The 71,164-nt window shown below is 46.7% G+C and overlaps 2 protein-coding genes across 2 annotated transcripts; both read left to right on the top strand.

Annotated features, from left to right (window-relative positions):
* The first annotated feature begins 37,289 nt into the window (after positions 1-37,289).
* Positions 37,290-45,832, top strand: GDF3 (growth differentiation factor 3). Its single transcript, XM_062195430.1, has 2 exons — positions 37,290-37,557; positions 45,003-45,832. The coding sequence occupies exons 1-2, from the start codon at positions 37,290-37,292 to the stop codon at positions 45,830-45,832; spliced, it is 1,098 nt and encodes a 365-aa protein (XP_062051414.1).
* Positions 45,833-57,852: 12,020 nt separating this feature from the next.
* Positions 57,853-70,734, top strand: APOBEC1 (apolipoprotein B mRNA editing enzyme catalytic subunit 1). The gene is made up of 6 exons (XM_062195429.1): positions 57,853-57,927; positions 59,115-59,297; positions 63,505-63,532; positions 65,022-65,419; positions 67,730-67,848; positions 69,476-70,734. The coding sequence occupies exons 2-6, from the start codon at positions 59,189-59,191 to the stop codon at positions 69,623-69,625; spliced, it is 804 nt and encodes a 267-aa protein (XP_062051413.1). The 5' UTR covers positions 57,853-57,927; positions 59,115-59,188; the 3' UTR covers positions 69,626-70,734.
* The last annotated feature ends 430 nt before the right edge of the window (positions 70,735-71,164 follow it).

The raw sequence follows: 71,164 nt of genomic DNA, 5'->3' as shown, positions 1-71,164 counted from the left end.
AAAAAGAAAAAGAAAAAGAAAAATGACTTTGGAACTAGAAATGACTTTAACAAAAAAAGTGTAATGTGAACAGAACTTAATGTCCACACACCCTGGGACTATAGCGACTCCATTGTTGAACAACTTTGCAAGCAGTGTCCTAGATGTGTATTTTGGGTAATGGTCACCAAATAGTCCACATCCCATCTATCCCCACACCAAACAGGTAATTGTTCACCTCCTATCTTATCAGCATTGTTTCATTACCTCAGGTCTCCAGCTGCTGCTAAGCCAGCTTATTTTATCACTCTGAACTTGTGGTAGCTGGAGGGCAGAGGACAAGTTGTATCTTTCTATCTCACAAAGAATGTCAGGTCTGGGGCTTTGTCCAGCCACTGCTTGGATACTTGCATCCTAAGTTGGAGAGCTACTCTGCACTTTCGTTTAAAAGATTTACTTGGGGGGAGGCAGCTATAGCATAATAGGTTAAGCTTTCTCCTGTGTTGCCAGCATCTCATGAGCCCTGGCTGCTCCACTTCTGGCCCAGCTCTCTGCTGATGGCCTGGGAAAGCAGGGGAAGACGGGCCCCTGCACCCACGTGGGAGGCTCCTGGCCAGCTCCGCTGTTGCAGCCATTTGGGGAGTGACCAGATGGGTAGGAGACCTGCCTCTCAAATATTTTCCTAAAAAAATTTGAAAGGCAGAGTCAGAGACCTTCCAGTATCCTGGAACTCTATCCAGGTCTCCTATGTGAGTACAGGGGCTCAAGCACTTAGGCTATCTTCCTCTGCTTTCCCAGTCCCATCGGGGACTCCAACAGCATTCATATGGGATACTGGCATACTGGGCAGGGGCCACTGCGCCACAATGCTGGCCCTTTGCACTTCTCACCCAGCTTACTAATGACATCCCTGGGAGGCAGTGGCTGATACCAAGTCTCTGGGTTCCTGCCACCCACCTGGCCTCGCTCTCCTGCTGTTGCTGGCATTTAGAGAGTGAAACCAGCAGTTACTCTGCCTTCCAAGCAAATAAGTCAATCTTGAAGGCAAAATATATATATATATATATATATATATATCATATATATATATATATATATATATCTCAGGCTTAGGCACTTGATGAATCACTGCATCTTCCAAAGTTCATGGAAAATGCATCACAAAAAAAACCTGCATGGGTTTTGCACCAAAATATTTTAATTACTTTTTCCATGAACATTTTGAAATATCTTCATGCATAGTTTTCTTCCTGTATATACATACCTATGATAAAGTTTAATGTATAAATTAGGCAATGCATGAAGTTAACAATGTAACAATATTCAATGGCAAGGTGAATTACTTCAGAAATTTTTCAAGTAATTTCTGACCACGATGATCAGATCAGGGCTCTGCAGGGTTAGAGAAGCCACAGGTAAAGGGGTGCCACTGTACAGCTCCGGCAAATTCTTGGCATGTCTGGCAGATGTTCTTTCAGGGCTGATAACTCCAGATAGCTTGGAAGGGGGCTCTCTGCCAGGGGAACCAACCCTGTGGTGAGAGGGTTGGAATCTCCAGTCCCACCCTCAACTTCTGGGAAGGGAGGGGCTGATAAGCCAATGTCAGAGATGTAAAAAACAGACCAGCTCTCCTGTAAAAACCCAAAAGATTGTGAGATAGTGGGAAGACTTCTGAAGGGAAGTGAGCCTACGCCTTCTCCCACACCAAGCCCTGTGCATCTCTTCCACCTGGTTGTTCATTTGCATCCTTTCCTTTTTTTAAAAAAAAAAAAACTTGAAAGGCATACAGAGAAAGAGCTCTTCCATCCACTGGTTCACAACCCAAACGTCCACAAGAGCTGGGCCTGGGCCAGGCTGAAGCCAAGAACTCCATCAGTGTCTTTTCACATGCATAGTAGGGCCTAAGTACTGGAGTCATCTGCTTTCTCAAAAGCATTGACAGCTGAATCAGATGTGGAGCAGCTGGGACTCCAAATGGCACTCATATGGGATCCCAGCACCCTAAGTGATGATCTAAGTGGCTGTGCCATATCACGGTCCCCCATTTGTATCCTTTGTGATATTCTTTACAATGAAATGCCCACCCCCAAGGTTAGTGCAAAGAGGTCATGGGACTCCTGACAGAAAGCTGGCAGGTCAGAAGCATGGGCCACAACATGGGGCTTGCAGCAGGTACCTCAAATTGAGTTCATCCTGTGGGACTAAGTCCTCAATCCACAGGCTTGACACTATGTCTAGGTAAATAGTGTCAGAAATTGACTTAGGGGGCTGTGCAGTGCTGGCATCCCATATGGGCACTGGTTCAAGTCCTGGCTGCTCCACTTCTGATCCAGCTCTCTGCTAATGGCCTGGGAAAGTAGTGGAGGATGGCCAAGTGCTTGGGCCCCATGGGAGACCTTCTTCCACATGGGAGACCTGGAAGAAGCTCCTGGCTCCTGGCTTTAGGTGGGTCCAGCTCCGGCCACTGCAGCCATTTCAGGAGTAAACCAGTGGATTGAAGATCTCATTCTCTCTGTAACTCAACTCTTCAAATAATGAATAAATCTTGGAAAAAAATGTATTTACATTCTAGGAATGTGATGAAGAATTATTGCCTGGGGTCTGGCACACTGGCTTAGTGGGCTAAGCCTCCGCCTGCAGCACCCCCGTAAGGGCATCTGTTCAATTCCCGACTGCTCCTCTTCCTATCCAGCTCTATGCTGTGGCCTGGGAAAGCAGCAGAAGACGCAAGTCCTTGGGCCCCTGCACCCATGTGAGAGACCTGAAAGAAGCTTCTGGCTCCTGGCTTTAGATCAGCCCAGCTCATTGCTACATCATTTGGGGAGTGAACCAGCTGATGGAAGACCTCTCTGCCTCTCCTTTCTGTAACTCTCTCAAATAAATAAATGTCTTTTAAAAAAAGTCATTGCTTGTACACAGCAAGAATCATGAGCAAAATTTTTTTAAAAACCCAAATGGGTCAATTTTAATTAGTTCTATGTACACGTTTATCTACTACTGAAAATTGAAACAGCACATCAAAATTTCCTTTTATTGCAATTCAAACATTTGAAAACCAGAACATCTCTAATTATTTGTCCCAATCATGCTCTAGACAAAACATCCAATGTTTTCTTTACATTCCTTTCCCACAAGTCACTTTGCACAGCTCTTGGTGCTGAGTTTCATCTCACTGCCTTTAGTCTTCTGAAAGACATGGGAATACATGTAACTTATTGGTTTCTGAGTCAAATCAGAAAGACAAAAAAACTAAATGATACTGAAAGTCATTCAAATACATTCAAACTACAGATTCCATATAAATCACTGGTACCAACGTAGGAAGAATTACAACTGATACCATAGGTCATCAAGATTATTGGTATATAAGTCTATCTTAGTATAGTGTTCTACTAGTAAGAGCAGTAAAATAGAGATTATGCTTAAATTGACTGTTTGTCGTAATCCATTCCTATCCTAGCATTCTCCGATGGATCCCATCCATGAGCTAGGCAGTAACTGCAGCAACATCTGAATGGCTCACTTCTTGATTCACCCTAAAGAATAAAAATAAAAAACAAATTAATTGGGATACTGTACCTCAAAGAAATCTAACGGGGGCCAACATTGTAGTGCAGCAAGTGAAGCTACCACCTGTGACAACCGCAGCCCCACATGGGTGGGGGCTCCAATCCAGGCTGCTCCACTTCTGATGCAGTGCCACGCCAATGAGCCTGGGAAAGGAATGGATGACCGCCCGGGTACTCGGGTCCCTGTCACCCACATGGGAGACCAAGATGGAGTTCCAGGCTCCTGGCTTTAGCCTGGCCCAGCATGAGCAGTTACAGCCATTTGGGGACCGAACCAGCAGACGGAAGAGCTATTTCCCCTGTGCTCTCTGTAACTCCGCCTTTCAAATAAATAAATCTTAAACAAAAAAGTACAAACATGACTGTTTTCCAGGGTTCCTGCCAGCAAGGAAGTTCAACTCCCCCTTTTTCCTTCCCTCAAAAGGAAACAAACCAGGTATTCACCCACACTTTTAGCAAAAAAACTATTTACCTTAACTTCATTAGGATCATCTCCTCTGCGTTGTTTAACCTTCATGGGGGAAAAAAAAATGAGGACGATTAAAAACTAGCAAGAAAAAAGACTGATGTTCCACATGTACCCGGAGCGGCTGAGGACCGTAAACAGCCCCGGGTCCATCCAGGACCACCACTCCCTGCACGTGTGTCCCTGGGAGGGCACAGATGCTGGCTACCCAGCAGCCCTATGCACACCACAGGAACCCACCTGGGAATACTGGTACGTTAGTAGGAATCTCAGTTTGGCCAGTCGCTCTCTCCGCTCAGATAACATTGTCCTTACGCCTCTCCTCCTCTGGGGCTTCTGGATCACCATCTTGACAACTCTGTCAGACTGTCGAGGTGGCTCTTCCGGCGCAGGGGAAGTTTTTGTGGCAGAAGGGTTGAGCGTCAATTTGCTGAGGTTCTTTGTTAACATTTCTGGGACACAGAATGAGATTGTGGAAACAGAAAGTTAATTATGTTAATGTCCGGCATCATCCAGAAGTGCTCCACCCTCAAACTAGGTCTCCTTGTCTGCATATGAATGAGCTGCATGGGAGGGGTCTCTGGCGGAGGAGCACAGGAAAATATCTTGTCACTGGTCTTAAAAGCCAATTAAGAAACTAAATCAATCCGAGCCGGCACAGGGAACATGGCGATAATCCTCTGATCACTAGCAAACAGAGACTCATATTCAGCAGTTTCTCCTAGAATCCTTATCCTTAAGCAAAACAGCAAAGTTAACATAGCTGTTCTCTCTCCAGTTAGACCTAACAGTTACCCAACTGCTACATGCTATCAGATCTCTCTACTCCCACCCAGCATTTTGGAAAATCAACCAGTCATTCCTGCCTATTCTCATCTGAACCATTTATACCCTATCCATACTCAATCTCATACAACAAGGCTGCTATCAATATCTCCATGTGAAAATATTAATTGTGAAGGTTGAGATGGATTCAACTCCTTGGGTCTTGTGCACATGGAATCTCTGCTTCCAGAAATTTCAAGTACCGAAGCCCACTCAAAAGAATGAGGATATTGTTTAAGTAGTCTCTTCAAATTTTTTCCCCACTCAAATATACCAACCAGGGTTTTTATCTCAAGAGACAGGGGATTTGTACTTAAAAAGCCCTTGCCTCTACTCCTGCCGTTCTATGGTCTTTTTTTCTTTTTTATTTGTTGAACTCTTCACTGGAACATTAAACCCTTGAGTACAAAGTAAATTAAAAATGTTATCTTAAAAATAACAAAATATTAAGGAAATGCAAGGGCTGCAGCCAGCACGGGGCTCACGTATCGAAGGTCCTACTTCCCAACTGCTCTGTGGGTGGGTGGGGGTATTGGCTCTAGGGCAACTACCACCAACCAGCCTACCACCCAGGTAGCCATTAGCGTAAGATTTCAGGAGAGGTGGATGCACCTCCCTGGCCAAGTCTGAGAATGGTTGCTACCAAGAAATGAAAAATGTGGTCTGCTACAGGAAGATCCCAAGATGAGACCCAACTGGCAGTGTTCCCACTCAGAAGAAAAAGAAAACAGCTCCCCAGGCTGCCTTCTACTACTCAGATTGTAGAGAACAACCACTGGTTCTGATAAATCCACTCCTTCCCTCCATTTCCCCTTAAAAAACCATTTTCTGGTTTATTAAAAATCCTGTAGATTTGGCTGTAAATCCCGAGTATATTGGTGAGAATGCGAAAAACTTCTAAGTTCAAGTCTAAGTTTCTCCTATGCGCCTCTCTCTTGTCCCTGACACAGGACAGTACTTCAGAGCGCATGGATAAATGGAATTAAAAGGTCAGTTAATCTTCATGCAAAAACATTTTGAAATTCACACACTGTTTCACCATACATATTTTCCGTGAGCTTTTTAAAGTACCCGAATATGTTCTTGTTAGGAGAAACAGTGACCCAATGAGGCTCCTGATTGCCTCTACCAAAAACTGAACTTCAAGTCAGACTAATATTACTAAGCGTAGTGAAAAAACAATGCAGCTCTCACTGCCGACTGCCCCACCCCGCTTTCTCTTCCACAGTTCTCCCACTGGAATTACCATGTGTCCTGACCCCCCTCTCGTTTGAGACTTAACTCTTGAAAAGACAGATTAAATGAGAAATGAAGGCAGGCTTCAACTTCCCAAACCCCCTGCACCCAAGAAAGGCACACGTAGCCTACCTGAATCCTGAGAATTTTTTCCCATGGAAATCCAAAAAGATCCTGCGGAAAAGGTTGGGTCAGGCTTTTCTGGTGAGTCCATAGTAGTCTGGCGACAGCTCCTCGGTGTTTGGCTCTCAAGTAAAGGAGTGCTGGGCTCTCTTGTTACTCCAAGGTAGCCCGAAGAGAACTAAAGAGGTGAAATGAGCCTCCAACAGAGAGGTGAAATGAGCCACCTAAAAAAAAGTAAGGTCTGGTTTCCTTTTAAAGTCTCGATAAGCCAATCTTCCAGGCTATTTTAATGTTAATGATGCAATGATTAAAGGATCAAATGATTAAAGGTGAGTGGGTGTAGCCTGGACCAACAGGATAACTCCCCATCTGCTCTGCATTAAAATAATCATATCCTCTGAAATCTGCTGGAAAATTTATAAGACCTCTCTCTCTTGTGCTTGTGTCTCCCAAAAGTTGCCTTAAATATCAGGGTTTTTTTTTTTTTCCTCCTCAAACTCTACTACTAGAGATCACTACAGGTTTGGGAACTGGGTTTAAATACGATAGAGCAGTGAGGATAGTGGCAGTTTTCCCCCAATTGCTGATTAAATCCCAATTAAGTGAACTGAGGAAGTTTTCAAGTTTTCCTTGCCTGACTCATCTTAAACCTCTGGAGCGGTATCCCTTATCTGCAGCAAAGCGAAGGCAGAGGGAAGCAAACAAGTATCTGTTAGACACACTTCAATGGCTTGATTCTTCTAGACGTTAATTTTTGACCTGTAATTTGTTTCCTGGGCTATACATTTAATCTACTAACATTTCTGAGCAAGTGAAATTAGCTTTATAAATTGCTAGCACCTTCACACCAAAAAAGTTCTTGTTTTGAGTTCTAGCAAAGCGCGCCAGCATTAAGCACTGATGGCCTGCAGCAGGCAGGGCAAGTCTCCAGCAGCCCCTCTCATCGTCCCTCGTAGTGTGCACCGTTTCCCCATCACTCCTTTAGCTGAAGACTGAAAAAATACTGAGACGATCCCGCTTGGTTTTTGGTAAAAGACAAAACTTGATGCTATCATCAACAACTGTTTTTGTTGGAGATGAGAGATCGTAGGCACACATCACGTCACAACAATTTATTGAGATGGTTCTCAAACGGCCTCCAGACAAGCAGGCAGCGTCGACACCACCTGGTTTACCGGCTTGCTAAGCAAATTCTCGAGCCCCACCCCAGGCCCATTACATCAAAGCCTGCACTCAGCTTTCGGACAAGCCCTGCAGGTGAAGCTCCTGAGGCGTGAGAAAGCGGAAGCAGCTCTGCTTTACGGCAGATCAACTTTTTACGACTGCGGTTCTGCACAGCTGTTCTTCCCCTTGCTAGGAACACTTCCCTCAGGTACAGGAGGGCGTAGGTAACCCAGGACCCCCGAGCTTCCTCCCGGTCTCCCACGTGGGTGCAGGGGCCCAAGGACTGGAGTCATCTTTCGCTGCCTTTCCAAAGTGCGTTAGCCAGGAGCTGGGTCAGAAGTAGAGCAGCCGGGACTCAAACCGGCACCCATATGGGATGCTGGCATAGCAGGTTGTGGCTTTACCCGCTATGCCATGACCCTCACCCCAGCGTGTTTTTTCTTTATGAGATGGGACAAAAAGCCAAACAAAATGCAACAACTTGAAAGATTATAATAGAACATCTCAAGGAAATTATCACTAATTTCTTCAGAGATGAGAAATCCTTCAATAATTTTGAAATAAATATTATGTTATTTTTGAGAAATAGCGGCCAGCTTTGCTTCATAAAGGGTTAAGTCGCCTGTCTACAATGCTGGTATCCCATTTGGGCTGCTTTACTTCCTATCCAGTCCCAGTTAATGCTCTTGGGAAAGCAGCAAGGGATAGTCCACATGGGAGACCCAGAAGAGAGGCTCCAAGCTTCTGACTTTGGCCTGGGCGAAACCCAGCCATTGTGGTCATTTGGGGAGTGAACTAGCTGATGGAAGATCTTCCTCTCCTTTTCTCTCTGTAACTCTGCCTTTCAAATAAATGAATCTTTTTTTTTTTTTTTTTAAGGCACTGGGAGATAGCAGTTCCTAGGAAGAGGAGTAAAGTTAGGAGAGAGCAGCTAGGAACTGTCCCAACTCATTCCAGAGCCTGAGTTGTTTCCAGTGAGGGGCTTCTTTACAGATACCAAGAGCTGTTGATGTTTCAAAGAAATAGTGTTATTTATTATATGCAAGAAAAGGAGAAACCAATTTATCAATCTTAACCCAGTTTGTTATAAGTCAATTGCATCACAACTATAAACCTCTGCTAGAGTGTCCATTCCACAGAACACTGGAGCAACACAGAGAATTTCAGAAAATTCATAGAAATTAAAAGATAACTACATGTTGGTACAAAAAAGTTTATGAAATCCATTCCTATAAGGGGTCTTCTAAAAGTTCATTCAAGTTGTGTGTTAGGAAATAACATGGATTTCAAAAAAAAATTTTTTGCAGCAAAATCTTTTTCTTTTCCATGAAATTCCAGTGTGTCTAGCTAATATCAATTTCTTGAATGCTACGTGATTTACTGTTTACTGCCTGGATGGTTTCTACTTGTTCCTTCATGTTTTCACTCCCCTCAGTGGAAGACAAAGTGGGACAGGTAGAAGAAGCTGGAATGTTGAGCAAAATTTAAAAAAAAGAAAGTGAGAGAAAAAACTTTAAGAAAACATTGCAAATTTAAGTTAAACTTTTTCTAAAAAAGGGAAAGATTCCCACCACTCTTTTTTGCCCTAGAACAGAACACATTTGGCCCAGCTCACAAATCCAGAGTGTTTTTAGGAAGCCTGAAAGAGGTGTAACTAGAAGACAGATTCTTAGATTTTCCAACATAACTGTGGAGGGTGTGGTTTTTGAAGGGATAGAATTAGAATCATTTCACTCTCAATCTCCATACTGACCCACCTTTCAGTATTTCTTTCAGTCAATGAATGGTTCATTCACTTTAAAATGGGCTGGAAGATGGGTTTATTTGGTAGGCTAAAAGAGGGTAGGAATGAATGTCTAGGCCAGCTCCACCTTCCATTTATTGAAAATCTGCTCAAATTGGGCTGAAGTTTTTTTCAGACAAACCTGAAGCAATTTTGGAGCCCTTAAGGGCAACTTTCTACCAGACAAGGGTGGGGCAATCAAGCCCTCAGGCAATGTAAGCCCTCAAATCATTTGGTCTGACCCTCCCTGCCAAGGCAACAAACAGGCAGGACTTGAAATCAGCAAATCTATAGCGGCTAATTTTTAAGTTGATCATTTTGAATGATGTCATAAATACCCAAAGGACCCTGAGCAGAAAAAAATGTTTCCCTAGATCTGAGAAAAGCTTCAAGCTTGACCTCCATGGACCTGCCACCACAGTTTAGCTCAACCTTGACTCTCAAAATTCCAAGTTGCCCAAGGAAGAAAAGTCCTAGGCAGACACAGATAAACCAGATAACACAGATAACTGTGTTAATAACAGGGGCTTTGGGACTCATAGTCCTTGTAGAGGAATATAATAAGTGAACTTCCTCAAACCGGAAGAGGGAACAGCATGGGTTCCTCCAGTGGCAAAGCAAGTGGGCAAAGAGAAAAAGGATTGAGGGTGAAAATGCTCACAGGACACTTGGAGTCCCCGAGTCATTTTTGGAATCACAGTTCAAATCCACAGGGGTGAACTGGGAACAGGCATCAGGCACAGTGGGTTAAGCCTCTACATAGGAATCCTTCATCTCACATCAAAGAGCTTGTCTGGAACCTTAGTTTCTCTGTATTTGACCCACGTTCCTGTAAAGCACCTGGGAAGCAGCAGATGATGATGACCCAAGAACTTGGGTCCCCGCCACCCATGTGGGAGACTTGGATGGAGCTCCTGGCACTTGGTTTCAGCCTGGCCAAACCCTGGCTGTTGGCAGGCATTTGGGAAGTGAGCCAGCATAAGATCTCTCCGTGTCTCTGTCTCTCTTTGCCATTCAACCTTTCAAAAAAAATCTTTAAAAAAATATATACATATATCTATCTGTGTGGGCCGGGACAAAGCCTGCACAGGAATTGCATCAGGTTTTTTCCATCAATAAATGCCAGCAGTAGAAGAAACAAAATACACTTATACTGCAATACATTAAAGACTTCAGTTGAATTCAGAGGTCATCTTAAAAATTCTCAGCAATCTGTGAAGTTGGCTTTCTAGCTAAATAGACCTTCCAGGCTTGTTAAACCATGAAAGTACTTTTAATATTCTAATCTGTCTCAGGAAGGTAAATTGATACTGATTCTACTTTTTCTCTTATCAGCTGACTCCACCTTTTGTCTCCGGGAACCTTGAGAGCTCAGATACTGAGAAGAGTCACAGGCAAGATGAGATTTACCCTCATGGAGCATGCAACCTGGTTGAGACTGCAAGAAATTGTGGATCCCAAATATATGCTTGGGTAGTGGTAAGCATTCCAGAGACAGGTAAAGCCTGACAGGAGGAGAGGAGGCTGCTGTGGTTTTTGTTTTTATTATGTGAAAGGCAGAGCAACAGAGAGAGAAAAACACAGATACACTCAGATATTCCATCTGGTGGTTCACTCCCCAGATGTCTGCAACAGACAGTGGGAAGTCAAGAACTTGGAACTCCAATTGATCTCCTACATAGGTTTGTGAAATTGAGGCAGGATAGGGTTAAAATGAAGTTGCTTGAGCTAACTGCATATTTTGCTTCTGTGCAAAATGCTTTGGCTTGCAAAATGCATTTTGTTTAAGATAACTAGACTTTAGCTGACCTTGTAATATGTGATGATTGTGCTAATGCTTTTATGAGATAATGGAGCATGTGACAATTATTTTAGGAGCTATGTTAAGTTTTTGGTCATGATGACCCCGTGTTTATGCTTACTCAAGGTCTTCTGTCCCCTCACCCTGGAAGTTTGTCATGCATCTTATGAGAATTTGTCATGCTGTGGTTTATCTTGTGATTCTTGGCAATGATGTGGAGATATGCTAATGTTGTGGTTTTCAATCTTAAATACGCTGTGCGGTTGATGATCGCCGCCTCTCTTCTCACACTGCACCAGAGAGTGTTGTTGTGCTTAGAGTTGGCCCATCTGCGCAGATGTAATAAACTTCCTCTTGCTTTTTTTGCATCGGTTGGACTGGAATTCGTGCTTCTGGGGGTCTCTCTCTATAGGACACCAATTTTTGGGGTCCTACATTGGGGGCTCGTCCGGGATTGGAGACCCCAGACCCACGCTCCATTTTCCAATCGGAGGTAAGTTTTTGCTGTTTTAAGTGTTTTTTTGTGTTCTGTTGATTTTGTTGATTTTTTGTTTTTTTTTTTTCCCGGGGCGCTTGACGTACCGGAGGTTCATGTTTTACTGAGATTGTGCCTGCAGGACCTGTATCTGAAAAGAGCCAGTAGTAGGAAGGACAGACGTGTCAAGACCCCTGGCTCAGGCCCTTGGAGGACGCTCCATTGGCGGTATTCTGGGGGGGCCTGGCGGGTGGCAGCCGCTTCGCTCCCATCACTAAGCTTACCTGGGGAGCGTGGCGGGTGGCAGCCGCTTCGCTCTCATCGGAAGCTCTGGTTAGGATTCAGTAGGGTTTCTTCCCCGGGAGAAGAGCTGGTGGCAGCAGCCACTCCCGTTTTGGTTTCAGTTTTGTTGCGCGCAGGTCTCGTCTCATTAGGGCGCGCAGGTCTCGTTCCAGTGTTGTGCGCAGTGTCTCTGTAAAGTCTTGTGATTTGTGAGTCTTGTGGTTGTTTTCTGTGTTTTAATATACTAACCTCACTTGCCTTTCCCCTCCAACATGGGACAGGAATTAACTACACCTTTGAGTCTTACTTTAGATCATTGGAAAGAGGTCCGGGAGCGGGCCCAAAACTTGTCTGTGAGAGTGCAGAAGAAAAACTGGACAAGTTTTTGTACGTCCGAGTGGCCAGCCTTCAACATCGGGTGGCCGCGGGATGGGACTTTTGACTCTCGAATTATCTTACAGGTGAAGAGCCAGGTCTGCAGAGAAGGCAAGGAAGGGCACCCGGATCAAGTGCCCTATATCTTTGTGTGGGAAGACCTGGCACAATATCCCCCAAAATGGGTAAAACCCTTTCTCCCGGCTGACCGGGTCATGGCGGGTGCCTTACCCGCCCCGCCCCCGTCCGTAACACCTTTAAAACCGCAACCCGCGGATCAGAGCGGGCTCCCGTCAGTTGACACCTTTGTGTGGGAAGACCCAGCGCAAAATTCGCTGGTTGCCCCTGCCTCGGCCCTTTGCCCATTAAAGGAGTTAGATTCCCACAAGGCGAAGAAACCCTTGGTCCTCCCGGGCGGGCAGGAGGATCTTTTGCTTTTTGACACCCCACCGCCTTACGCACCCCTCCCGAGAGAGCCTATGGCACCTTCCCCAGATTCTACGCAGGGGGATTCTACGCAGGGAGAAAGGGGGGAGGAACCCCCGGCTCGTACAACCCCCATGGGTGCCAGGCTGCGCTTGCGTCGGGGAGGGGGGAGTGAGGGTGGCCAGTGGGAGGCACAGGCTTTTCCACTTCGCTCGGTGGGGAATCAGATGCAATATTGGCCGTTTTCAGCTTCAGATTTGTACAATTGGAAAACCCATAACCCGCCTTTTTCTCAAGATCCACAAGCTTTGACAGGATTAATTGAATCTATTCTTTTGACCCATCAACCGACTTGGGATGACTGCCAGCAGCTTCTGCAGGCTCTCCTGACCACGGAGGAGAGACAGCGAGTTCTCACGGAAGCTCGAAAAAATGTTCCAGGGGACAACGGTCAACCTACTCAACTGCCAAACGAGATTGACGCAGCATTCCCGTTGACCAGACCAGATTGGGATTTTAGTACGGCAGCCGGTAGGGAACGACTTCGTCTCTATCGCCAGATTCTCCTGACAGGTCTCAGAGGGGCAGGGAGACGCCCCACCAATTTGGCTAAGGTACGTGCCATAACTCAGGGTAATGAGGAGACCCCGGCGGGGTTTCTAGAAAGATTGATGGAGGGATACCGGATGTACACCCCGTTTGACCCCCAGGCTCCTGACCGGCAGTCAGATGTAATAATGTCTTTCATTGGCCAATCGGCCCCAGATATCCGAGCACGGTTGCAGAGACTGGAGGGCTTACAGGGTTATACATTGCAGGACCTCCTAAAAGAGGCAGAGAGAATCTTTAATAAGAGGGAAACTAAAGAAGAAAAAGAGGAAAGAATGCAAAAAGAACAAGATCAGAGAGACAAAAAGAAAAATAGGGAACTAGCTAAAATTTTGGTCACCGCAGTAAACGAATCTAATAGGCAGGATAGGTCAGGTTATGGAAGAGGTCAAACAAAGAAATACCCGGGAGACAGAAATAAACCGTGGGTAGAACGAGATCAGTGTGCGTACTGTAAGGAAAGAGGACACTGGGCCAGAGACTGTCCAAACAAGAATACCACCAGAAGAAGAAAGGAGACTGACATTCCAGTTCTTCCCCTGGGGGAAGAGGACGATTACTAGGGGGGTCAGGGCCAGGAGCCTCCCCCTGAGCCCCGGGTAACCCTGAGAGTGGGAGGCAGGCCGGTCACGTTTATGGTGGATACCGGAGCTCAGCACTCTGTTTTAAACAAAAATATTGGCCCCCTTAGCTCAAAAATTTCTTGCGTCCAGGGAGCAACTGGAAGAAAAATGTGCCGTTGGACCACAGAACGACAGGTAGATCTAGCCACTGGCCAGGTCACCCACTCATTTCTTTTAGTACCAGACTGCCCGTATCCATTATTAGGAAGAGATTTGCTATCTAAGGTGGGAGCCCAGATTCATTTCCAGAAGGAAGGGGCCTCAGTGACGGACTCTGGAGGGCGCCTTCTGCAGGTATTGACTTTACAATTAAGAGATGAACATCGTCTCTATGACAATGACAAAGAAAAAATAAAAACCTCACTAGCCCCTGAGTGGATTGAAAAGTTTCCGAGTTCTTGGGCAGAGACCGGAGGGATAGGATTAGCAATTCAGCAGCCACCTATAATAGTAAATGTGAAGCCTACAGCTGAACCAATATCTGTACGGCAGTATCCTATGACCAAGGAAGCAAAGGATGGAATCCGGCCTCATATTAAGAGATTGCTGGACTTGGGAATATTAAAACCCTGCCAATCCCCTTGGAATACACCCTTACTGCCGGTACGGAAACCAGGCACCAGTGACTTCCGACCTGTGCAGGACTTACGCGAGGTAAATCGTCGGGTCGAAGACATTCACCCGACCGTGCCAAATCCGTACAACTTGCTAAGCACTTTGCCTCCATCGCGCACTTGGTATACAGTGCTAGATTTAAAAGATGCTTTCTTTTGTCTGAGATTGAGCCCCCAGAGCCAACCTTTGTTTGCATTCGAATGGAAGGACCCGGAGACCGGATTCTCAGGGCAATTGACTTGGACCAGACTCCCACAAGGATTTAAAAATTCGCCCACACTATTTGATGAGGCCTTACATCATGACTTGGCAAGTTTTAGGGTGAGTAACCCTCAATGGACTCTTTTACAGTATGTGGATGATTTACTCCTGGCAGCAGAAACCGAAGAGGACTGTAAACAGGGAACGGAATCCCTGCTCCAGAAGCTAGGCGAACTGGGATATCGCGCCTCTGCCAAAAAGGCCCAAATATGTGCCCGACAGGTAGTTTACCTGGGTTATAAATTGAGAGGGGGCAGGAGGTGGCTAACAGAGGGACGTAAACAGGCGGTGGCGCTTATACCCCCACCTAAAAACCCACGCCAGTTGAGGGAATTTCTGGGAAGTGCCGGTTTCTGCCGCCTGTGGATTCCTGGGTTTGCGGAGATTGCGGCTTCCCTATATCCCCTCACAAAAAATAATTCCCCTTACATCTGGGGAGAAGAACAGCAGTTGGCCTTCGATCAACTAAAAAAGGCCCTCTTGGAAGCCCCCGCACTAAGCCTGCCTGACCCCAACAAGCCTTTTATCCTATATATAGACGAAAGAAGGGGGATTGCAAAGGGAGTCTTGACCCAAAAATTAGGGCCTTGGAAGAGACCGGTGGCCTATTTTTCAAAGAAATTGGACAGTGTCGCCTCTGGGTGGCCCCCGTGTCTTCGCATGATAGCGGCGGTGGCCACGATTGTGAAAGATTCCGACAAACTGACTCTGGGACAGCCACTGACCGTAGTGACGTCTCATGCTATTGAGACGGTCATACGTCAGCCACCTGATCGATGGCTATCAAATGCCAGAATTACCCATTACCAAGCAATGTTACTCAACCCCGAGCGCATCCGGTTTGGAACGACGGCCTCTCTCAACCCCGCCACTCTACTGCCGGAACCAGGAGACCATACGCAGGTCAGTCACAATTGCCAACAGGTACTGGCTGAAGTCTACGGGGCCCGTGAGGACTTGACAGACCAGCCCCTGCCAGACGCGGAGTACACCTGGTATACAGATGGCAGCAGCTTCCTCCATCAAGGTGAGAGGAGGGCAGGGGCGGCGGTGGTCGACGGAAAGACTGTTGTTTGGGCCTCTGCCTTACCACCAGGCACTTCAGCACAGAAAGCTGAGTTGGTAGCTCTGACTGAGGCCTTAAAACAGGCAAAAGGAAAGAGGGTAAACATTTATACAGATAGTCGATACGCCTTCGCTACGGCGCATGTGCATGGTGAAATATACAAAAGAAGGGGACTGCTTACTTCAGCAGGCAGAGAAATTAAAAATAAGCAGGAAATCCTAGATCTCCTACAGGCCCTCTTCTTGCCAAAGAAGGTGAGCATCATACATTGCCCTGGCCACCAAAAAGGAGAGGATCCAGTGGCACAGGGTAACCGGATGGCGGATGAGGTGGCCAGAACAAGCGCCTTGGGTAGCTGCGCATTAAACATCAATGTGCAAGATTCTCCCAGCCAGGGGCCGGAATGGAATTATACCGAACAAGATGAGGCAGCCATACAAAGGTTAGGGGGAATTTACGACGAGACCACTAAAAGCTGGAAAATACAGGGCAAAGTCGTGCTACCCACAAAAGAAACTAGAAGATTAGTGCAAGATCTACATAGATGGACACATTTAGGGTATAAGAAATTAAAGACCTTACTGGATAGAGAGGAGATTTCTTATTTTTTATTGGGACTACCTGCAGCAGTAAAACAAACCGTAGAGGCCTGCATCCCATGCGCCAAGGTAAATCCCAGATGTTCTAAAATACCTGAAGGAGTCCGGATACGAGGGGCTAGACCTGGAATTAATTGGGAAATAGATTTCACAGAGGTCCGCCCAGGCAGATATGGAATTAAGTACCTTCTAGTGTTCGTAGATACCTTTTCCGGCTGGCCTGAAGCATTTCCAGTGAAGAAGGAGACAGCACAAGTCGTGGTTAAGAAGCTATTAGAAGAAATCTTCCCGCGGTTTGGCTTGCCTAAGGTATTGGGGTCGGATAATGGACCCGCCTTCGTCTCCAGGGTAAGTCAGTTGGTGACCAAAGTGCTGGGGATTGATTGGAAATTGCATTGTGCGTACAGGCCCCAGAGTTCAGGTCAGGTAGAACGAATGAATAGAACAATTAAGGAGACCTTAACTAAATTAACAATGGAGACTGGCACTAGAGACTGGGTCGAACTGCTGCCGATGGCTTTGTTTAGGGCTCGTAATACACCTTCTGTATGTGGACTAACACCCTATGAAATATTGTACGGAGGCCCTCCACCCGCAGCAGATTTGTTGGGACCCAGTATTGACTCATTTGCAACATCCTCTACTTTACAGACCCGCTTCCGAGCTTTACAGCTCATCCACAGGCAAATAGGGGAGCAGCTGACTGCCGTATACCAGTCCAAGTGCCCTACGCTCCCGCATTCGTTCCAGATTGGGGACATTGTCTACGTCCGCAGACACCAGATTAAGACGCTTGAGCCACGTTGGAAGGGACCCTATACGGTATTATTGACTACGCCGACCGCGATAAAGGTAGACGGAATTGCCGCCTGGATACACGTGTCACACGTCAAGAGGGCGACAGCTGAACAGAGACAAGAGACCGACGACCCTGCCGACGAGCCGACACCAAAATGGAAATTACAACGTACTCAAAACCCACTCAAGATAAGAATTTCAAAAACTGTTTAGTACTGCTTACAATTCTTTTTACCCCTATTATGGGCGGCTCGCATGCCCCGGTGAGGCTCACGTGGGAGGTGCAATCTGGTACCACGGAGGTCGTATGGTCCGTTACCCGCGTGGCCCCCTCCGGGACATGGTGGCCTGCCTTGCACCCTGATGTATGTGAGCTAGTAAAGGGAATGGATAACTTGGCAGCCTATGGTGTCGCGTTCGCCCCTGGTGCATTGGTTAGTGGCTCCGTGCGGCTTGGGTGCGAGTCTGAGATAAAAAGATGCCAGTTACAACAACAAGAGTTTTATGTGTGCCCTAAGGATGGCAGGTCTACGAAAGAAAAGGGACGATGCGGGGGAGCAGAATCTTTCTACTGTAAGGCCTGGGGATGTGAGACCACTGGTCACATATATTGGAAACCCTCCTCTAGTTGGGATTGGATTACTGTACACCGTAACTTTACTCCTGGGAGAGATCCCAACTGCTCTATGCCCCTTAATATTTCTTTCACAGAAAAAGGAAAAAAGGCCAACCTTACTGACTGGAAAAGGGGAAGAATATGGGGCTTAAGGTTTTATGTTTCTGATTACAATCCCGGGCTTCTATTTAAAATTCAACTTAAAGAAGAAGCCCTTCCCCAAATTGAAGGTCCCAGTATGTTGGGGAGGTGGGAGGGTCAAAGGTCATGGCCTACATTGTCTAGACAAGGGCCTGTGACTGAAGTCGTAACCTCGACTTCCCACCAAAGGCCTGTACCTGGGGCCACAACAATAAAATCCCAGGGCCAACCCACGACCTTGACACTCTCCCAGATAGCAAATACATCTAAAAGTTTTAATTCGACTGATTTGTCCCCTACTGTACGGTCGGATACTTTTTCAATAGTACTACTTTTATCCTTAGTTTTTGTAATACATGGGCTTTCTGCTGCCGCCTATGCCATGATCCTAGCAAGACAAAACCGAAGGCAGGACCACAGGCAGGACCAACGTGTTGAGACCGAAACAATAGAGGGAATATATATAGAAATTCTTTAAATTTTAAGATTAAAATTTGACCAAAAGAAAAGGGGGGAATGTGAAATTGAGGCAGGATAGGGTTAAAATGAAGTTGCTTGAGCTAACTGCATATTTTGCTTCTGTGCAAAATGCTTTGGCTTGCAAAATGCATTTTGTTTAAGATAACTAGACTTTAGCTGACCTTGTAATATGTGATGATTGTGCTAATGCTTTTATGAGATAATGGAGCATGTGACAATTATTTTAGGAGCTATGTTAAGTTTTTGGTCATGATGACCCCGTGTTTATGCTTACTCAAGGTCTTCTGTCCCCTCACCCTGGAAGTTTGTCATGCATCTTATGAGAATTTGTCATGCTGTGGTTTATCTTGTGATTCTTGGCAATGATGTGGAGATATGCTAATGTTGTGGTTTTCAATCTTAAATACGCTGTGCGGTTGATGATCGCCGCCTCTCTTCTCACACTGCACCAGAGAGTGTTGTTGTGCTTAGAGTTGGCCCATCTGCGCAGATGTAATAAACTTCCTCTTGCTTTTTTTGCATCGGTTGGACTGGAATTCGTGCTTCTGGGGGTCTCTCTCTATAGGACACCAATTTTTGGGGTCCTACAGGTTGTAGGGTCTAGGCCGTTGTGCCATCTTCCGCTGCTTTCCCAGAACCATTAGCGGGAAAGCGGAGCACCCTGGACATCACTTGGCACCCACAAATGAAGAGCTGGAGTCCCAAGGGGCAGTGTAACTCGCTGCACCAGAACACCAGCCCCAGGCTGTCGCTTTGGAATTCTTCCCCAGACATACAGCAAAGGGAGCTGTTTGTGCTGCCTCTGCTGTTTGCTGACCCAGGCTGGTGGGGTGGTGGCACGGGTGGCCTGGATCCCTCCAAGGTACCCTGAGTCTGGACAGCCTTTGCCCTCACCCTCACTCTTGACATTGTGCTGTTTGAGCGGAAGGTCTCCAGCCAGCTGGATTCCTGCAGTCGAAGCCGCGGGGGCAGGGTGCAGTCAGGTAGCCAGATGTCCCTTGAGCAGACACCACCTTTGCTTGCTGCAGCTTTCTCCACCGCCTTCTGTGGTTCTGCCTTGGTTCTTGAAATTCAATGGGAAATCAGTACTCCTGGGGGCAGGATCCTCTCTCTCTATAATCAATTATTTAGTAGTTTAGTGGAAGACATTTGTTGACAACCTTAAAGTATGACAGCCTGCTAAGCAGGAGAGTGCTGGGCAGGGTTAGTGGTTCTGATGGGATGAGGGAAGTATGGGTGGTTGGTTTCCTCAAATTTGCAATGTTTTAAAAAGATTTATTTATTTATTTGAAGTCAGAGTTACACAGAGAGGGGCCGGTGTTGTGGCACAGCGGGTTAACGCCCTGGCTTGAAGTTCTAGTCCCAGCTCCTCCTCTTCCCATCCAGCTTTCTGCTATGGCCTAGGAAAGCAGTAGGAGATGGCCCAAGTCCTTGGAGCCCTGTACTCATGTGAGAGACCCGGAAGAAGCTCCTGGCTCCTGGCTTCGGATCGGCGCAACTCCGGCCGTTGCGGCCATCTGGGGAGTGAACCATCTGACGGAAGACCTCTCTCTCTCTCTCTCTTTCTCTCTTTCTCTCTGCCTCTCCTCTCTCTATGTAACTCTGACTTTCAAATAAATAAATAAAATCTTAAAAAAAAAAAAAAGTTACGCCGATCCGAAGCCAGGAGCCAGGAGCTTCTTCCGTGTCTCCCATGTGGGTACAGGGCTCCAAGGACTTGGGCCATCTTCTTCTGCTTTCCCAGGCCATAGCAGAGAGCTGAATGGGAAGTGGAGCAGCTCGGTCCCGAAGCGGCACCCATATGGGATGCTGGCGATTCAGGCCAGGGCATTAACCTGCTGCGCCACAACGCCAGCCCCTCTGTGTGTGTGTGTGTGTGTTTTAAGATTTTATTTATTTATTTGAGAGGCAGAGTTACAGAGAGGGAGAGACAGAGAGAGGTCTTCCATCCACTGGTTCTCTCCCCAAATGGCCACAATAGCCAGAGCTGGACTGATCCAAAGCCAGGAGCTTCTTCTGGATCTCCCACGTGGGCACAGGAGCCCACGCATTTGGGCCATCTTCTGCTGCTTTCCCAGGCCAAAAGCATAGAGCTGGATTGAGAGAAGCAGCAAGGACACAAGTTGGTGCCCACATGGGACGCCAGCAACAGCCAAGGTTGTGCCAGCCTGAAGTCAGGAGCCAGGAACTGCGTCTGGGTCTTCCACTTGGGGGGCAGAGACTCAAGTACTTGGACCCTTATCTGCTACACCCCAGGTGCATTTGCGGGAAGCTGGATTGGAAGCAGAAGTAGGACTCCATTCCAAGCACCCTGCCACGAAGGGCACCCCAGGCTAAAGCCCAACCTGCTTTGCCACGGTGCACACCCCGTAGCAGTCCTCATACAAAGGACCTTCAGAAAAGTTCATGGAAAACATGTTTTATGGAAAAACTATGCATGAATTTTAAGGTCTTCCTGCACCAAAATAAACTTACCTTTTAATTCCGTTTTCCATGAATTGTTGAAGTACCCTCATGAAAACCTTTATGTGCTTTCTTTCTTTTCTCCTTTTTTTTTTTTTTTTTCCTTAAGATTTATTTGGAAGTCAGAGTTACGGAGAAAGAGAGAGAGACAGAAAGAGAGAGGTCCTCCATGTGCTGGTTCACTGCCCAGATGGCTGCAAAGGCCAAAGCTGGACCCATCCAAAGCCAGGAGCCAGGAGCTTCTTCAGGGTCTCCCGCACAGGTGCAGGGGCCCAAGGACTTGGCCATCTTCCACTGTTTTCTTCCACTGCAGGCGGCGGCTTTACCCGCTATGTCACAGCGCTGGACCCTGGAAGTTTTATTACATATATTTTACCAGGATGAAAAAGAAATTTTTACAAAAATAAGATGAAAAAAAGAAAAACTGAGCCCATTTGTGAGGCATTGTTATAAAGTACAGATTATGCTAAGACGAATGGCCAGGGATAGAAAGCAAAACTGAGATGGATGTTGTAATCGCCCAGATTCCAATTATTGAGTTTTTCTCGCAGCTGGGGAAAACTTTGTAGGTTTTACTCAAGAGTAGTATGTGGCTGCCAAGCAGCTTTATCGTAGAAGAAGTGGAGTTTTTAGCCGTTACCTGATGCCTCCCAGGGTGTGCATTAGCAGGAAGCTGGAAGCAGAAGTGGAGCTGGGACTGGAACTCAGGCACTCAGCTGAACATGTTACCTTCATTATGTCACTTAATTCTGACAACCCTGTGGGACCATACTTTTACGTCTGCCTTACAGAGGAGGAAACTGAGGCACAGAGCTTAAGTAACCAGCACGACGTCAATGTGGGGAGGGGGAATGGCGCGCCCCTCAGATCCAAGCTGTCCATCTGTAGAGTTGCTGCTCTTGGCCATTCTCCAGGTCTTCAGTTGAGTGTTACTTACATCTTAGCTGCTGCAAACAACTGCCCCTCCAAATCGCTTTTTCTCTTATATTTTGTTCTTTCTGTGAACTTTGTCCTGGAACCATTATTCTCCTCACACTTGCACCAGATGCCCTAAAACCTTTGAAGCTAATGATTCTCCTGAAAAGGCAACCAGGGTTATGAGTTATGTGTTTTCTCTGGAGAGATAACGACGCCCTGCTTGGAGTTTCCTGGACAATCTCATCTCATGCAATCAGGCCCCCATCTCATTTCCAAGTCCCTGGGACCGTCTCCACTATCAAAGAGCTAATTCAGACTCACCTGGCTCATCATTGTCACGCCCCAAACTCACTGCACTTCCCAGGTTTTCTACCCTGATGACTGGACCTATCTATCTCTGCCCAGTCAAAGGGCTAACTGCCCTACAAGACTGCTCCTCTTCAGACTAAAATGCCCAGTCACCAGTTTCAGTTAGTGCCCTGCATAAACACAGGACCACTGCCATGGCCACCGTATTTCCAGTCTGAACCATGAAACAGTCTCCCGGCTGACAACACTGGGTTATTTTCCCCCCTGCAATCCGTTTGCTCACATGTAGGGCCATGTGTGTCCTGCATAAAGGCAATAGAGAGGGAGGCCGGCACCATGGCTCTGGTTCAAAACCTGGCTGCTCCCACTTCCAATCCAGCTCCCTGCTAACACACCTGGGAAAGCAGCAGAGGATGGCCCAACTCTGTGGTCCCATATTCCCACGTGGGAGACCTGGAAGAAACTCCTGGCTCCTATCTTCAGCCTGGCCCAGTCATGCTGATGTGGCCATTTGGGAGGTAAACTAGCAGATGGAAGATTCTGTGTGTATGTGTGTGTGTGTGTTTGTGTCTCCTTTTCTCTCTCTGTAACTCTGCCTTTCAAATAAATAAATAAATCATAAAAAATTAATAATAAAGGCAATAGAGTAAGTTGGGGCTCTGGTTAGCCTGGGCCCTGGCAGAGGGTACTATAAGAGAACATGTGTCGAATTCAGCTACCCAGAGAGAGCGCCTTTTTTAAAAATAATGCACAAAGTCCGCTCTGTGCTAGCTCCCAGGTCCTGGCCACATGAGGGACAGGATGATACCAGGCTTGCTTCAAACTCTGCAAAGGGGCCGGCGCCGTGGCTCAACAGGCTAATCCTCCACCTTGTGGCGCCGGCACACCGGGTTCTAGTCCCGGTTGGGGAGCCGGATTCTGTCCTGGTTGCCCCTCTTCCAGGCCAGCTCTCTGCTATGGCCTGGGAGTGCAGTGGAGGATGGCCCAGGTGCTTGGGCCCTACACCCCATGGGAGACCAGGAGAAGCACCTGGCTCCTGCCTTCGGATCAGTGCAGTGCGCCAGCCGCAGCGCACCGGCTGCGGCAACCATTGGAGGGTGAACCAACGGCAAAGGAAGACCTTTCTCTCTGTCTCTCTCTCTCACTGTCCACTCTGCCTGTCAAAAAAACAAAAACAAAAACAAAAACAAACCCAAACAAACAACAACAACAAAAAAACTCTGCAAAGGGCCTCCGGGAATGCATCAAATCCTGACTTTCCCTCTGGCTTACAAGGCCTTTTATCATCAGCCCATCTATTTATTTATTTATTTTAATTTTATCTAAGAGGCAGAGACATTGGGACTGGTTCACTCCCAAAATGACTGCAAGAGCCAAGGCTGGGCCAGGCCAAAGCCAGGAGCCTGGAGCTCCATCCCGATCTCCCACATAGGTAGCCGGGATCCATGTACTTAGGCCATCTTCTGCTGCCTTCCCCGGAAGCTGTATTAGAAGCTTGGAGTAGCCAGGCCTCGGGTCACCACTCATCACTTGGGATTTGTCATCCCAAGCAGCTGCGCCACAACACTCCCTGTGTTCACTTTCTTCACTTCTCTCAACCTTGCTGCAGGTCCTGTGCACCTCTGTGCCCTACCTGAGCTCAACAGCTCTGCCTCCTGCCTCTTCCCTGCCCCAGCTCCGAAGACGCCGTTAGCTTTCTTTTACTGAGGGTGTTTCAAGCTGAACATGTTACCGTTATTATGTCACTTAATTCTGACAACCCTGTGGGACCATACTTTTACATCTGCTTTACAGAGGAGAAAACTGAGGCACAGAGGTTAAGTAACCGGCACGAAGTCAATGTGGGGGGAAAATGGCGCGCCCCTCAGATCCAAGCCGTCTGTAGAGTTGCTGCTCTTGGCCATTCTTCAGGTCTTCAGTTGAATGTTACTTCTTCCAGGAAGCAGCCCTGATTTTGCATTTTAGGTAAGATGTCTTTCACTTGCTGCCTAAGAATCTGCCTTCACCTTATCTTCAAGGTTGCTCATTTGCTTATCAGTCTTCTTCCTTAATGTAAACTCCTTGAGCTACAGGACAGTGTCCTCAGGGCAAGGCAGTTAAGAGCCCTCCTTGGGACCCCCTCATCCAATATCAGATGGCAGGTGTTCAAGTCCCACCTCTGCTCCTGATCCAGCTTCTTAGGAATGCACACCCTGGGAGGCAGCACATGATGGCTCAACTACTTGGGTCCCTGTCACCCACATGGGAGACCAGAATGTAGTTCTTAGCTCCTGGCTTTGCTCTGGCCCAGCCTGGGCTGCTGCGGGCACTTGGAGAATGAACCAGTGGATGTCTCTCTGTGTGTCTGTCTGTTTACCTTTTGAATAAAAGAAAACAAATAAAAAAATTTAAAAAGAGGAAGAATGGCTTCTGTTGTTAAAGAGCTACACTAGCTACTTGGGATTTTGAGGCTCAAGGAACGCAGAGAATTTGGTAGCTCAGTGTGTTGGGAGAAAGGGGAATTTTGGGCGATGAATTCTTCTCTCCAGATGACATGTTTCTGCAGATGGCTGAGTGGGTTTGACTGGGACTGCTGTGGGCTCTTGTAGTGGTTGTGGGAAGGATTCTTTCCATGACTGCACTCCTGTTAATAATGATCTTCTCTAAAGAGAAAGATTATCGTAATGAACAGTTTGAAATGATGTCATAGATAGAATTAGAAAAATGTTGAATTTCCCAATTATCGTTTCTTCAGAGGTATAACTTTGGTCCTTTCTTTTCTCTCTCTCTCTCTTTTTTTTAAAGATTTTATTTATTTATTTGACAGGTAGAGTTACAGTGAGAGAGAGACAGAGAGAAAGGTCTTCCTTCCTTCTGTTGGTTACTCCTCAAATGGCTGCAATGGCCAGAGCTGCACCGATCTGAAACCAGGAGCCAGGTGCTTCTTCCTGGTCTCCCATGCGGGTGCAGGGGCCCAAGCACTTGGACCATCCTCTACTGCTTTCTCAGGCCACAGCAGAGAGCTGGACTGGAAGAGGAGCAACCAGGACTAGAACCCGGCGCCCATATGGGATGCCAGCGCCGCAGGCAGAGGATTAACCTAGTGCATCATGGTGCAGGCCCATCTCTTTCTTTCTTTTTAAAAAGATTTATTTATTTATTAGAGAGATAGAGTTCCAGGGAGAGACAGAGAGAAAGGTCTTCCATCCTCTGGTTCACTCCCCAGATGGCCACAATGGCCGAAGCTGCACCGAAACGAAGCCAGGAGCCAGGAGCTTCTTCTAGGTTTCCTGTGCGGGTGCAGGAGCCCAAGCACTTGGGTCCTCTTCTGCTGCATCGCCAGTGGAGGATTAATCTACTATGCCACAACACTGGCCCCAGCTTTGTCTTTTTTTTTTTTTTTTTTTTTTAAGATTTATGTATTTATTTATCAGTAAAGCAGAGCAACAGAAAGAAAGACAAGAGAAGAGTGAGGTCTTCCATCTACTAGTTTACTCCCTTAAACGTCCACAACACTCAGGGCTAGGTAAACCTGAAGCCAGGAGCCAGGAACTCCATTCCAGTCTCCCATATGGGTGGCAGGAACGCAAGTACTTGGGCCATCTCCCACCATCCCCCAGATGCCTTAGCAGGAAGCTGGATCAGAAGCTGAGTAGTGGGGCCGGCACTGTGGCGCACTAGGTTAATCCTCCGCCTGCAGCACCAGTATCTGACATGGGCGCTGGTTCTAGTCCTGGTTGCTCTTCTTCCAGTACGGCTCTCTGCTGTGGCCCAGGAAGGCAGTGGAGAATGGCCCAGGTGTTTGGGCCCCTGCACCCACATGGAAGTCCAGGAGGAGGCTCCTGGCTCCTGGCTCCGGATCCGCGCAGCTCTGGCCATTGCAGCCATTTGTGCGGTGAACCAACAGAAGGAAGATCTGTCTCTCTGTCTCTCTCCTTTCTCTCTGTCTCTCTCTCTCTCACTGTCTGTAGCTCTACCTGTCAAATAAATAAATTAATTTAAAAAAACTTTATTAAAAAAAAAAAAAGAAGCTGAGTAGCTGGGACTGGAACCAGGTGCTCTGATACAGGATTCAGGCATCCCAAGAGGTGGCTTAACACACTGCATCATGGCACCCGCCCCAGAGGTCTAGTTTTTCCAACGTCTCCTACTGTGATGATTTGCTCTCCCCTCCTGCATTGCAATACCAGTTTAATGAACATTTTGTAAAATGAATTCTGACTGTGCATATTACACTATACTCTGAGTTCTAATTTGTGGAAAAAGGATTCAATAGTTCTGTTTTCTGAAAAGTTACTTCATATTTTGTTTTCTATTACAAAGCATTTACTCCCCTCCCCCATTCCCCCCCAACCCCGCAAAATGCCACTAGCATTTTGCACTAAGAAATCCACCCAGTAATGTGGATCAGCAAATATCAATGGCTGAAAAGTTTCAAAGTTTCAGGAAAGAATGGTTACCAGATATATAAATGTACGCTAAGGTTTTCTGTCCTGCTGGGTTTTTTTTCCCCCTCATTCTGATGGCATGATGGAGTCCCATAAAATTTTCTTTATTAGTCATTAATGAGTCACAACAAAGTTTGAAGAACAAGAAACATGTGGGCACTTGGTACAGCAGTTAAGACACAGTTGGGATGCCTGCATTCTATGCTGCCGTGCCTGGATCACAGTCCTGACTCTGCTTCCAATCCACCTTCCTGCTAACGCACATCCTGGGATGCCAGGATGATAGCTTGGATCCCAGCTATGCACATGGAAAAGCCAGAGGAGTTCCTGTCTCCTAGCTTTGGTGTGGCCTAACCCCAGCTACTGTGGACATGTGGAGGGTGAATCAGTAGTTAGAAGAGCACTCTCTCTGTCACTCTACCTTTCAAATAAACAAATCTTCAAAAGAATCTCTGTTAGATAAATAAAATCATTTGAGCATGCATATTTCATACTCTTTAATCAGGTCACAACCATTCAGAAAGAATGGGTATATGGAATCTTCAAGAAGTTTGTGGGGGGCCGGCGCCATGGCTAACTTGGTTGATCCTCCGCCTGCGGCGCCAGCATCCCATATGGGCGCCGGGTTCTAGTCCCGGTTGCTCCTCTTCCAGTCCAGCTCTCTGCTGTGGCCCAGGAAGGCAGGGGAGGATGGCCCAGGTGCTTGGGCCCCTGCACCCGCATGGGAGACCAGGAGGAAGCACCTGGCTCCTAGCTTCGGATTTGTTTGGCAGGCTGTAGTGGCCATTTGGGGGGTGAACTAACAGAGGGAAGACCTTAAAAAAAAAAAAAGTTTGTGGAAAATACATATTATACTTTTCTCTCTTCTCAATTGTTAAGCTTTCAATTTTTTTTTGCACCAAAATAAGCTTACTTTTAAGTACACTTTTCCACAATTTTTAAAGTAACTTTGTGTTTATTTTTAAAGTTGTTTTCCTCCTAAAATTTGCAAATTCTGCCACTAGTTTTGAAAACAATGATGAACATGATTTCTTTCTTAAAGCTTTATTTATTTACTTGAAAGGCAGAGTTACAGAGGCAGAGGCAGAGAGAGAGAGCTTCCATCTGCTGGTTCACTCCCCAGATGACCGCAACGGCCGGAGCTGCACTGATCCAAAGCCAGGAGCCAGGAGCTTCTTCTGGGTTCCCCACGCAGGTAGAGGGGCCCAAGCACTTGGGGCCATCTTCCACTGCTTTCCCAGGCCATAACTTTTTGCTTTTTCTTTTAAAAAAAGATTTATTTACTTATTTGAAAAGCAGAGTTGGCCGGCGCCGTGGCTCAACAGGCTAATCCTCCGCCTTGCGGCGCCGGCACACCGGGTTCTAGTCCCGATCATGTCCCGGTTGCCCCTCTTCCAGGCCAGCTCTCTGCTGTGGCCAGGGAGTGCAGTGGAGGATGGCCCAAGTGTTTGGGCCCTGCACCCCATGGGAGACCAGGATAAGCACCTGGCTCCTGCCATCGGAACAGCGCGGTGCGCCGGCCGCAGCGCGCCTACCACGGCGGCCATTGGGGGGTGAACCAACGGCAAAAGGAAGACCTTTCTCTCTGTCTCTCTCTCACTGTCCACTCTGCCTGTCAAAAATAAAAAAAAAGAAAAGAAAAGAAAAGCAGAGTTACAGAGAGAGAATAGAGACTGAGACAGAGACAGAGAGGGCAAAATCTTCCATCCTCTGGTTCACTCCCCACATGGCCACAATAGCTGGAGCCGGGCCAGGCTGAAGCCAGGAGCCAAGAGCTTCTTCCAAGTCTTACCATGGGTACAGGGGCCCAAGTACTTGGGCCACCCTTTGCTGATTTCCCAGGTTTATTAGCAGGGAGCTGGATTGGAAGTGAGCAGCCGGGATTCGAACCGGCGCCCACATGGGATGCCAGCACTGCAGGCGGCAGCTTTTCCCGCTGTACCACAGCGCCGGCCCCAAAACATTTCTTAAATCTCAAAATAAGTCAACACTGTTTCTGTCACTTCTGACTCTCTTACACAATTCCTGAATTCCTTACCTAAGAGTACAGTACTTACCAACATCCTCGTTCAAGGCAATGACAATGACCTTCCATCCTTATGGACTACAGATTTAAGGAAAAGGAAGAACATGTTTTCTCTGAAAACTGGCATGAAAGATAGTCTTTCGGATAAGATGGACAATTTAGACATTTTAGCATTATTCTACTACCTTAGCCTTTAGAGAAATAAAATAGGTTCACAAATCTGTTCTCCAGAGAAACTGTTGTTCAGAGACATTAAAATATATATATATACATATACATATATATATATATATATATATATATATATATATACTATTTATTCGAAAGGCAGAGAGAGAGAAAAAGAGAGAGATCTGCTGGTTCGTTTTCCAAATGGCCACACTGTTTGGGGCTGGACTAGGCCAGGCTAAAGCCAGGAGCTAGGAACTCCCTTGGGTCTTTGACATGGGTGGCAGGGGGCCAAGTACTTGGGTCTTCATCTGCTGCTTTCTCAGGTGTATTAACAGGGAGCTCAAAGTGGAGCAAAATGGGACACGAACTGGCATTTGTGTGCGATGCCGGTGTCACAGGTAGCAACTGAGCCTGCTAAGCCACAAGCAATACCGGCCTCCTATAGTCTAGATTAATTAATTAGTTAATTAAAAATATTTATTTTGAAGCAGAATTGGAGCTGGATTGGTGTGGGGCAGATGGGACTCTAACTGGCACCCATATGGGATGCTGGCATTGCAGGCAGTGGCTTTACCTGTTAACACCACAACACCAGCCCCTAGTCTGGATTTCTAAAAATCCATCTCCACCATGAAAAGATAAGCACAACTATGTTGTGGGGGTCAAGAGCTCTGGCTGGAATAAGAGAGACCCCCAGCTAGACTTAGTCCACACTCTCGTCTTCCAGAGTATAAGAATAGAACCAGGAGACGTAGGAAGAGGTGAACAGAAGAGCAGGATTTCTCGAAAGGCAGAAGGATAGTTCATACTCAAACATGAGTGTAGACAACCTCAAGAGAGCTACTTGGCACAACCCAGGTGGCAGGCATCCTCTTGTAGGATAGGGTGGTACTCAGGGTGTGGCCTGTCTGAAGATCCAGAGAAGACAGGATTTGGGGTGGGGCTGCCGTGGTGGTGGTGGTGGTGGTGGTGGTGGTGGTGGTCTCCTGGAAGGTGTGATGGAAAGGGAGGTGTGCTGAGTCTTCAGCCCTGTTGAATCCCCATGGAATATGATGGAATTTGGGTGGTGCACAGGGCTTGGGTGTTGACAGTCCTTAGCTCTTTAACCTTCTTAACTCCCTACCTGTAGCTGTTGCACAGGCTGAGTGGCGGTGACAGCTGTGTCCGGGTGCACTTGCCCCTGTGTCTCTCTGAGCAAATATATACTGGCTCCAGGCATTTGCTGAACCCCTTTTTGCATAATCCTTGACTTGGGTCCTCATAAGTGTACTGTCAGTGGAAGAGGTTGCTGTGGAAGAGAGAGAGACTGGGAGAAACAAGACCTATGAACACTGAGTAACCCAGGCATGAGGGAGCATGGTTCTTCCGCCATACTTTGCATCCCACGTTAATTGTGTTTCTCCACTACATTTATAGGGGGACTTCAAAAAGTTCAGAACGTGGAATTTCTTTTAAAAGAACTTATTTATTTTATTTGAAAGGTAGAGTTACAGGGAGAGAGGGAGAGGGAGAGAGAGAGAGAGAGACCCTCTACCCGACTAGTTCACCCCCTAAATGGTTTCAATGGCCAGGGCTGTGCCAGGCAGATACCAGGAGCCAGGAGCTTCTACTGGGTCTTCCACATGTGTTCAGGGGCTCAGGGACTTGAGTCATCTTCCACCACTTTCCCAGGTGCATCAACAGGGGGCTGGATGAGAAGTAGAGCAGCCAGGGCTCAAATCAGTGCCCATATGGGATGCCAGCACTGCAGGCAGCAGCCTAACTCGCTGTGGATATTATGAAAAAGCTATGCATGTTGGGTCCCACATGGGAGATCTGGATTGAGTTCCCAGCTCCTGCTTTAGCTTGGCCCAGTTCTGTTTTTTTTTTTTTTTTTTTTTTTTTTTTTTTGATAAGCAGAGTTAGACAGTGAGAGAGAGAGACAGAGAGAAAGGTCTTCCTTTTTCCGTTGGTTCACCCCCCCAAGTGGCTGCTACAGTCAGCGTGTTGTGGCCGGTGCACTGTGCCGATCCGAAGCCAGGAGCAAGATGCTTCCTCCTGGTCTCCCATGCAGGTGCAGGGCCCAAGGACCTGGGCCATCCTCCACCGCACTCCTGGGCCACAGCAGAGAGCTGGACTGGAAGAGGGGCAACTGGGACAGAATCCAGTGCCCCAACCGGGAATAGAACCCAGGGTGCTGGCGCCGCAGGCAGAGGATTAGCCTAGTGAGCCATGGTGCCGGCCCCAGTTCTGGTTTTTATGGGCATTTGGTGTGTCTCCCTGTCTCTCAAATAAGTTTTTTAAAAGGATTTATTTTATTTATTTGAAAGATAGAGATACAGAGAGAGAGGTAGAGATAGAGAGGGAGACCTTCCATCCTTTGGTTCATTCCCCAGATGGCTGCAACAGCTGGGGCTGGACAAAGTCCAGCCAGGAGCCCAGAACTCCATCAGGGTCTCTCATGTGGGCGCAGGGAACCAAGCATTTGGACCATCTTCTGCGGCTTTCCCAGGAGCATTAGCAGGGAGCTGGATCAGAAGTGGAGCAGCCAGGACTCAAACTGGTGCCCGTATGGGATGCCGGCGTTGCAGGAGACAGCTTAACCTGTTATACTACAATGCCAGCCCCACAAATACATTTTTAACAATACAATACTCTGTGGCCAGCACTGTGGTGTAGCATGCCAAGCTGTCGCCTGCGGTGTTGGCATCCCATATGTGTGCCAGTTCGAGTCCCAGCTGCTTCACTTCTGAATCAGCTCTCTGCTATGGCTTGGGAAAGCAGTGGAAGATGGCCCAAGTCCTTGGGCCCCTGCACCCATGTGGAAGACCTGGAAGAAGCTCCTGGTTCCTGGCTTCATTTCGGCTCAGCTCCAGTCGTTGTGGCCATCTCTCTCTCTCTCTTTCTCTCTCTCTCTCTCTCTCCTCGCTCTACCTATCTCTTTAACTCTGTCTTTCAAATACATAAAATACATTTTTAAAAAGTACAATACTTTATAGTCAGATACATCTAAAGAATTAAAAACTTCTAACCATTTCTTTAGATGTCTGCCTCAATTTATTTTTTTAAATTTATTTTTATTTATTTTTTTATCTGAGAGGCAGAGTTACAGACAGAGAGATGAAGAGACAGAAAGAATGGTCTCCCAACCACTGCCACTGATTCACTCTCCAAATGGCCACAACTGCCAGAGCTGGGCTGATCCAAAAGCAGGAGCCAGGAGCTTCTTCCAGGTCTCCCATGTGGGCCATCTTCTGTTGCTTTCCCAGGCCTTTGCAGAGAGCTGGATTGGAAGAAGGGTGGCTGGGACTAGAGCTGGTGCCCATATGTGATGCTGGCGCCACAGGCAGAGGCTTAGCCCTCTAAGCCTCAATGCTAGTCCCTTCCATTTCTTAAATGTCAGATTTGTTCTGAAAATTAATTTTTGGTGGCATACTCTAGTGCCTCCCCATTCTCTTGTCCCAAGATGTCTGGCAAACAATAGTCTACTTCCTATCTCATAAATCTGATTATTCTAGATGCCTTATCTAAGAAAGACATGAATAGTCTCAAAATTCTAATATATTTTGCAAACTTCTCCTTCAGATAATTGTACTAATGTATAATCCAGTGCTGTGTTCATTTCTTTGTTTCCTCATCTATCCAAGCTACTCTTTTTTAAAATATTGCTAATTCGCCGGCGCCGCGGCTCACTAGGCTAATCCTCCGCCTTGCGGCGCCGGCACACCGGGTTCTAGTCCCGGTCGGGGCACCGATCCTGTCCCGGTTGCCCCTCTTCCAGGCCAGCTCTCTGCTGTGGCCAGGGAGTGCAGTGGAGGATGGCCCAAGTTCTTGGGCCCTGCACCCCATGGGAGACCAGGAGAAGCACCTGGCTCCTGCCATCGGAACAGCGCGGTGCGCCGGCCGCAGCGCGCTACCGCGGCGGCCATTGGAGGGTGAACCAACGGCAAAAGGAAGACCTTTCTCTCTGTCTCTCTCTCTCACTGTCCACTCTGCCTGTCAAAAAAAAAAAAAAATTAAAAAAAAATATTGCTAATTCAATAAACATATTTCTTTTTTTTTTTTTTTTTTGACAGGCAGAGTGGACAGAGAGAGAGACAGAGAGAAAGGTCTTCCTTTTGCCGTTGGTTCACCCTCCAATGGCCGCCGCGGCTGGCGCACTGCGGCCGGCGTACCGCACTGATCTGATGGCAGGAGCCAGGTGCTTCTCCTGGTCTCCCATGGGGTGCAGGACCCAAGCACTTGGGCCATCCTCCACTGCACTCCCTGGCCACAGCAGAGAGCTGGCCTGGAAGAGGGGCAACCAGGACAGAATCTGGTGCCCCGACCGGGACTAGAACCCGGTGTGCCGGCGCCGCAAGGCGGAGGATTAGCCTAGTGAGCCGCGGCGCCGGCCGCATATTTCATTTTTAATTTGCATTTCTTTTTCACTAGTGAAGTATTTTTCATGTTTATGATGACAATAATTCCGTCAGACTAGCATTTTTCTCATTTCACAGATTAGAAAACCAAAGACCAGAGAAACAATTTGTTCAGAACCCTATAGCCAGTAAGTGATAGGGTAAAATTTTAGTCTAAGTCTATGACTCTGGAACTGTTCTATACTATCTAGCCATATTGCTTCAAATTTGCTTCTTCTTCTTTTTTTTTTTTTTAGGGGCAACCGGGACAGAATCTGGCGCCCTGACCGGGAGTAGAACCCAGTGTGCCGGCACCACTAGGTGGAGGATTAGCCTGTTGAGCCACGGCGCCGGCTTCAAGTTTACTTCTAATTTGTGCTGGAAGTCCAGGATTGTGATGCTTTTGTTTGTAGAACCCTTAAAAGGCAATCAGATTCAACTCTGTGATTTTTTTAAAAAAGATTTATGTATTTGACAGGATGACGAGAGAGAGAGAGAGAGAGAGAGAGAGAGAGAGAGAGAGAATCTTCCTTCTGCTGGTTCATTCCCAAAGTGGCTGCAATGGCAGGTGCTAGGCTAGGTTAAAAACAAGAAGCCTGGAACTCCATCCAGGTCTCCCACATGGGTGGAACACGCATGGGTCCAAGTGCTTTCTGCTTTCCCAGGTGCATTAGCAGGGAGCTGGATTGGAAGTGGAGCAGCTGGGACTTGAACTGGCATCCTGATAGAGGATGTTGACATTGTAAGTGGTGGCTGAACCTGTTGCCCCACAATGCTGGCTCCAACCCTGTGATTTTACAAGTAAGGAAAATTAGCACTTTATGATATCTTAGACCATTCAAGTCCTTCTAGTAACAAAGTTCCTGTGCCTGCATGTGAAAGGCCTGAGGTTACACAGCCCTGGGAGGAGCTGTGATGAACTCGGATCCCCTGACTAGCAGTTTGGTGCTTTTTCTACTGTGGTCGGCAACCATGCATTCTCAAATATTTCTCTCTTTCCCTTGGTCAGATTCTCTTTTAATAAATAATAATGATAATAATAGCAGCTGGCTTTCATTGCATGCTTGCAGTTTGGAACACACTGTCCTGAGCACTGCATACGCATCATCGCAAGCACATCTGATCCTCCCTCCACAGATCAGTGACTTGCGCAATCACATAACTCACCAGTGATGGGCTGAGAATTGAAACCTTATAGTGTGATTTCTGACTTTAAGTCAGGAAGGTCAAAAGAAGAAAACCAAAATTTAAATTTGTTTATTGTTGAAAACAGACTGTAAACTAATTTAAAAAATTTTTACTTTAGTTCCTATCATTTTATTTGAATGGCAGGGAGAGAGAGAGAGAGAGAGCGAAAGAGAGAGAGAGAGAGAGAGAGAGAGAGAGAGAGAAAGAGAGATGGCTCATCCACTGATTCATTACCTAAATGCCCGCAGCTGAAGCCAGGAGCCTGGAACTCAGTCTGGGTCTCCCATGTGGGTGACAAGGGCTTGAGTGCTTGAACCATCACCTGCTGCCTTCCAGGGTGTGCATTAGCCAGAAGGTGGTTAGGAAGCAGAGCCAGGACTTGAACCAGGCACTCCGATGTAAGACACAGGTGTCTTGAGCAGTGATTTCATTTTGTTTTTTTTAAAGATTATTCATTTATTTGAAAGACAGAGTGACAGAGAGAGGGAACAATAGAAACAGAGATTGTCCATCCCAAATGGTTGCAATGCCTGGGTTTGGGCCAGGACAAAGCTAGGAGACCAGAACTCCATCCAGGTCTCCCTCATGGGTGGAAGGGACCCAAGCACTTGAGCCATCTTCTGCTCCCTTCGCAGGTGCATTAGCAGGAAGCTGGATTGAAAGTAGAGTATTGAAGACTCAAACTGGGATTCTGACATGAGATGCGGGTGTCACAAGCAGTGGCTTAACCCATTGCACCGCGGTGCTGGCCCCTGTAGATTAAAGTGTTAGCTGATGCAAGCAGGAGGAGACAGGACAAACAGGAAAGGAGAAAACCTGGCTATTGAGAAGAGTAAGACCTTCAGAAGAAGTGCCAGTTCTGGCAGTCATTCTCTTATTGAACAGATATTTGTGGAATGTGTACTACTTTCCTCAGCAATGGAGAAACTGAGGAAAAGACACAGTGGAGACACATAGATGAAAAGACATGGTTCTGATCTCCAAAGAGTAACACACTCAGAGGTATACAGGCAGACAAAGTGTGCACTGTGCTAAGTAGTACAATGGATGCCCACTCAAGCTGGCGGGGGCGGTGGTGGGTAAGAGAAGTACCTAAACCTATTTTGTTGAGTCAAGGAATTGTTTCTAGTACAAGGGGACTTGAAGTTGGTCTGTGCAAAGACTCTGAGATAGAATGAACTTCAAGGGGGCTGGTGCCATGGCATAGTGGGTAAAGCCACCACCTGCAGTGCTGGCATCCCATGTGGGTGCCGGTTTGAGTACCAGCTGCTCCACTTCTGATCCAGCTCTCTGCTATGGCCTGGGAAATCAGTGGAGGATGGCCCAAGTCTTTGGGCCCCCAAACTCTCATGGGAGACCCAGAAGAAGCTCCTGGCTCCTGCCTTCAGATTGACCCAGCTCTGGCCATTGCGGCCACTTGAAGAGTGAAACAGCAAATGGAAGATATCTCTTTCTCTATCTCTTTTCCCTCTCTCTCCCCTGCCCCCCTACCCCCGTAACTACCTTTCAAATAAATAAATAAATCTTAAAAAAAGAATGAACTTTGGAAGAACCACAGATGGGCTAGTATCATTAGCACATCAACATTGAGGATGATGGAGAACAGGAAGTCAGAGTGGCTAAGAATGGATTCCAGACTAAGAAAGCTCTTAAATGCCCACTAAGGTGTTTAGATTTTACCCTGAAGATGATGAGAAGTACTGACAGATTAGTTACAACATTTTGTTTTCCCTTTAGGAAAAACAAATTTTTAAAGATAGATGTTACAAAATAATACAAAGTGATGAAATCTCTGTTCTCAAAAACTTTGAAAATTATTTTGCTGACAAACAAGCTAATTCTTCAGTCGTATTTGAAAATCCAGCAGATGGACCAAAACAAAACTAACAGAAATCAAAACCAGGAACGGATAGATGCCACCACACTTCTCAAGAATCCTCATTGTGTTTCCCATTTCTTCAGCCACAAACATCTGCTCGTCCTCCTGGAAAATGTCTACTTAGCCCTTGACGCCGTGTCCTGTGACTTCGATGGACTTATCACATGGGAGACACTGCTGAGCGCTTCAAACGCACCATTTCATCACATCTCCACACAAAGTAGTGTTCGTTTAGTGGAGAAAACAAACATTGGTTAAGGATGCTTGTCCAGTGCCATATAGTTAATGAGCGATTGAACCAGAATTGACCCAGTAAAGCTTTTTACTTTTTTATTCAGTAAGGGCAAAGTTAGGTGAATGAAGTTTAATTCCTTTTTGAGCTGCAAATAGATGGGGAGTGTAGATTAACTTCTTTGCTAAGAGTTCTCTCCCCCTGTGGCTACAGTCTGGTAGAAATATAGACTATAAATTACAAAATTAGCCGGCGCCGTGGCTCAACAGGCTAATCTGCCTAGCGGCGCCGGCACACCGGGTTCTAGTCCCAGTCGGGGCGCCGGATTCTAACCCGGTTGCCCCTCTTCCAGGCCAGCTCTCTGCTGTGGCCAGGGAGTGCAGTGGAGGATGGCCCAGGTCCTTGGGCCCTGTACCTGCATGGGAGACCAGGAGAAGCACCTGGCTCCTGCCTTCGGATCAGCGTGGTGCGCCGGCCGCAGCGCGCCTACCGCGGCGGCCATTGGAGGGTGAACCAATGGCAAAGGAAGACCTTTCTCTTTGTCTCTCTCTCTCACTATCCACTCTGCCTGTCAAAAAAAAAAAAAAAAAAAAAAAAAATTAAAAAAATTACAAAATTAGGAATTACTCATAACTATGTTCTTAGCACCTGTTTCAACATATTGCCCATAATAGATGTTTACCATTTATGACATGAATAAATGCATGTCTCCCTTCTATTCTGTCTACTATTGACAAACCTCAGATGGTTGCAGAGTTTATGTCCAGCACAGTGTGGATCTTTTTTTCTGGAAGAGTAGAGTAAGAAAGAGAGGGAAAAAAAAAATCTGTCTTTTCACATCCAATTGTCTTGGAGGAGCTGGGAAGAGAGCAATTCACACTGGATTATCTTACATCAGATAAATGAGCAGCACTTGAATTGCTGGGTAGTCTGGAGACAGCGCTCCCTGCAGCCCGACCTGCCAGGCGCTCTCACCTCTGGGGCCATGCATCCTTCCCTGTCAGTCTGGGCTCTCGGCCTCCTGCTAACTCTGGCCTTGGGCCAGACATTCCACTTTCCAGAAAATGTGTTTCTGCAGTTTCCGGGCTTAGACAAGACGCCTTCACCCGAGAAGTTCCAGCCCGTGCCTTCCATCTTGAAGAAGATTGTCCAGGATCGAGAGGCAGAAGCAGCCGCCGGGGTCGCCCAGGACTTGTGCTATGTCAAGGAGCTGGGTGTCCGTGGGAACGTGCTCCAACTTCTCGCGGACCGCGGTAAGGACACTGGCACTGTCTCCAGAGAGAACTCTGGAAGTGCATGCCGTGAGGAAAGGAAAGGAAAGGACGTGGGTTCACGCAGGCTCTTGTGTTGGTGTCTTGCACGTTTTGTCTCGTAATTCCAGCCACAATCCCGAGAGGAAGGTAAATATTCTTATCGGGGTTTGAACAACCAGAAAATTAGGGTTCGGGCGGTCGGTAACTTGTAACCTAATCGAGGTCATCCAGCTAGTGCCTCATCAAATAATTCAAATAATTTTTTCCCCCTGTATCAATTGCTTTGTGCTTCAGTTTAGATGAAAGGATTCAGGTTGAATTAGGGCTCCATCTCCCGCTCTTCAGCCCACAATACCCATATCCTGGAGCCTTTGGGATGCTCAGCAGGGGACTAGAAATTTTGAACTGTTTGCCCACGAGCCCGGGTGAGCCCGGGTTCCCCTCACCGAGCCCGGGTTCCCCTCACCGTACCTCCTCACTTCTCTTGTTGGGTGAAAAATGTGTTTCCTGATTGCTGAATACAGATCAATAATACAAGGGAGCTTCAGAAAGTTTGTAGAAAAATGGCACTAAAAGATAATTTTTGAAATCCATGCATTGCTTTTTCACAATACTCATGTTCCCTGCACTCTTTGAAGTCCCCGCGTGGATGTAATTTTCAGAGCTTTTACATAAGGATCCCAGTGTGTGCCATGCACTGCTTTCCCAAACTGACCACCCACCAAATCTCCCAGGTCCTCTGTTGAAAGTAACCTCTTTCCTGCCCCTCACTCTCCCCCCCTAATTCTTATTCAAAGTCTAGGATGGATGTTGAAAATCTGCATTTCTATATAGCCTCCCTGGTGGTTCAGATGCAGAACCGAGAGCCTGGGTCAGTTAGTTTTACAGCTGGGGAAGAGAAGTTTGAATTCAGAATTCGTTTCCGAAGCATTTATTGGATAGCTACTGCAAGGCTGGAGCTGTCTGGCCTTGAGAATCCAGAGATGGGCAATAAAGTCTGCCCTTTAAAAAAGGAAGATAGACCAACAGATGACTTCCATGCGTTGTGCGGGGTACTGGATAATGATCCAGATCCTGGGGCTGGGAGATGTGAGTTCAGAAAAAAATCCCTGGAGGAAGGGAGTTGTGGGGGTGGGGGGAATGGTGGGAAGGACTTTTCATGGAGAGAGAGTAAAGAACAGAGTTAAGAATGTGGTTTGGAAATGTTCCCCCGCTCTCCTATGGAAAGAACTGATTTTCTGAGGATCATAATCCTATCGAATGATACGGAGAAAAATACATATTCTAACCATTGTCACATTGAGAAAACCACCATTGATAACTGGTGCATATTCCAGATTTTTCTTTGTTTATAGACACTTAAACTTGTAATATTTTTGTACGTGGGATCATACTATCCATTCATCCAATATCCAGCACGTTTCTTTCAATAGTCAAGCTATCCTCCTTTTTTTTTTTTTTTTTTTTTTTTTTTGACAGACAGAGTGGACAGTGAGAGAGAGACAGAGAGAAGGGTCTTCCTTTTTGCCGTTGGTTCACCCTCCAATGGCCGCTGCGGCCGGCGCATCGTGCTGATCCAAAGGCAGGAGACAGGCGCTTCTCCCGGTCTCCCATGCGGGTGCAGGGCCCAAGGAGTTGGGCCATCCTCCACTGCACTCCCGGGCCATAGCAGAGAGCTGGCCTGGAAGAGGGGCAATCGGGATAGAATCCTGCGCCCCAACCGGGACTAGAACCCTGTGTGCCGGTGCCGCAAGGTGGAGGATTAGCCTGTTAAGCCACGGCGCCGGCCAAGCTATCCTCCTTTTAACACCTGTGTCAAATTGTGTCGATGTCCTGTTGTTAGGCACAGGGATAATATGAAGAGTGTATATGTCACGTACACTAATGTTTGTACTTTTTCTATTGTTCCCCTAGGGTAAATTCTTAGGAGAGACATTTACACTTTTGATGTGGAGCAAATGTCTTCCCAGATTTATACCCCTCCATGTATATGAGAATTCTCACTTCCCAAGTTCATGAGAAATTGTTGAGGTTTTAACATCCACTCAGAAAAGTAAGGAAACCTGACAGACAGCTCAATGAATTTTCACAGCAGGTCAAGAAGAGGAGCTGCGCCCCCCCACCCCCCTGCCTTCTGGTTAATTGTTCACTGTTCAAATCACATGTTAGCTTTGTAACTTTCTACAAATAGAAATACAGAATGTATTTTTTTGCATCTGTCTTTTTTTCACTCAACACTACATTTATGAGATTATCTATGGTTTTATATTTCGGTTCATCAATCTCATTTCCATGTAGTATTTTATTCTATTAATATGTGACCATGTACCCATCAATGATACAGTATATGTCCATCTGTTTTATTTTTTATCTGCATATTTTTTACTAATCTGGTAGCAAAATATTATTACAGTATTTTAACTTGTATTTCTTTTTTAAAGATTTACGTTTTTTTAAAAGATTTATTTATTTATTTATTTATTTATTTGAAAGGCAGAGTTAGAGAGGCAGAGGCAAAGAGAGACAGAGAGAGGTCTTCCATCTGCTGGTTCAAATGACCGGAGCTTCGCCAATCCGAAGTCAGGAGCCTGGAGCTTCTTCCAGGTCTCCCACACAGGTGCAGGGGCCCAAGCAGCTGGGACTGGAACCAGTGCCCATATGGGATGCCAGCACTACAGGCAGCGGCTTTACCCACTATGACACAGCAGTGGCCCAAAGATTTACATTTTAAAATTTTTATGTGAAAGGCAGAATGACAGAGAGAAAGAGATCTTCTATTCACTGTTTCACTCCCCAAATGCCTGCAGATGCCAGGAGCCAGGAACTCCATCTGGGTCTCCCTCTGGCTTTCCCAGGCCTCACCAGCAGGGAGCTGGATTAGAAGTGCAGCAGATCATGGAATATAGAGATGGCATTGGAGTTGTTCCTGGGTAACTGAGGCCTGTCGAGCTACAGACCCGGTCAGGTGGCCTCCTCTCCAGGAGCTATGGCATCGCTATTTTTAGGATTCTGCATAGATTTCTTTTAAACTGGCATTCCTGCCTAATGATGTTATCTAGACACCACTGGAGACTGGAAAAAAAAAAAATCCCTGCTCTTTAAACGTAAATTAAAATTAAATGTAAAAAAAAAAGCACAATAGGCAGGAACTGGTATTGCAAATGATGTGACTGGATTCGCTGCATAAGGTGGTATCCATCTTCAAAAGCATTTATTCTTTCAGATAATGCCTTTTTATACATTCTGACCATTTTTCTGTTGGGGTTCTTTTTCTAAATGAGCTATGAAGATTCAATCATTTGTAATAGCTCCTTATAATCCAGATTTTTAACTCTTTCAACATTACAAGTTTTTATAGTTTTTCTCTGTGTTGTTAATTTTGTTAATTGTGCTTTGAATACAGAACTTATCAAATTTTTTTTAAAGATTTATTTTATTTATTTGAAAGACAAAGTTACAGAGAGAGGTAGAGACAGAGAGAGAGAGGTCTTCCATTCCACTGGTTCACTCCCCAAATGACTGCAACTGTCAGAGCTGAGCCAATCCAAAGTTAGGAGCCAGGAGCTTCTTCCAGGTCTCCCACGTGGGTGCAGGGGCCCAAGCACTTGGGCCATCTTCTACTGCTTTCCCAGGCCATAGCAGAGAGCTGGATCAGAAGAGGAGCAGCTGGGACTAGAACCAGCGCCCATATGGGATGCTGACGCTTCAGGCCAGGGCTTTAACCCGCTGCGCCACAGCACTGTCCTCAGAACTTATTAATTTTCATGCTGTCAAATCTGTCCGTCTTGTGCTTTCTGGCTTTTGAGTGTTCTTTGTGCCTGAAAAATGTGATTGAGAGATATGAGTGAGTATATTAGACTCAAAAACCATGCACAGGAGAGACTGAGAAGGATATGGACTGATGAAAACACTCGTGCATTTGGCAGCTGGCCAGTCTTTGAGAAAACAGTTTTAGTGGAGCGGAAGGGTCCAAGAGAAAAGTTGGAGGATAGCAGAAGAGGGTGTGGTCAGAAGAGACAGCATACAAAGACTGATGATGGAGCAATAAGCTTAAAGAGGAAACTGACTCTGTAGGTGCTTTTTTTTTTTTTTTAGTGGTAAAGACTGCTTCATTGGTGGCAGTTAGAACAAGTCAATGAATATTGATCCTAGAGAAGAGCTCAGTTTGCATCAGGTACTGGTCCATAGAGAGTTGGAAGAGACTGAAGCCAGTGATGGCTGGCATGATGCGTTTCTTGGGAAATGAAGCCATGGCAGCCGCTACATGGCGGCTGTCGCTCCCCTCACTGTGAGAGCCCTAGTGGCCCTTACAGAGGGGCATCAGCCACTCTACTCTTTGGGTGTCCTGGTATCCCAGTCTCCTCCTGAAACAGCTTTTGTTTCTCTGAAACTTTATTTTCAAAATGCCTGCGTGAAGCTGTGCTCTGATCCATCCTCTGGGCAGTCTGACCAACAGCCAAGAGCTTTCACAGCATGTGGGCTCCGTGACTGTCCACCACCCGCGACCACTGCACACCAGGAATGAAAAAACAAGTCTTTTTTTTTTTTTTTCTTTTTAAAGATTTACTAATTTACTTTAGAGGCGTAGTTACAGAGAGAGGAAGAGACAGAGAGAGAGGTCTTCCACCTGCTGGTTCACTCCCCAAATGGCTGAACGGCAGGAGCTGGGTCAATCAGGAGCCAGGAGATTCTTCCGGGTCTCCCACATGAGTGCAGGGGCCCAAGCACTTGGGCCATCTTCTACTGCTTTCCCAAGCCATAGCAGAAGGCTAGATTAGAAGCTAGACCAGGACTCGAACCAGCACTCATATACCTACTAAACCACAGTATCAGCCCCAGTTTTTTTTGTTTTTGTTTTTGTTTTTTTTCCCAGTGAGGCTTGCGAATGAAGAGGTGAGGTCAATGTGATTATCTAGAAAGCTTGGGTTTCAGTTGAAGTGTCTCCACCAGCTGAATGACCTTAGAAAATGCCTGCTTATGGGGGCCCTAGCAAACCAAATGTCGGCACTAGGCCAACGAAATGTCTGCAGAAACAAAGAAATGGAAGATGCCAAAAAAATAAAAAAGAAAACAAAAGATAATGAAAAAAGAAAAGAGAAAGTAAAAGTGTAAACATTCTCTCCACTGGGTTTTTTCCTAGAGGAATGGGTAAAACCTTACCTCTTCAGGCAGGGACCTTAGCTCTGAGAACAGAGAGGTGGGGTGGGAGACACAGTATTCAGATCCAAGAATGGAAATTGTTGAGCTTGACAACTGTGGGTCTTGGGTCAGGAATTAGCACAGGGTAACAACATAGGTGTTTCTGGAGGTCCTGTCTTGGCTGGATGATGGGTACTTTTTAACTTACTTTTTTTTTCCTTTGATAAAATTTTAAATTTACATTACAGTCAAAGGCTTAATGGCTCCACTAAATAAAAAGTTCAACAAATAAGAAGTAAAAAAGACTGTAGTTCAGGAGGAAAATAGGCAAGGGCTGTAAACAATAATCAAGTGAAAAGATATTTAGCTTCATTCATATAAAGTAGATTTTAAAATAATCCCCAAATCATTAAAATTATTAGTAGTATATAATTTTTTAAAAAATTTACTTATTTATTTGAAAGACAGAGTTGAGACAGATCTTCAACCTGCTGGTTCACTCCCCAAATGGCCATAACAACCAGGGCTGGGTCAGGCCAAAGCCAGGAGCCAGGAGCTTCTTCTGGGTCTCTCACATGGGTGTAGGGTCCCACATACTTGGGCCATTTTCTGCGGCTTTCCAAGTGCATTAGCAGGAAGCTAGATTGGAAGTGGAGCAGCTGGGACTTGAACCAACACCCATATGGAACACTGGCGCTGCAGGCTGTGGCTTTACCCACTATGCCTGAGCACAGGCCCTAGTAGAACATAATTCTTAACAATTTGTTTGATAAAGATTTAAAACAAAGTTTGACAAAACACTGTATCCAGCAACGCTGATACACTCAGACATTTCTTTTATTTTTTTTTATTTATTGACAGGCGGAGTTAGACAGTGAGAGAGACAGAGAAAGTTCTTCCTTCCATTGGTTCACCCCCCGAATGGCTGCTACGGCCAGGGCACTGTGCCGATCTGAGGCCAGGAGCCAAGTGCTTCCTCCTGGTCTCCCATGTGGGTGCAGGGCCCAAGCATTTGGGCCATCCTCCACTGCCTTCCCTGGCCAGAGCAGAGAGCTGGATGGGAAGAGGAGCAACCGGGACAGAACCCGGCGCCCCAACCGGAACTAGAACCTTGGGTACCGGCGCCGCAGGCAGAGGATTAGCCTAGTGAGCCCCGGCGCAGGCCTTTTTTTGACTTTTTAAAAAAACTGTAACTCCCACATACGAGAGAACATGCAGTATTTGTCTTTCTGTGTCTATCTGTGTCTACCTTATTCACTCAACATGATGTCTTCCAGTTGTACCCATTTTGATTCAAATGATAGAATTTCTTTTTTTATAGCCCACATAATATTCCATCATATATATATACATATACTATATATATACATATACATACACACACACACATACACACACATATATATATATCACATTTTCTTTATCTGGTGGGCACTCTTGTTAAAGTCAATTGAATGATTGGACTTTGGCTGGCAACACCAGATGGTGTAGGTTGTTCTTAAATAGTCTGTGCCCTGGGCTCTTCAACAGGGCAGTATGTTGAAGTGATGGATGCCTTGTCAGTGTAACAGTTTTCATGCCTGAAATGAAATATTTAGGATTTCAAAAGAAAACCAGTTAAAGGTTGACATATTACAACAAGGGAAACTTCAGAAGTGCTGACCCAGAGGGAAACTGGGGGAAATGGTCAATTTTTATGCTTAGGTTCAAGGAAGAAGGGGTAGGTATGCAGAAATGTGGCTGGACGAGAGGTGTGGTCTCCTCTCCCATAGCAGACTGCGGGAGAAACCCCAGAAGGTGTGTCTGTGCCCTCTGGAGTCTTCCTCCCCTTCCTCCCACCCCGGTTGCACTGCGGGCAGGACCCCTCTGGAATGCGGGTGTTCCGGGGTGTGACCTCGAGCTAGCGGCTTTGTGGCTGTGCTGTGGGAGAGGCGGTCTAGTTTCTGACCCACCTTGGGGAAGAGGAATTGTGGTTTCTGTGACTCACTTTAGAGAAAAAAGAGGGGCCGGGGAGGCCGGACGTGCCTGCTTCTGCGGCTTTTCGGTGTCCTTCAGCCGGCCAGTGTTACCGTGCTCGGGGCATCCTCCTGAGACCCGACCATCCTGATGTTGCTGGGAGCTGTTGTCCGTATTCATAACTGAAGTTCATGGACGCCTAAAACCCAGTCTCCTGAACAATAGGATGTTCCAACCTGGTTATCCTCCACGCTGACATTTGTAAATGGCTATTTCATGTTTGTAGCATATTGGTGGATATGAATTAAAAACTATTATGGTGACTCTCATGTGTCTCTTTTCCCTTTTAGGTTTCTTTCTTTACTCCAAGAAACTTTCCCAAGACAACTTTTGCCTACAAAAGCTTCTTTACTTTAACCTCTCTGCCATCAGCAGAGAGGAACAGCTAACGATGGCCCGGCTGCGCCTGGACTTGGGGCCCAATTCTTACTATAACCTAGGACCAGACCTGGAAGTGTCTCTGTCTGTGGCTCAGGAGCCTCACGTGAGCGGCCGGTCCGTCCCTAAGCCGGGTAGAAGGGTTGCATTGCAGTCAGTACCACGGCCTCAAGGTGCTCTTCATTTCAACCTGCTGGACGTGGCTCAGGGTTGGAACAACAACCCGCAGAAGAACCTGGGCTTATCCCTGGAGATACTGGTCAGAGAAGACAGAGGTTCTGGGCGTCGTTTTCAGCTTGAGGACACCTGTGCCAGCCTGAGACGTTCCCTTCATGCTTCTCTGCTGGTGGTGACCCTCAACCCTGCACAGTGCCACCTTTCTTCCCGGAAAAGGAGGGCAGCCAGCCCTGCCCCCAGCCCTGCCTGCAGGAGCCTCTGCCACCGTCACCAGCTATTCATCAACTTCCGGGACCTGGGGTGGCATAAGTGGATCATTGCGCCCAGGGGGTTCATGGCAAATTACTGCCATGGGGAGTGTCCTTTCTCGCTGACCACCTCTCTCAACAGCTCCAGCTACGCCTTCATGCAAGCACTGATGCGTGCTGTCGACCCGCAGGTCCCCCAGGCTGTCTGTATCCCCACCAAGCTGTCCCCCATTTCCATGCTGTACCAGGACAATAATGACAATGTCATCCTACGGCATTATGAAGACATGGTGGTTGATGAATGTGGGTGTGGGTAGGATGGCAGAGGAGTGCCCTTGATGACAAATCTCCTAATAAAACTGGTTGCTGGCTCCTTGGATCTGAAATGTCAATTTATAATTTATAATTCATGATGACCATTGGAGTGGGCATCTGGAGCAGTGGTTAAGACTCTGCCTGGATAGGCCAGCACCGTGGCTTAACAGGCTAATCCTCCACCTTGCGGCGCCGGCACACCGGGTTCTAGTCCCGGTTGGGGTGCAGGATTCTATCCTGATTGCCCCTCTTCCAGGCCAGCTCTCTGCTGTGGCCCAGCAAGGCAGTGGAGGATGGCCCAAGTCCTTGGGCCCTGCACCCCATGGGAGACCAGGAGAAGCACCTGGCTCCTGGCTTCAGATCAGCACGATGCACCTGCCGCAGCGGCCATTGGAGGGTGAACCAACAGCAAAAAGCAAGACCTTTCTCTCTGTCTCTCTCTCTCTCACTATCCACTCTGCCTGTCAAAAAAAAAAAAAAAGACTGCCTGGAATCCTTGCAACTCTTACCAAAGTGTCTGGGTTTCAGTCCTGGCTCTGCTCCCTACTCCAGCTTGTAGCTACTTTGTACTCTAGGGGGCAGCAGAGGATGACTTCGGTAGCTGGGTTCCTGCTTTCTGCAGGGGAGACCCACGTGGAGTTTCTACCTTTCCTGTTGAGAAAGCTAAATACAAAAACTAATTATTGGCTGGCGCTGTGGCTTAACAGGCTAATCTTCCGCCTTGCGGCGCCGGCACACTGGGTTCTAGTCCCGGTCGGGGCGCCGGATTCTATCCCAGTTGCCCCTCTTCCAGGCCAGCTCTCTGCTGTGGCCCAGCAAGGCAGTGGAGGATGGCCCAAGTCCTTGGGCCCTGCACCCGCATGGGAGACCAGGAGAAGCACCTGGCTCCTGGCTTCGGATCAGCACAATGCACTGGCCGCAGCGACCATTGGAGGGTGAAAGGAAGACCTTTCTCTCTCTCTCGCTATCCACTCTGCCTGTCAAAAAAAAAAAAAAAAAACTAGTTATTTCCAGTTGTCATTACCTTAAATCAATCACCTACTATATCCTAGGGTACTTTTACAATTTTTTTTTTCTTTCTTTCTTTCTTTTTTTTTTTTGACAGGCAGAGTGGACAGTGATAGAGAGAGACAGAGAGAAAGGTCTTCCTTTCACCCTCCAATGGCTGCCGCAGCTGGCGCGCTGCAGCCTGCGCACCGCGCTGTTCTGATGGTAGGAGCCAGGCACTTAAACTGGTCTCCCATGGGGTGCAGGGTCCAAGGACTTGGGCCATCCTCCACTGCACTCCCGGGTCACAGCAGAGAGCTGGCCTGGAAGAGGGGCAACCGGGACAGAATCCGGCGCCCCGACCGGGACTAGAACCCGGTGTGCTGGCGCCGCAAGGCGGAGGATTAGCCTGTTGAGCCACGGTGCCGGCCTACTTTTACAATTTTTAAAAAATATTTATTTATTTAAAAGTGAGAATTATGGAGGGAGGGGGGTGTGAGAGAGAGATCTTTCAGCCATTGATTCACTCTCCAAATGGCTACAATGGCCAGGGCTGGGCCAAACCAAAGCCAGAAGCCAGGAACTCCATCCATGTGTCCCATGTGGGTGCAGGGACCCAAGTACTTGAGCCATCTTCACAGAAAACTGGAATTGAAGTGGAATAGCTGTGACAGGAACCAGCACCCCTGTGGGATGCTGGCTTTGCAGGCAATGGCTTAATCGACAGTGCTGGCCCCAACTTTTACAATTTTTAACCAGATCTTTTTTCTTATTTTAGCTTTTGTTGATGTCAGTTATAACTGGATTATATTGCAAAGACATGTGAGGACCCCTGAATAACTCTCTCATCTTTTTTCACATCCTCCCAATGAAATGATTGTCTTGAATTTGGTACATGTTCTTCCATTCCTTTCTTCAACATTTTGCTGCATGCATTGTATCCATACATAGTATAAGCATTGTTTCATAAATGGTAAACTTCATATAAGCAATATTGGAATATAATTTTATTTATCCCTTTTTTCTTCTCAATTTATTATTTATTTATCTCAATTATCTATTTATTTATTATGTTAAAGATTTTTATTTATTTGAGAAGTAGAGTTACGGGGGTGGGGAACAGAGAGAAAGGTCTTCCATTAGCTGGTTCACTCCCCAAGTAGCTGCAATGGCCAGAGCTGGGCTGATCTGAAGCCAGGAGTTCTTCTAGGTCTCCCACGCAGGTGCAGGGGCCTAAGCACTTGGGCCATCTCCCACCACTTTCCCAAGTTGTAACAGAGAGCTGGATCGGAAGTGGAGCAGCTGGGACTAGAATTAGCACCTATATGGGATGCGGGCACCACAGGCGGGGGCTTAGCCCACTATGCCACAGCGCCAGCCCCTCAATTTATTTATTTTTTTTGGGGGTTTGTATAGGTTGATAGGTGTGGATACAATGTTTTTCTCTGGCTGAATAGTAATCCACACATGCCTGTTGTATAATTTATTTACCTGTTTACTATGCTGAACACTGAAGACATTCAGAGTGCTGCCGTCATTCTGTAGCATGGACACAAAAATGTTTGCATGAAATCTCTGTCCAGCTAGGGCTTCAGGGTAGAATAAGCAGTGAATATGAGCAGTTTGTAAGGAGACTGGAGAAAAGGCTCGAGAGCTTGTGGTTTCACCCAACACAAACAAAACTGGGGTGAGAAACCCTTCTGGCAGGTATTAGTGGGAGATTAACTTTGCATAATCATCTAGAACAAGTTTTAGTGGAACAATCACTAACTTGGATGATGCCAACAATAATAACTTACATCAGTGCTTTTCGAAGTCACTTTCCGATTATGTCCATTGAAGAAAGAGCTGAGGAAGTAAAGGAACAGAAGACAGCTGGTGGTTTTGGTAAAGACAGCATTGCTTTGATGGGGCCACTGCGGTTCCAGTTCTGCCCTCTATTTTTTGGGACCATGATTCCTTTTTATTTTTTATTTAAAAAAACTTCGGAGGGGCAGGCATGGTACCTGTATCCCATTTTGGAGTATTGATTTGAGTCTCGCTTCTCCACTTCTGATCCAGCTCTCTGCTAACGTGCCTCAAAAGCAGAAGACGGTCTAAGTACCTGGACCCCTGCCATCCGTGTGGGAGCCAGGATGGAGTTCCTGGCTCCTGGCTTTTGGCTTCCGCCTGGCCCACCCCTGGCTGTTGTGGGCATTTGCGGAGTGAAACAGTGGATGGAAGATCTCGTTCTCTCTCTTGTTCTCCATGTGTATACATATGCCACCCTACCTTCTGAATCAATAAATAGATTTATTTTATTTTATTTTTTTTAATTTGAGAGCCAGAGAGACAGACAGACTTGCATCTACTGGTTCACTTTTCGAATGCCTGCAATAGCCCCTGGCCAGGGCCGAAGCCTGTTGACAGGATTCGGTACAGATGTCACGTGACAGGGACCCAAAAACTTCAGCCATCCCTGTGTCTCCCAGGGTCTGCACCAGCAGGAGGCTAGAATCTGTCGCTAGGACTGGGAACTGAACCCAGGCACTCCCACATGGATTACGGCCTCTTTTTTTTGGACAGGCAGAGTGAGACAGTGAGAGAGACAGAGAGGAAGGTCTTCCTTCCGTTGGTTCACCCCCCTAAATGGCCGCTCCTGCCAGAGCTGCGCTGATCCGAAGCCAGGAGCCAGGTGCTTCTTCCTGGTCTCCCATGCGGGTGCAGGGCCCAAACACTTGGGCCATCCTCCACTGCACTCCCGGGCCACAGCATGTTGAATCATGGGATCTGAGACCTTTCCCAATGAACCCACACAAGACAGTCACAGATGCAAGGGCAAGCGGATTTATTGTTCTGTTGCCAGGTAGCTGGCTGGGGCTCCCACCCACACATACAACACAGTGCAGTGCGAGGGAGAGAAGCCCCGCCTCTCTCCTTCTCAGCGTTTCTATGCACTTGAGTAAGCAAGTATATTCATCATTACGCACGTATGCTAGTTCTTTGTTCTTTATATGTCAATTACCTAAATGTGAGCATTTGATTGGTGCACCTCAGCAGTCCAGGGCTACGCATCTCAGAAGGAAGTGGCCACACAAGGAAGTGGGAGACCATTAATTTCAGGAAGTGTTTACTAAGTTTCGTTTTCTAAGAATTGGGCCTGTCATGGAGGTACAATTACCCCCGCCCCTTGTCTTACGCTGGACAGCCCGCATTAAGTCATTGAGCAAGCAGCGCAGCACAGGAGCAAAAAGCAATTGATACTCAGCATCTGCTAGTTCTATCTATCTATCTATATATGTATACATATATAGATTTTTTTCATTTCATCAAGCAGAGAGCTGGACTGGAAGAGGGGCAGGCGGGACAGAATCTGGCACCCAGACCGGAACTAGAACCCGGTGTGCCAGCACCGCAGGCGGAGGATTAGCCTAGTGAGCCACGGTGCCGGCCCAATGGTGGCATCTTAACTGCTAGTTTCGATGCCCCACTTGTTTAAACTTTAATATTTTTTACAAAAAGATATTTATTTGAAAGGCAGAGTGACAGAGAAATGATTTTCCATCTGCTGGTTCACTCCCAAAGTGGCTGTAAGTGCCAGGTCTGGGCCAGGCCAACGTGATGAGTCAGTGACTCCATCCTGGTCTCCTATGAATGGCAGGGATCTGAGCCCTTGAACCATCACCCAGCGCCACCCCAGCTGCATTACCAGGAAGCTGGATAACAAGCAGAGGAGCCAGGACTCAAACTGGCACGCCAATGGGGGACGCCCGTGTGGCAAGCAGAGGCTTAACCTGCTGTGCCGCAGTATCGGAACATTTTATTTTAATTAAATTAATTAAGTAATTTAAAAAGTTTTTAAAATTTATTTGAAACTCACAGTTACACAGAGAGAGGGAGAGTCAGAAAGAGAGAGACAGAGAGAGAGAGAGAGAGAGAGGTCTTCTATAGCTGGTTCACTCCCCTATTGGCCACAACGGCCGGAGCTGTGCCGATCCAAAGCCAGGAGCCAGGGGCTTCTTTTGGGTCTTCCACACGGGTACAGGGGCCCAAGTACTTGGGCCATCTCCCACTACTTTCCCAGGCCATAGCAGAGAGCTGGATCGGAAGTGGAGCATCCAGGACTTGAACTGGTGCCCATATGGGATGCCAGCACTGTAGGCAGTGGCTTTACTCACTATGCCACAGCACCAGCCAATTTTAATTCTAAAAAATTATTTATTTACATATTTGAGAAACAGAAAGAGAGTGGCTCAGAACTCTCTCTCTCTCTTTTTCTTATCTTTTTATTTTTTAGAGTTAGGAGAGAGAGTAAGGTCTTCCTTCTGTTGGTTCACCCCCCAAATGGCCACCATGGCCGGAGCTACGCTGATCCGAAGCCAGGAGCCAGGTGCTTCCTCCTGGTCTCCCATGCGGGTGCAGGGCCCAAGCACTTGGGCCATCCTCCACTGCCTTCCTGGGCCACAGCAGAGAGCTGGACTGGAAGAGAAGCAACTGGGACTAGAACCCCAACCGGGACTGGAACCAGTGCCCATATGGGATGCTGGCACTGCAGGTGGAGGATTAACCAAGTAAGCCATGGCACTGCCCCCCCCCCCTCCATTTTTTAACTGTTGTAATCCGCCCCCAAAGAAACCTTTTATTTAAGCAGTACAAATTTCAAAAGTACAACTTTAGGAATATAGTGACTCTTACCACCATACCCACCCTCCCACCCTCTTTTTAAATTTTATTTATTTGGTTTATTTATTTGAAAGGCAGAGAGACAACAGTGAAAGATCGCCCATCCACTGGTTCACTCCTTGTATGCCTGAAACAGCCGGCCCTGGGCCAGGCTGAAACCAGGATCTAAGAACTTAGCTGAGGTCTCCCATGTGGGTGGCAGGAACCCAGTTTATTTGCACTGTCACCACTGTGTCCCAGGCATTAGCAGGAAGCCGGAGTCAGAAGGGAACTGAACCCAGGCACTCTCACATGGGAAAGGGGTGTGTTAACTGCTAAGCGAAATGCCCACTCCTTGGGTAATTTCTAAAATTGCCAGGAGGCTTGTGTCATTCTATGTTGATGGACAGAGTGGACAGTTGTGTGGAAGTATGATGCATGAAGGAGGTATTTAAAGCGAAATAAACTGGAGGGAACTTAGCAAGGCCTGTTTGTTCAGCTTCTTTTGGCCTCTCTGTGTCTTCACAGGTAAGCATGTTCCTTTTCTCCGGACGTGGGCACTACCTCTGCCATGAAGGTTTTCTCCAGAGGATGGTCAGAGACCTGGTTTCTGGTCTTCCTCAGGGGAGCAGGCTGGGGAGAAGTGAGTGACCTTCCTGCCTCTGCTGTTCCCCGCGATGCGTGGCTTACATATTTTGGGATTGTCTGTCCTGAACTCCATTACTTTGAAAAGTAGGCAGACAGATAAGATACAGACTGTGGGGCCTGCGCTGTGGCATAGCAGATGCAGCCATCTCCTGTGACGCCAGCATCCCATATGGGCGCTTGAGAAGGACTTAACAGAGATGTGCTTTAGGGTTTGGCTCCGCTAATTCTGTTGCTTTTCTGCCCTCTGCTGGTGAAAATAGGAAAGAGCAGTTCTATTAAAATACACTCAGGGCTCCTTACAAGGGGAAAACAGGTAAAGGAAAGGACCAGTTGAGGGACTTCTTTCTCACGTGATCAGTTTCCCTTCCCTTGTATCTGTGGCAAGCTTATGACTATAACCTATTCTCGGCACTGCAGCTACAGCAGTTCCTCTAAAACCCAATTCTTCTTTCTCCCCAATAATTATTGGTCTACTTTATTTATTTATGAGAGCTTCCCTTTAAAAGACCCAGGACTGGGGCCAGGCTGAAGCCAGGAGCCAGGACTCCATCAGGGTCTCACTTGTGCATGGCACTTGGGCCATCTTCTGCTGCTTTCCCAGGTGCATTAGCAGGGAGTGGGTCGGAAGCAGAGCAGCTGGGATTTGAACTGGTGCTCCAACATGGAATGCTAGTATCTCAAATTGCAGCTTAACTCAAAGTGCCACAATGCTGGCCCCACTCCATTAAGTTTTTTTTTTTTCTTTTTTTAAAAAAAACTAGGCCGGTGCCGTGGCTCAACAGGCTAATCCTCCGCCTAGCGGCGCTGGCACCCCAGGTTCTAGTCCCAGTCGGGGCGCCAGATTCTGTCCCAGTTGCCCCTCTTCCAGGCCAGCTCTCTGCTGTGGCCCGGGAGTGCAGTGGAGGATGGCCCAGGTCCTTGGGCCCTGCACCCCATGGGAGCCCAGGAGAAGCACCTGGCTCCTGCCTTCAGATCAGTGCGGTGCGCCAGCCACAGTACACCAGCCGTGGCGGCTATTGGAGGGTGAACCAACGGCAAAGGAAGACCTTTCTTTCTGTCTCTCTCTCTCACTGTCCACTCTGCCTGTCAGAAAAAAAAAAAAAAAAAAAAAAAAAAAAAAAAAAAAAAAAAAAAAAAACCTGAGGGGCTGGTGCTGTGGTGTGGAAGGTAAAGCCGCCATCTGCTGTGCCTGCATCCCATATGGGCGCTGGTTTGAGTCCCGGCTGCTCCACTTCCCATCCAACTCTCTACTATGGCCTGGGAAAGTAGTAGAAGATGGCTCAAGTTCTTGGGCCCCTGCACCCACGTGGGAGACCCAGAGGAAGCTTCTGGCTCCTGGCTTCGGATCAGCCTGGCTAAGGCCATAGAGGCCATTTGGGGAATGAACCAGCAGATGGAAGACCTTTCTCTCTGTCTCTGTCTCTCTAGGTCTATAACTCTACCTCTCAAATAAATAAATAAATAAAATCTTTTTAAAAAATGAACTGTGAAAACTTTTTTAAAAGATTTGTTTATTTGAAAGGCAGAGTTACAGAGAAACAGAGGCAGAAAGAGAGAGAGAGGCAGAGAGAGAGAGAGGTCTTCCATCTGCTGATTCATTCCCCAGATGGCTACAGTGGCTGGAACTGCAACGATCTGAAACCAGGGGCTGGGACCTTCCTCTGGGTCTCCCACGTGGGTGCAGGGGCCCAAGAACTTGAGCCATCTTCTACTGCTTTCCAGGCCATAGCAGAGAGCTGGATTGCAAGAGGAGCAGCTGGGACATGAACCGGTGCCCATATGGGATGCCGGCACTGCAGGTGGAGGCTTATCCCACTACACCACAGCGCCAGCCCTCCATTCCTCCTTATGACTGAATAGTATTCCACTGTATGGATGTACCACCACTTATTTGCCCATTCATCCACAGGTGGGCATTTGGGTTGTTTCTGCTTTTTGGGATATTATGAATTTGCACAAATTTTTGTGTGATTGTATATGGTCATTGATTTTTTTTAAAGATTATTTATTTGAGAGGTAGAGTTACAGACAGTGAGAGGGAGAGATAGGTCTTCCTTTTGTTGGTTCACTCCCCAGATGGCTGTAGCAGCCGAAGCTGTGCTGATCCGAAGCCATGAGCCAGGTGCTTCTTCCTGGTCTCCCATGTGGGTGTAGGGGCCCAAGTACTTGGGCCATCTTCTACTGCTTTCCCAGGCCACAGCAGAAAGCTGGATTGGAAGAGGGGCAGCTGGGACTAGAACCAGCGCTCACATGGGATGCCAGCACCGCAGGCAGAGGATTAACCTACTGCTCCATGGTGCTGGCCCCTGGTCAATTGATTTTCGATAAAAATACTGGGGTGGGCATTGTAGTACAATGGGTAGAAGCAGCTGCTTAAGGAGCCAGTGCTATGGTGTAGTAGGTTAAGCCACCACCTGCAGTGCTGTAATCCCACATAGGCGCACTCCTAGCTTCTTCCCTTCTAGTCCAGCTCCCTGCTAATGTGCCTGAGAAGGCAGCAGAAGATGGCCCAAGTGCTTGGATCCCTGCACCCATGTCGGAGAGGAGATCTGGAATAAGTTCCTGGCTCCTGGCTTCAGCCTGGCCCAACCCTGGCCATTGTGGCCATTTGGGGAATGAGAGAATGAACCAGCAAATGGAAAATCTCTGCTTCTCCTTCTCTCTATGACTCTGCCTTTCAAATAAACTTTTTTTTTTTTAAAGGATCATCTGCTGGAATGCAGATCCTAGTACCTGGGATTGAGCCCTGCTACTCTGCTTCCAATCAGCTTCCTGCCAATGTAAAACCTGAGAAGCAACAGATGATGGTTCAAGTCCTTGGGTACTTGACACATGGGTGGGAGACCCTTTGGAGTTACTGGCTTTTAGCTTCAGCCTGGTCCTATTGTTGCAATTTCAGGAGTGAAACCATGAATAGAAGATCTCTCTCTCTCTGCCTCTGAAATAAAAAAAATAATAATAATTAAAAAAAAAAGAGATACCAAGGTAATTCAATGAAAGGTACAGTCTTTTTAACAAATGGTGCTATTAAAAAACAGATAATCACGTGGGCAAAAATATAGATATCCATATAGAAAATAAATGAACCCTGACCCTGATATAATATCATACAGATAATTAATTTAACATGGATCATAGTGGGCCGGCATTGTGGTATAGCAGACTAAGACACTACCTATTTAGAGCGCCAGTTCTAATCCCAGCTGCTTCTGATACGGCTCTGTGATAATGCACTTGGAATGCATCAGAAGATGGTCCAAGTACTTGGGCCCCTGTAGTCCATATGAGAGGCCCGGATGGAGTTCCTGGCCCCTGTTTTCGGCCTGATCCAGCCTCAGCTGTTATGGCCATTTGGGGATGGAAGGTCTCTCTCTCTCTCTCTCTCTCTCTCTCTCTCTCTCTCTCTCTCCCTCTGTCTTTCAAATACATATAATAAATATTTAAATAAAATAAAAAAAGACAATAGACCTAATGTAAAAGCTAAAAATTAAAACTGTATGAATACTAGAAGAAAATATAGGAGACATCTTAGTGTCTTTTTTTTTTTTTTAAGGCTGATTTATTTATTTCATAGGCAGTTACAAAAGAGAGAGAGAGAGAGATCAAGAGAGATCAAGAGAGAGATCTTCCATCACTCCTCAAAATGCATACCAGCTGGGGCTGGGACAGGCTGAAGCCAGGAGCCAGGAACTCTATCCATGTCTCCCATGTGGGTGGCAGGGCCCCAAGCACTTGGGCCATCTCTGCTTTCCCAGGAGCATTAGCAGGGAGCTGGATCGGCAGTGGGATAGTTGGGATTTGGCTCTTGAATTGGTGTTTGCATGGAATGATAGCATTGCAGGCAGCTGATTAACCCGCTGCTCCATAATGCCGGCTCCTGTATGTACACATTTTTCAAAACTCATAAATTTCCAGGCACAGGGTACTGACCTAAACTGAGTTAGTTTATAGTTAGTTAGTTTTATAGTCGATTATCTTTGACCTCTTTTACAAACAATGTCCTGCTAGTCAATAGATTTCATTGCTCCAAGTTTTCTTAAACAAAACAGAAGATAGATGCTCAGTAGGGATTCCAGTGGAGTAAAACCCCAAGTTACACACCACCTTAACTACTGCACGTTACACACCACCTTAACTACTGCACGTCACACACCACCTTAACTACTGCAAGTTACACACCACCTTAACTACTGCACGTCACACACCACCTTAACTACTGCACGTTACACACCACCTTAACTACTGCAAGTTACACACCACCTTAACTACTGCACGTCACACACCACCTTAACTACTGCACGTCACACACCACCTTAACTACTGCACGTCACACACCACCTTAACTACTGCAAGTCACACACCACCTTAACTACTGCACGTCACACACCACCTTAACTACTGCACGTTACACACCACCTTAACTACTGCAAGTACACCTTCTGTAAGCACGGCTCTCTCAGCTTCCTATCACTGTGCAACATAGCACACCAAGCTGAATGGTATGAAACAATGGTCTTACAGTTTTGGAAGTCATAAATACAAAGTGGGCCTCACTGATCTAAAATCAAAGTGTCACTGGGGACCATTCCCTCTGGATTCCCTAGGGAATAGCCCATGTCCTTACCTCTGCCAGCTTTGAGAAGGCCGTTCTCATTTCTTGAGTTATGGTCCCCTCTGAGCCAATGACCACATTGTGTAACACCGTCTTCACTTCTCTTCTGGCTCTGAGCCTCTCAGCTCCCTCCCATAAGCACCTTGTGAGCAGACTGTCCCCATCTGGATAAGCCAGAGTAACCTCTCATTTCAAGACCTGTTGCTTCATTGAATCTGCTAAAGCCCTTTTGTCATGTCAGGTAACATTCACATGGATTTCATAGATTAGGACATGGCTATTTTGGGGGCCATTAACCTACCTTTATGGTTATAGTTTGGATATTAGTTTGGATGTTGGAGGTACCCCCCCCCACACACACACCAAGGTTCACGTATTAAAGGCTTGATTCCCAGAATATCATGTTAATGGTACTAAGAGGGTGGGAACTGAATCCAGTTTTAGTGTCCGGAAGGGGCACCTTTGGGAAGTGATTAGATTGGATTGGCTCATTAGGATGAAGCCCTGGTGATTAGATCTTGACAGCTTTATAAGAGATCAGATAGACATAAGCACACACATGTTCCCTCTTGCAATGCCCTCAGGATTCTGCCCATGAGAACACCATCCCCAGAGGCCGAACCAATACAGTCCATCCAATCTTGAACTGTGAACCTCCAGAACTATGAGCCCAAAACAAAACACCTCTCTCCTTTATAAAATAGGATACCTTCGATAACAAAAAATAACTTGTGGGAACTGCAATGTAAAGACCGGAGTTGTAAAGCCCAAACCTGCTCATTGCTATTTCTGCTTCTGTATTCCGGCTTGCTTGCTTGCCCATTGTAACGCCATGACAGGCTCCAGGTCAGGTAGAAGAGGAACAGGCCGAATTCCCGGAAGCGAGAAATGGCAAAAAATGTCAGGGATTGCGGAATTTCGGACCACAACTGCAAACCTCAGCTTTCTCTTTTTCTTCACTTCCTCCTTTGAGACTTCTCACTTTGTGATGTCAAAGCCCTTTGCATTGAACAGCACCAATGAAATGCTTAGGCTTGAAAAGCTGCCCCATAGAGAATAAGGAAGACGCCTACGCATGCACTTGTTTGTAGAGAGTATAAAAAGTACTGGAAAATAAGGGAAGGGGCCTTTGGTCCATACTCTGCGGTGTGTGGACAGGAGGTCCTAGCCGGCTGGAATGAATAATCCTCTGCTTTTGCATCCGTAACTGTGAGTTGTGTATTGATTGGGAAAAATCGGGCACCACAACTAATACATTTATTCCAGCACGATTCTGTCCTTGGCTTACTTGGAAAACTTTCGTCTCTGAAGGTTCTTTGTTTATGATGCTGGATTTTTGCTTTTTGTTGAACACACTCCTCTGTCTCTGTCCAAATACCTGCTTTATCTTGTGGTGGCCCCTGCTTATCTTTCATAACTAAGTAAAGTCTATATTTATGGTTTATGAGGCCTTGAGATTCAAAGTTCTGTGGCTCTCGATTTGAGACCCTAGAGGGAGACTTAGGTCTTTAAGGGGGTGACCTTGGATCTGGAGTTGGTGCTGAGACTTAGGAATTTGTGACTTGAACTTGACCCAGGGTTTGGGCAACAGAGGGCAATGGCAGGAGAGAAGTAGAGCATTCACTTTTTCAAGGGAGATAAAAAGGCAGAGGTGGACTTGGCCATATCCTTAACCTGAGCACCAAAAACCTGACTCATAGGTCAAGGTCCTTCTGATTCAGCATCTAATACTGCCCCTCCCCTTTCCAACACGGGATTTGGGGGCAAAGAGCAGAATGAGAGGAAGTGAGTAATACGAAGTGTTCTCACCAGGTAACAGTGAGAACTTACAGGTTAATTTTCTCTTACTTTCGTTCTTCCTCTCTTTTTCCCATTAAAGAATGATGATGGGTCAGGGCCGGCGCCGTGGCTCAACAGGCTAATCTTCCACCCTGTGGCGCCGGCACACCGGGTTCTAGTCCCGGGTGGGGCGCCGGATTCTATCCCGGTTGCCCCTCTTCCAGGCCAGCTCTCTGCTATGGCCAGGGAGTGCAGTGGAGGATGGCCCAAGTGCTTGGGCCCTGCACCCCATGGGAGACCAGGAGAAGCACCTGGCTCCTGCCTTTGGATCAGCGCGGTGCGCCGGCCACGGCAGCCATTGGAGGGTGAACCAACAGCAAAGGAAGACCTTTCTATCTTTCTCTCTTTCACTTGTCCACTCTGCCTGTCAAAAAAAAAAAACAAAGTGATGGGTCAGTCTTGCCTTGATTGTAACTTAAAGGAAAAAAGAAATGTTGTTAAAGGGGTTTGAAACTTGCTAGTCCCAGGGAACTACTCTACAGGGTTATTATTATTGATATCATCATGGAAGATGCAAATCCCCACACTTCCTTCTAATCTGCTACCTGTTTGTACAGGCTAGGTACCCAGTTACTGCCCGAAACTCAGGCGTGAGTCTTCCTCATTCCACACCCTCACAAAGCAGGTGGTAATGGGCACACCCAAAGATACAAAGTCCAGGCACCTTGCTGGGAGGTGCCATGAGCTCCACAACTCCAGAGGAAGGTGTCCGGAGACAGACACCATGGCTTCCGAGAAAGGTAAAATGTATCTGGGGCCTGGCAAACTCTGTACTGTAGAACAGTATGACAATTGCATGTGTGTGTGCTCTGCTTCTGCTTGGGTCCTTGGGCATTTTCCAACTTTCCTATCATTAATCAATATTAATTATAATTAAACAAAATTTATGTTTCTAAGTAATGTTGACTAAATAAGTGCTTTTAATGAAAAAATAAGCAAAAATATAATAGTTTAAATAGCATTTAAAGGGGTGGCATTATTTTGTAGCAAATAAAGCTGCTGCCTGCAGGGCTGGTGTCCCAGATGGGCGCCAGTTTAAGTCCCGGCTGTTCCATTTCCCATCCAGCTCTCTGCTATGGCCTGGGAGAGCAGTAGAAGACGGCCCAAGTCCTTGGGCCCCTGCACCCATGTGGGAGACCCGGAGGAAGCTCCTGGCTCCTGGCTTCAGATTTGGGAATAGCAGGAACCTGGAGTCCAGGATATATATGAGTAAACCACCACAGATCACAGGGATATCAAAGAGTGTTGAGGCAAAAGGAAGACTTTTAAAGACACAGAGAAAGGCAAGCATTGTGGTGCAGTGGTTAAGCCCCTGCTTGGGACTCCCACATCATACTCCCACATCACACATCATGCATCACACACAGGCCCTGGATTCCAGTCCTTCTACTACTTCCTTTCCAGCTTCCTGCCACTGTGCACCTGGGAGCAGCAGGTGATGGCTGAAGTTCCCCGGGTTCCTGCCACTCATGTGTGGGATTTGGATGGAGTTCCTGGCTTCTGGATCCTGACTTCAGCCCCAGATGTTGTGGGCACGTGGGGGAACGAACCAGAAGATGGAGGATCTCTCTGCTTCTGTCTCTCTTTCTGTATTGCTCTGTCTTTCAAGAAAACAAAAGCACAAAGAAGTCTACCTACACTGTTTGATAGCAAAAACCACTGGTTACAGGGGCTGGCTGCGGGAGTTGAGGGCAGCTTGTTGGAGACGGCCATTGCCAGTCAAGTGTCCACATGAATTCCTATGATGTTACAGGCCCCGTTATGGGTGTACATGCAGAGCTAAAACCTGAATGAGGAGGCACAAGGAACAGCAGTCCAAGAAGAAGAAATTGCACAAGTCCTAAAGCCAGGGTGAGCTTGGCAGGTCTGAGAGACAGGAAGAAGATTAAGGTGGCTGAGGGGATGTAGAGGGAGCTGAACATGAATTTATCATGCCAGGCTTGTAGGTCACGGAAAGGAATCTGGATTTTCTAAAAATTATTTATTTATTTATTTATTTATTTATTTATTTTTAAATTTGGGAGTTGGGCCGATCTGAAGCCAGGCTGATCTGAAGCCAGGAGCCAGGAGCTAGGAGCTTCTTCCAGGTTTCTCACACAGGTACAGGAGCCCAAGGACTTGGGCCATCTTCTACTGCTTTCCCAGGCCACAGCAGAGAGCTGGACTGGAAGTGGAGCAGCTGGGACTCGAACTGGCATCCACATGGGATGCCAGCACTGCAGGAGGTGGCTTTACACATAGTGCCACAGCGCCGGCCCCTGTGGTTTTTTAAAAGACTTATTCTTCATGTTACACTTAGGATAATGTTTCTTGCTATTTTCTTTTAAAGAAAGATTTATTTATTTATTTATTTGAAAGGCAGAGTTACAGAGAGGGAGATAGAGACAGAGACAAAGTGAAATCTTTCATCCACTGGTTCACTCCCCAAATGGCCACAACAGCTGGAGCTGGGCCAGGCCAAAGCCAGGAGCCAGGAGCTTCTTCCATGGGTGCAGGGGTGCAGGGGCCCAAGGACTTGGGCCATTCTCTGCTGCTTTCCCAGATTCATTAGCAGGGAGCTGGATCAGAAGTGGAGTGGCCGGGACTTGAACTGGCACCCATAATGGACACTGGTACTGCAGACAGCAGCTTAACCCATTGGGCAACAGTGCCAGCCCCACAAATTTTTTGATCTTATACCCACATGTAAGTATATGGGCTGGCTTATTTCATTAGTTTGTTATTTCTGAACTAGGTGATGAAATATTTTTAATGATTAATTGGGTTGCAAAGTAAATAAAGATACTACTGCTGTTGTGTTCCATCCTAAAGCCTAAGGCAGAATCAAAAAAGAGAGAAAGATTAATTAAAGCAGAAAAATAGAGAGAGTGCCATTTAGCCTAGTGGTTAAAGCACTGGTTAAAACGCATGCCTTTCACATCAGAATACTTGAGTTCCATCCCCAAGTAGCTGGGTCTGTGCTACCCACACGGGAGATCTGGATTGTGTTCCCGGCTCCTGGCTTGGCCTGGCATGGTCTTAGCTGTTGCAGGCACTTGGAGGAGTGAACTGGAATTGGATTCTCTTTCAAATAAACAATGAACTTTAGGAGTGGGCGTTCGGTACAGTGGTTAGAGAGCTGCTTCAGATGCCTGCAGCCCATATCACAAGTGGCTACCATGCCTGTGATCCAGCTTCCCACTACTATCACCGTGGGACGCAGCAGGTGATGGCTCAAGTACTTGGGTCCCAGATGGGACCCAGATGGAGTTCAGTTTCCTGGTTTCAGCCTGGCGCAGCCTGGGCTGTTGAGGGCAGTTGGGGAGTGAATCAGTGATCTCCATCTGCCTCTCTGTCTCTCTTTCAAATATAAGTGAAAATAAATTATTTTTTTTTAATTTAAGAGAAATAGAGGTGACAGAAAAGTATTGTAGTGGGCAGTGGTGAAACTCATCCACCCTTTATTCAATAAATGAATGCTGCTCACGGGTTGCAGGCAATGTGGCAGGGTGGGGAAGGGCAGACACCAATCCGCATCTCACATAACTTACCCCTCAATGTTGTAACAAGCATATATAAATAATATATAACCATTATGTGTCATTATAACTGCTATGATGAAGTACACGTGTGTATGAAGTCATGTGGAAGTTATAGCCAGGAGGAATGGGTGTTTGGCCTATTGGTTAAGCCACGGTTGAGACACCCTTACCCATTTTGAATGCTTTGGTTCAAGTCTTGGCTTCAGCTGTGGATTACCCACTTCCTGCTAATGTGCATCTTGGGATAGCAGGTGGTGGCTCACGCAGTTGGGTCTCTACCACCCCTGTGAGAGAAGTCTTGACTCCCAGCTTTAGCCTGGCCCGGCCCCAGCTGCTTCAGGCAATTGGGGAGTGAACCAGTGCATGTGTTCCCTCTTACTCTCTTTCTCCCTCTCTCTGTCAAATAAATACAATAAATAAATAAAAAGCGAGGACAAGGGGAAGGGTCGGTATTGTGGTGTGGTGGGTTAGGGTGCTGTCTGAGATGCCAGCATCCTATATGCGTACTGCTTCTAGTCCTGGCTGCTCTGCTTCTGATCCAGCTCCCTGCTAACGCACCTGGGAAAGCAGCAGAAGATGGCTCAACAACTTGAGCCCCAGAACCCGTGTAGGAGACCAAGATGAGGCTTCTAAGTCCTGGCTTTGGCCTGGCCTGCCCCTGGCCACTGTGGCCATCTGGAGAGTGAACCAGCAGATGGAGGCTCTCTGCCTCTCCTTCTTTTTAACTCTTTCAAATAAATATATATATCTTTTCATTTTTTTATAAACTTGGCCCAATGTTTAAAAAAAATTGGAGGAAAAAAGAAGTTATACCCAGGATCCCTGAGAAGGGACTTTTACATTGTACTTAATCATTTTTGTTGGAGTCTTAAGAAGGATTTTCTGGTTTGGAATGGGACACCTGAACAAATAGGCTTTAGCATAGCTTTTTGTTGTTGCAATGAGCTGATCAAACACAATTAATCCATGAGAAAATCTTCTAATTCCATTTTCTGTTGTAATTGGGAGGTTTGTAGACATAGAGCACCTTTTCATTTTTATTTTTTTAGAAGATTTATTTATTTGAAAGGCAGAGTTACAGAGAGGCAGAGGCAGAGAGAGAGGTCTTCCATCTGCTGGATCAGTCCCCAAATGGCCAAGGCTGGGCCAGGCTGAAGCTAGGAACCAGGAGCTTCATCTGGGTCTCCCATGCGGGTGCAGGGGCCCAAGGACTTGGGCCATCTTGTGCTGCTTTCCCAGGCCCATTAGCAGGGAGCTGGTTTGGAAGTGGTGCAGCTGGGATTCGAAGCAGCACCCATATGGGATGCTGGCATTGCAGGCAGCAGAATAACCTGTTATGCCATGATGCTAGCCCCATGGAGTACTTTTCTTAGGAAATGAATTTCTATTTGGGTGTTATTTGACATAATCATGTTTTTCTCAACAGGTCCTTCAAACAAGGATTACACGTTGAGGTAAGAATAATATTCTCGTGGTGCTCACTTAATTCAATCTGGAATAAATGGATATTTAAGAGCTGTAGGACAGCAGCCTTTTATATTGCTCCATTTTTCCTTTTTTCATGTTCTAATTCTTTCTTATTTTTGTCTTTTCCAATTTTGTTTTCTCTTATTGTTTCCTATATATTTGCTTCTATATCTTTTGGTTAAGCATTAAATTGCATTCTAACTTGCTTCTCAATTATTGTCTTACTATTCCTCTTCTCTTTTTAAATCACATATTTATATAGCTTTTGGTGAAATGTCCAGGGAAGTATTTTGTCTCTCTGATTTCATATTATCTGCCCATTTCCCAGGCTGCCTGTCACAGGGAAATCATGTGAAGGAGTATGTTATCCCGTGATGGGTGGCAGGGCTGATCTATGTCATAATAGAATGTGATCCTCGTGAGCATGAGTGGGGACACGTGATATATAGGAAGCTTATGCCTCTGCCATATTGCAAAGAACATTTCTCAGCACAGTCTTGAGTTTCCCCTAAGTCATAGCTTTCAGACTTGCAGAGTTAAGTGTAAGGATGCCATTGAGAAAAATTTGAGCTGCTTTCATGCAACCACTTAGTATACAGGATTCTAAAATGGAAGACTCTGGAGACTAAATCACTCATTTTCTCAGTTATTTGTGTATTTATTTATTTATGAGACAGAGGAACAGGGAGAGCTCCCCTCTGCTGGTTCACTCCTCAGATGCCCACAATAGCTGGAGTTGGGTCTGGCCAAACCCAGGAGCCAGGAACTCAATCCAGGTCTTATATATGGATGGCAGCCAGAAGCCAGGAGCTTCTGCTGGGCCTCCCACATGGGTACCGGGGCCAAAGCTCCTGGGCCATCTTCTGCTGCTTTCCCAGGCCATTAGCAGGGAGCTGAATCAGAAGTGGAGCAACTGAGTCTCAAACCGGCACTTACACAAGATGCCGGCATCACAGGTGGAGGCTTAACCTACTATACCACAACACTGGTCCCAGAATGTTGACATTTTAAGCGCTAGACCAGTTGCCTGCCTTGCTTTTCTCAGACTTGACTACAGAAGCTTGGAGCAAATTTAAGCTTCAGCATTTGAGAAAAACTAGTGCAATCCACTGCAGAACCGTGAGGATAAGGATTAGGACACAGAACCTCTAAGGTGAGAGAGAAAGGTTAGAACACAAGGAGAAGGCTTTAAAAGAGAAACAAGGAAGCACTTAGACCTGGATTCCAGATGGACAGATGGAAGCACAGTGGTACTGGAGATCAGTCGCCAAAGAACATACACTGGGAAGAAAACCTTTTTACTAAGTTTGTGAGAGAAGCTGCTAATTCAGGTAGAACTCCCTAGTAACTTGGAGACAGAATGGGAAGGAAGTCACCATGTGTCACTTCTGCCTAAGAGCAGAGGGGACCATGGGATGATTTCTGAGATCACTCTAAAGATTGCATCACCACTCGGAGATGCCCCTTATGTTCCAGGAGAAGAATTGAACCCTGGGAATTTGAAGTCTTCTTTGACCCCCGAGAACTGCGTAAAGAGGCCTGTCTGCTCTACGAAATCAAGTGGGGGACAAGCTCCAAGACCTGGCGCAGCTCGGGCAAGAACACCACCAATCACGTGGAAGTCAACTTCATAGAAAAGATGACTTCTGAGAGGCGGCTTTGCCCATCCACCTGCTGCTCCATCACCTGGTTCTTGTCTTGGAGCCCCTGCTGGGAATGCTCCACGGCGATTAGAAAATTTTTGAGTCAACACCCTGGCGTGACTCTGGTAATTTTTGTAGCCCGGCTATTTCAGCACATGGATCACCGGAACCGGCAAGGACTCAAGGACCTCGTTACCAGCGGCGTAACTATCCGGGTTATGAGCGTCTCAGGTAAAGACAACAGTGGGCTCGTGGTCTGCGTGCTGCTAGATCAAAAGCCTGGTTATTCTGGATTGAAATTTCAGAAACAAAAGCTCCGAAATAATGAATTCATGGCAAGGAAAGTACCAAAAATACAACCTCTTTCTCCACTCGTTTTTTTTTTTTTTAAATTTATTTATTTATTCAAAAGGCAGAGTTATGGAGAGGCAAAGGTAGAGACAGAGAGAAAGAGAGTGAGAAAGAGAGAGATCTTCCATCCAGTGTTTCACCCTCCAAACAGCTGCAATGGCCAGAGCTGGGCCAGGCTGAAGCCAGGAGCTTCTTCTGGGTCTCTCACGTCGGTGCAGGGGCCCAAGCATCTGGGCCATTTCTGCTGCCTTCCCTGGCACATTAGCAGGGAGCTAGATTAGAAGTAGGGCAGTGTGCATATGAGATGCCGAAAACAAAGGTGGCAACTTAACCCATTAAACCCTCACTTAAAAAAAAAAAAGTGGGGCCAATGCTGTTGTGTATCAGGTAAAGCTGCCACCTGCAGTGCCAGTGTCCTATATGGGGCCAGTTTGAGTTCTGGCTGCTTGACTTCTGATCCAGCTCTCTGCTGTGGCCTGGGAAAGCAGTAGAAGATGGCCCAAGTCCTTGGGCCCCTGCACTCATGTGAGTGACCTGGATGAAATTCCTGGCTCCTGGCTCCTGGCTTCAGATTGGTGCAGCTCCAGCCATTGTGGCCATCTGGGGAGTGAACCAGCGGATGGAAGACCTCTCTCTCTCTCTCTCTGAAACTCTGCCTGTCAAATAAATAAATAAATCTTTAAAAAATTTATTTTATTATTTCCATTTATTTGGCAGGCAGAGTGACAGAGAAGAGGAGACACACATACACACACACACATACAAACACACAGATAGAAAGAGAGAAAGATCTTCTATCTATAGGTTCATTCTCCAAATGGCTACAATAGCCAGGTCTAGGCTAAGTTGAATCCAGGAGCGAGGAGTTCCACCTGAGTCTCCCACAAGGGGCCCAAGTACATGGGTCATCGTCTGATGCTTTCTCAGTGTGCATAAGGAGGGAGTTGGATTAATGGAGCAGCTGGGACTTGAGCCAAGGCTCATATGCGATGCTGGCATTTCAGGTGGTGTCTTAACTTGCTGTACCACAATGCTGGTCCCTTCTTTTCCATTCTTATCACTATGGCTCTCAGCCATCTTCACAGGGACTTCTTTGATCTTTTTAGGGAGTCTAGCCCATCTTCAACAGCAAATAGGCTAGAAACATATAACACAAGAGAAGTATGGCTTCTTTGCTTCCAATCTAGCTTCTTGCTAATGCATCCTGGGAAGCAGAAGAGAATGGCTCATACTTGGGTCCTTGCCACCCCCTTGGGAGACCTGGATGGAGTTCCAGGTTCCTGGCTTTGGCCTGGTCCAACCATGACTATTGTGGGCATTTGTGGGGTGAACCAGGAGATGGAAGATATCTGTCTGTCCATCTGTCTCTCTGTTGCTCTGCCTTTCAAGTAGATGGGGAAAAAAAAGAACTATTTTTTAAAAAGTTTGTGGAAAATGGAATTAAAAGAAAAGTTTATTTTCATGTAAAAAAATAGAATCTATGCATATTTTTTCCTAAGACATTTTCCATAAAGATCCTAGGTGATGTTTGTGCATAGAATTCAAAGTTTTTTATTTATTATTTTAAAATAAGCTTATATTTTAATTTCATTTTCCATGAACCTTTTGACATACCGTGGTATTTTTTTTTTTTTTTTGACAGGTAGAGTTAGTGAGAGAGAGAGAACAGTGAGAAAGGTCTTCCCTCCGTTGGTTCACTCCCCAAATGGCTGCCACGGCCAGCACTGTGCCAATCCAAAGCCAGGAGCCCGGTGTCCCTTCCTGGTCTCCCATGCGGGTGCAGGGGCCCAAGGACTTGGGCCATCCTCCACTGCCCTCCTGGGCCACAGCAGAGAGCTGGACTGGAAGAAGAGCAACTGGGACTCCCCAGGTGGCCCCATCAAGGGCTGGGGCTGGGCTAATCTGAAGTCAGGAGCCAGGAGCTTCATCTGGGTCTCCCAAGTAGATGCAGGGGCCCAAGGGCTTGGGCTATCTTCCATTGCATTTCCAGGCCATTAGCAGGGAGCTGGATCAGAAGTGGAGCAGCTGGGGCTCAAACCGGCGCTCACATGGGATGCCAGTACTGCAGGCAGATGCTTATCCTACTATGCCACAGTGCTGGCCTCAATACCCTGGTACTTTTAAGTTGGGCTCTCTTTGAATAATTTATCATTGTTCTTGTTGAATGAACCAAGATTTGTGTTTCCTTAGAGTATTGTTACTGCTGGGAGAATTTTGTCAACTATCCGCCAGGGAAAGCAGCTCAATGGCCAAGGTACCCACCTCAGTGGATGCTGATGTATGCACTGGAACTCTACTGCATCAATCTCGTAAGTTCCTTTAGAAGACAAAGATTCTGATGCAAAATGGAGCATCTCTTGTCAGACTTATTTCCTGAGACTGTTAACACATACTTTCCTCACCATCTCTTTGCCATTTATATTGAGATTTAGTTACTTAACTGGCTGACCCATCTTAAGAAAATATGAGAGTAACAGGCCAGTAAGTGGGAGAAGGGGAGAGTAAACTGGTCTAAGGCACATTTGGGCCCCATATTAACTCTACCTTCTCAATATTATTGTTGTAACACATACTGGCCCTATAGGATTTCAAATAGCCTTATTTACCATATTGATATGTGTCATCTTTTTTTTTTTTTCCTTACGATTTATTTATTTATTTGTGAGGCAGAGTTATAGAAAAAGAGGGGGAGAGGCAGAGAAAGGTCTTTCATCTGCTGGTTCACTCCCCAAATGGCTGCAGTGGCTGGGGATGGGCCGATCTGAAGCCAGGAGCCAGGAGCTTCTTCCAGGTCTCCCATGTTGGTGCAGGGGCCAAGCATCTTCTACTGCTTTCCCAGAGCATCAGCAGGTAGCTGGATCAGAAATGGAGCAGCCAGGTCTCAAACTGGCGCCCATATGGGATGCTGGCACTGCAGGAAGAGGCACAGCACTGACCACATTTAGATGTTCCATTTGGATTCTTGATATCGGGTTTATGAATTTTCAATTGACATTTTTATTTCATTAAATTTTTTTTTATTTTTTTGTTTTTATTTATTTTTTATTTTTGACAGGCAGAGTGGACAGTGAGAGAGAGAGACAGAGAGAAAGGTCTTCCTTTTGCCGTTGGTTCACCCTCCAATGGCCGCCGCGGTAGGCGCGCTGCGGCCAGCGCACCGCGCTGATCTGATGGCAGGAGCCAGGTGCTTCTCCTGGTCTCCCATGGGGTGCAGGGCCCAAGCACTTGGGCCATCCTCCACTGCACTCCCTGGCTACAGCAGAGAGCTGGCCTGGAAGAGGGGCAACCGGGATAGAATCCGGCGCCCCGACTGGGACTAGAACCCGGTGTGCCGGCGCCGCAAGGCGGAGGATTAGCCTAGTGAGCCGCGGCGCCGGCCTTCATTAAAATTTTTAAAAGAAATATATTTATTTACTTGAAAGTCAGACTTATATAGAGAGATAGAGACAGAGACAGAGAGAGCAAAATCTTTCATCCACTGGTTCACTCCCCAATTGACTGCAACAGCTTGAGCTGTGCCAATCTGAAGCCAGGAGCCAGGAGTTTCCTCAGGGTCCCCCACACGGGTGCAGGGACCCAAGGACCTGGGCCATCCTCCACCGCTTTCCGAGGCCACAGCAGAGAGCTGTATCAGAAGTGGAGCAGCCAGGACTCGAACTGGTGCCCAAATGGGATGCCGGCACCACAGGTGGCAGCCTCATCTGCTACACCATAGCACCGGCCCCATGAGTGCCAGTTTGAATCCCGGCTGTTCTGCTTCTGATACAGTTAGAAACAGAGCTGGGACTCAAGCCCAGGAACTCTGGTATGGCATGTGGGCATGTCTTAACCATTGTGCCAATGCCTGCCTCAACTGACATTTTAAAATGTTTACGATAATAATGGTATTAATTAAAATATTTACCTAAAGATTAAATATAATCCTTTTTATTCCAGGGTCTCCCACCCTGTTTAAAGATTTCAAGAAGACATCAAAATCAGCTTACATTTTTCAGCCTTACTCCTCAACATTGCCATTATCAAATGATTCCACCGTACATCCTTTTAGCTGCGGGATTGATACAACCTTCTGTGACTTGGAGATAAATAGAATGATTCTTTCTGTTTATGTTGTTTCAAGAACAAACTACCCAACAAAGAGTGAGTGCTCTTAAGAATCTAGAAATTTCCACAAATAGCAATACCATGAATTGTGTTACCTTTGACCATATTTCAGGTCACCTTAAAACTTAAAACAATAATGAATATATATATTTAAGGATTTATTTTATTTATCTGAAAGGCAGAGTGACAGAGGGAGAGAGAAAGAGAAAGAGACCTTCCATCTTCTGGCTGACTTCCTAAATGGCCAGCATGACTGGGGCTGGGCCTGGCTAAAGCCAGGAGCCAGGAAAGACATCCAGGCCTCCAACACGGCTGGCAGGGGCCCAAGTACTTGGGCCATCTTCCATTGCCTTCCCAGGCGCATTAGCAGGGAGCAGGATCAGAAGTGGAGCAGACAAGACTTGAACCGCACTCTGACATGCAATGCTGCCATCAAAGGTGGTGGCTTAGCCTGTTGGCCACAACACCAGCTCCAGCAATAAATCCTCATGACTTTTCACAGTTTCTGTGAGTCAGGAATTCAAGAGCACTTACCTGTGTGTCCGGCTCAGAGTCTTCTGTGAGACTGCAATCCGCACGCCAGGGCTACGGTGGTTGGAAGCTTTGATGGGTGACGCAGACCATGCTTCCCACGTAGGATACTCAACGTGGCCTGCACGTTGGTGCTAGCGGGCCTCTCCACAGGGATGCTTAACTCTCCTCCTGAGACGGCAGCTGGCTTCCTATAGAGCAAACGGCCCAAGAGAGGTGAAGATGGAAATTGCCATGAATTTAGTCTGGGAACCACAGGCTATTTCTTCTGCGATTTTCCAGTGGCCACACAGGCCAGCCATGATTTGGTGTTGGAGGGCACTATATAGAAGATCTCAGCCTCAGGGAGTGAGAGTCACTGGAATTCTTCTTTGGTTTTCCCTGTAGGGACTTTGTGTTTTCAGGATAAATAATTACATGGACTAATTTCTCAGACACAGAGGAAAACAAAGGGCAAAGTAGTATCTATTTTTATTTCTGAATCAAAACATTCTAAGATTTAATAGATAATTTATTAATAGATGATTTATTCATCAGAACTTATAGGGTATGTTACTGGTTTTTTTTGTTGTTGTTGTTGTTGTTTGGTGTGTTACTGTTTTAACAATAAAAACTGCCTAAATTTTTAGTAGTTTAACACACAGAAAAGATTTATTTCTTGCTCTCATTGCAGTTTCTTTAAACTTAACTTTTTTATTTTTAAAAACAGTCTATTTATTTATTTGAAAGGCAGAGTAACGGGGCGGGGTGGGGGGGCAGAGATTTTCTATCTACTGGTTCATCAGGTGTCCACAATACCCAGGGTTGGGCCAGGCCAAAGCCAAGAACCTGGAATTCCAACCATGTCTTCCACATGGCTGTGGCAGGAACCCAAGTACTTGAGCCATCATTTGCTGTCTCCCAGGTGCATTAACAGGAAGAAGGATTGGGAGCAGAGGTTAGACTGGGTCCTGGGTACTCTGATATGGAATATAGGCATCCCGAGCAGTG

Source organism: Lepus europaeus, chromosome 6, assembly GCF_033115175.1.
Source record: "Lepus europaeus isolate LE1 chromosome 6, mLepTim1.pri, whole genome shotgun sequence".
In the NCBI taxonomy this organism is placed as follows: domain Eukaryota; kingdom Metazoa; phylum Chordata; class Mammalia; order Lagomorpha; family Leporidae; genus Lepus; species Lepus europaeus.
The sequence above is the reverse complement of the archived record's forward strand: the minus strand, read 5'-3'. Positions and strand labels throughout refer to the sequence as shown.

Bases quoted from the DNA above. Each gene is read 5' to 3' on its own strand.
- GDF3 (XM_062195430.1), top strand. From the start codon at position 37,290: ATGCATCCTTCCCTGTCAGTCTGGGCTCTCGGCCTCCTGCTAACTCTG. The intron at 37,558-45,002 runs GTAAGGACACTG...TTTCCCTTTTAG, and splicing joins CCAACTTCTCGCGGACCGCG to GTTTCTTTCTTTACTCCAAG.
- APOBEC1 (XM_062195429.1), top strand. From the start codon at position 59,189: ATGGGCACACCCAAAGATACAAAGTCCAGGCACCTTGCTGGGAGGTGC. The intron at 65,420-67,729 runs GTAAAGACAACA...GTGTTTCCTTAG, and splicing joins CCGGGTTATGAGCGTCTCAG to AGTATTGTTACTGCTGGGAG. The intron at 67,849-69,475 runs GTAAGTTCCTTT...TTTTTATTCCAG, and splicing joins AACTCTACTGCATCAATCTC to GGTCTCCCACCCTGTTTAAA.